The 71,073-nt window shown below is 47.6% G+C and overlaps 1 protein-coding gene and 1 long non-coding RNA gene across 2 annotated transcripts; one reads left to right on the top strand and one right to left on the bottom strand.

Moving 5' to 3' along the window:
* Positions 1-38,085: 38,085 nt before the first annotated feature.
* Positions 38,086-59,803, bottom strand: LBHD2 (LBH domain containing 2). Its single transcript, XM_066998389.1, has 5 exons — positions 59,646-59,803; positions 50,383-50,480; positions 45,867-45,957; positions 42,463-42,661; positions 38,086-41,351 (listed from the first exon to the last, which is right to left on the bottom strand). The coding sequence occupies exons 3-5, from the start codon at positions 45,954-45,956 to the stop codon at positions 41,275-41,277; spliced, it is 366 nt and encodes a 121-aa protein (XP_066854490.1). The 5' UTR covers position 45,957; positions 50,383-50,480; positions 59,646-59,803; the 3' UTR covers positions 38,086-41,274.
* A 4,423-nt stretch (positions 59,804-64,226) lies between these two features.
* Positions 64,227-70,633, top strand: LOC125183471 (uncharacterized). Its single transcript, XR_007165514.2, has 3 exons — positions 64,227-64,495; positions 65,743-65,901; positions 66,903-70,633. It is a non-coding gene; the product is annotated as an uncharacterized lncRNA (long non-coding RNA).
* The last annotated feature ends 440 nt before the right edge of the window (positions 70,634-71,073 follow it).

Here is a 71,073-nt window from a genome sequence, read left to right as displayed (position 1 = left end):
AAGCCAGAAAAATAAAGCAGTGTCTAAGCGTTTTGTTCAAACTGTGGGGATCGTGATATTTGAGATCTTTTTGGTCCTGATGCTCCTGGTAAGTTTCAATCTACCCTTTTGTCATCCTTACATGTCTCACCTGCCACGGGCAGCAGGCAGAGCTTGTTCCTTCCAGCCAGCTTTGTAATGACCCAATTCTTTTAATTTTAATGAAGTGTTCCCTTATAAAACCACTGCTATTGTTGCTGTAAGGATCACACTGGGCTGATTTTCATTGGGGTTTGCCTATAATGGGGTTGGTTTAGAGGTCCTGTTGTCCAGCTTTTGCAGGGTGTACCCATGACAGTTCTCCCTGGTGCTGTTTGCACAGCAGTGGAGTACTTACACACTCTAAAATCTCAGCAGCTTTTGTTATTTTATTCTGAACATCTGCTGCAGGCATTCTCAATAAAAGCTATTTAACAGCTGTTGGCTAGACTCACCTCTCTTCTAAGGCTCTGACCTATGCCTATTGCACTATTGCTAAAGAGCTGTAGCTGTGCCCTGGGGGTGCTGGACTCTGCTGATCTAGCAAAAAAAAAAAAAGTGCCCTCTATACTGAGAATGAAGCCACCAGATTTAGGAAAGTTGCTGCCCAGGTAAGTAAATGCATCAGAAATCCTCAAGGAATCCTGTTTTTAGGAGATCTGAGGACATACTGGCTTTTTTTTTTTCCTGATTTCAAGATCTGTTTGCTCCTAAGTGGCTTAACCTAGGTTGCCTGCATGCTGTTACATCCTGTTTATCATTCAGGAGATAGAAGCTATTAGATAAGCCCAGATTACTGCCCATGTAGTTCACAGTATCACAGATTTCTAGGTTGGAAGAGACCTCAAGATCATCGAGTCCAACCTCCGACCTAACACTAAGTACTCCACTAAACCATATCGCTAAGCTCTACATCTAAACGTCTTTTAAAGACCTCCAGGGATGGTGACTCCACCACCTCCCTGGGCAGCCCGTTCCAATGCTTAATAACCCTTTTGGTAAAGAAGTACTTCCTAACATCCAACCTAAAACTCCCCTGTCGCAACTTTCGCCCATTCCCCCTCGTCCTGTCACCAGGCACGTAGGAGAACAGACCAACCCCCACCTCTCTACAGCCTCCTTTCAGGTACCTGTAGAGAGCGATGAGGTCGCCCCTGAGCCTCCTCTTCTCCAGGCTGAACAAGCCCAGCTCCCTCAGCCGCTCCTCGTAAGACTTGTTCTCCAGACCCTGTTCAGACCTAGTTCAAACCTGGAACTAGCGGACATGAAAAAGACCACTTCTTTCAGAGAAGTGTTGATTCCAGCTCAGAGAAAGAGAAACATTTGATTTTTATATCCAGTGGTAGCACTGAGCACTCCTTCATTCATGAATGGAGACCACATTTGGTGGCTGGATGATTTCTCTAGATGTATGTAGAGGTCTATGAAATCATGCGAGGCAGTGGAAGAGTCAATTGCAGGATGATCATACCCTTCTCTTAGTACAGGAACTAAAGATCATCAGGTGTAATTATCAGGAGGCTGGAATTTTTCCCCTGCCACACAGTTCTGCTGTGGATTGCATTGCTAGAGGATGTTATAGGTGATGGAAGTTAACGACAGTTCACAGAGTGAGTAGATAGCCACGGAAAATTAAATTCCATTGATGCCAGTTAATTACAAAGATGGTGTTCTGGCTCAAGAAGATGTTGATCCACAGATGTTTGGAGCAGGGAATGAGGAAAGTATATCTGGTGGGGAAAAGAAATCACTGTATGCATGCTCTGTTCCTGTGCTCTTCCCCTGAGCATCTGCTGTTGGAGCCAGGACGTAGGACTAGATGGACCTTCAGTGTGACCCAGTTTGCTCTAAAGCTGGAGAATATCTACCATGGAAAGTCTCCATCTGCCCTGTCAAAGACTTCCTAAAAGCTAATGTAATAACGACACATGATAGTTGCTGTTCTTCCATTTGTTTAAATGATGTGGAAAACACAGTCAATGCAAGAATAGAACAAAACCCAAGTTGCACTGAAAGCCTGTTCTTGACAGTGCTGTGGGCTCTGCTGTTTTGCAAGAAAAATTGCCTTGAAACAGGCAACTGCATGTTTCCATCACAGTTGTTATAGTAGCTTAAATCTCTGTACAGAGAAAAATTTGAACATATTTTTCCCATATTTAGGGTTAGATTCCTTTCCCAGGCTCAGCTGTGGAGATGTATTAATGTTCTGAAACTTTCTTTACAGAGCTGCTGGAAGAAAGTAGAAGGAATTTTATCCTGGTATGTTTCTCTGTGCTGGAAATTGCTTTGAAACCCTCTAAGGTTGTGAATAATACCGAATTCCATCTTTGTGCTGAGAAAAGTGAGTTTTGTTTCAAGTGACATCTATTCAACATAATAAGTAAAAGGTCTAAGTAATATTTGCTTTGTCCCTCACAGCTAGAGAGTTATTTCTGTGTCAGTTTTGATTGAGTCACTGCAGTTGCAGCCGGTTCACTTGTAGGTCTCTGAGGTCTGGAAGAGCTCTCACGTAGCTTTTTGTGCTTGCCACCTCACGCTCCTGGGCAAACCTGTCAATAATGCTCAGCCCTTCTCAAGTTGATCTCTTACAGGTTCAGTTGGATGCACATTTTCATCAGTGTTTTTTCTCCTATCTATTAATAGTGAGGACATTCGGAGCAGCCTGCTTATTTTCACGAGGGCTTCTCCTATGTTATTTTGACATAATTTTTGCCTTTTACCTCCTGTCTTCAGGAAATCATAAGACTCTGCAGTATTCACATGTGTGTGCCTGGCATACGTTACCAAGAACTGGTTCCTACGTGGATAAGTGGTTTGGGGGCTGAAGTTCAAGTTTTTTTGCATGTGCTAGAAGGGTTTTGCTTGCTTGTCTTTTTAATAAAATTACTTGGGAAGGGAGGAGGGGGGAATATTTGCATTCCTGGCAATATTATCTTGAGAGGCCTTGTATGCTCACAAGCTCTTTATAATTATGAGAAACTTCATCTGGTAATATGTTTCACTTCTAACATTTCTTGGGGAAAAGGGTAAGAATCATCTTTTTTAACACAAAATGATTTGTTGGCAAAGTTCCTGTCTTTATTTTTAATTCACAAAGCAATTCCATGTGGCCCAGTGATGTTCCTTATTTCATGCTTATCTGTACTTGCACACTCACCTTCCTTGTGAGAGGTGTTGTATTTTATTACGACCTGGCTGTAACGATGTCTCTGAGGACATAGTAGCACCTGTCTCTATCTTCTTCATTGCACCCTTTTTGTTTAGGGATAATGCTGGATGATTTTCAACAGCATAATCCACGTCAAGAGTCTTGCATCTATTTCTGGTCTTTTCTTGCATGGTGTCCCTCAAACACAGGGACCTCTTCCTCCAGCCAGGTTGCCTCGAAGGTTCATTACTTTCTTGTTCTTCCATCTAAGAGGCTCCAATCCTCCTCTCCATTTCTAGAGCTGAGAAACCAGTTCTGATAGGACTGTATGCTTGAATCTCCCAGATGCCTGTCAATGTCAGGGCCAGAAATCCCCATGGTCCTGTGTGCTGCCCGTATGTGGATGGTGAGGCTGCCCTGTAAGGGTAAGTCACATGTGTTCCTTTCTCCTATGGCAAGAGGAAGAAATAGCAAAGAATGTAGAAAGCTAAGGAGAAATGGGCACTCAGTCAACTTCTTTGTTGTGTGAGAATGGTAAAAAAAAAAATCTTTTTTTTTCTTTTTTACATTAGCAATTCATGTCTTGTCTACCCTGTTTGTTTTTTCTTCACCGGAGAACTAATAGTATTATGACAGTGCAAGTAAAAGCTGACGAATTTCGAGTAGAATTGCTTTTCCTACAAAATGTTTTAAGCAGTCTGTATTTAGCTAACATTTATCTAACTCCATTCCTAACCAACAGTTGGAAGAGAAAAATCTTTGCAGTTCAACACCTCCTCCTTTCCCCCTTTCACTAGAAGCTGCAAAACCTCCCACTCTGCTTCTCTAGATCTTCCGCGTAGACCTCTGCCAAAACACAACTTGATGTTTGGTATTTTTTGTATAAGAAAAAGCAGAAAACAAAACACATCCAGCCTCTCATACACAAAGAATCAGAACAGGGCAGGAGTCCAACTTGCCTCCCTTCCCATATTTCCTGATCATCTCCTCTCGCAGGGGCAACCAAGGCCCTCTGCCGCGTGCTCTGCCCACCGACCCCGCTATGTCTCTGTGGCAGGAGTAATATCAAGGCCATCTCCAATATGATCCTGTTCCACAAGGCAGGCACCAAAACAGGGACTTTCCCAAGCCCCTGAGCATTTGGCAGCAAATGCGATCTTGTCTTTGACAGCTCGGAACAAACTGTCTGGTGATGCCATCAGCTCACAGTAAGGACATTGTGTCTCCCTTGCAGTTATCATTTCTTCGGTCATTAACTGCTTCTCATGCAATTTGTAGGTGTGGAAGCTTTTCTCCAAAGCAGAGCATGGCCAGGCTTCCCAAGGCTTTGCCCAGGAGGTGGCAGGCAGAGGGCGTCTGCTCCGTGGTCACCTGCCAGCACTGGGGAGAGGCTGTGTTGGAGCAAAACAGGCTGTGCCCAGGCCTTGGAAAATGGGCTTCTCACCCCTCTGTGGGCCAAGTCAGCACAAAGAAAACAGAGCAGGCTCCATGCCTGGGCTTTTGGCCAACCTGTGGGCGAGGTCCAGTCTGGGACAATTGAAGGAGCCCTGTGCAATTAGCTCCTGGCTGGCGTGGGGCGATGGCTGCGCCAGGGTCACCGGGCACTCTTAGAGGAGCAGGTTGTACACACACCATGTTAGAGCTGGTGGAAGGGAAGTGGGAATACTAGAGCCTACTTTGCTTATTTTTTATTGTTTAGAAACTATTTTCCCTTAAGCCTGCTGACCATCTGGGAAACTTCACTACAATCTCCGAACCACTGATAGCAGCCAGACTTTCTTCTTTCTTACCATGAGGGAAAAGTTAAATCCTGCCCACACTGACATGCAGGTAATATCAATACCGGCACAGAGGACCTCCAAGAGCTCATTTTTCAACAGGATGCTTTACCTCCAAGATGACCTCTTTCCAGCCTTTGGCAGCCACAGAAGAACAGCAGCTCTGGCATCTCAGGCTGCATAACTGGCACTGCTCAGCCAAATCTGGGTGGATGGTCCCAGACAACTCAAAGATGTTTTGTGTGGTAGGTAGGCTCACCTCTTCCTTGGTTTCCATCTCTATACATTCTGAAGGATGTCATAAGAGGCTTTTTTTTTTTTTGTGTGAGAAACCTGTGATGCACACCAATGGATTGGCCTTCTAATCTCCTTATTGTGACTGTCCCCTTAGAGGGCCACTGCCACTGTAGTTGGGCTGATGGTTGAGAAATACAAGTTCTTCCAGGTAACTCTTAAAGAAATGAGTCCATCAAACCACCATGAGAGTTTCTCTTCCTATGCTGCAAAGCAAAATGAAAGCTTCAGCATGTGGTGAGCAAGGGAATGCAGTCCTGGCGTGTCCATGAACTGAGCATGTGCCCACATCACAGTGCTCCTACTGCTAGAAAATGAAATATCAGTATTTTCTGCTCTTCCCCTTTCTTACTTTATTTTTTCCCCAAAATACCATTTGCGAGCCCATGGTCCCACCATGTGAAACCTGTTTCAAGCCTGACTTCTCCTGCAACTTTCCCATGACCAGTGGTGCAACCTGCTGAACATGCCATGTTTCCCAAGACTGTCTCAGGATATCCTGTATCCCAATCCAAGGCTTTCAGGCTGAACAAGCAGATCTCTCCAGAAATTTTGCTACTTCAGAAAGCACAGGCAAAAATTCTCCCAATTATTAACAGCTTACACCAGGGTAGGACTCTTGTGCCTCGTGGTGAAGGTGGATGAAATAGCCTCTCTCCACAGATGTTCTCCAAAGCTCCGGTTTGCAGGTCGGAGGTTACAGAGTAGGTGGTGGCTGCTGCCTTTCTGAGCTCAATGTTCTCTGGAAATCATTCTGGTAACTACGTTATAAAGTCCTCCAGAACTGGAACATTGCCCCCATCCTTTTTAATATTTTCTGTGGCTTGCAAAGAAAGCCTTGACAGCTTGCAGATGTAGATGCTGGGAGATGGGTAGCTCACAAAAGGAGCCCAGTGCTGGAGCCCCTTGGTACATTAGGTTGAAGAAAGTAGGTTGGTTGTGTCAGTGCAGCCAAACAGAACGATCCTCATCCAGAAGTGAAGAGTGGGGGCAAGGCTCATTGTGTGGGAGGGGGTTTCATGAAAGCCAGAGCTTCTGAAAGCTGCTGGAGAGAGAGGGGGGGAGGCCGTGGTGGACGGTAAGATGAGGGGGTGTGGGGGCACGCTGTGCTGATGGCTGAGAGCTTACACAGTTCTCTGGTGCGTAAAGCAGGGAGTGGGTGGGAGCAGGGAGATTGCATTACCTGCGTTTGGCACTGCAGCTGCTGTTTGGATGCTTTATCCAGCCCCCATGTGCTAAGGTTTCCTCCTTTGTCCTACCTACCTGGGGGGGGGAGAAGGGGGTAGTGAGGAAAGATGGGAAACTGAGCCTTGTGTATGGCTGGGATCACCCCACCTAATATTAGGCACCAAAACAGGGTCTCAAGGCTTTCTTTGTACAGCTGGTTAAGAGAGAGGTCCCTCCAGGGGCAGCTCAGCCCCTCGGGGTGCTGAGGGGGTGCAGGGCAGGTAGGGCTCTGGCTGGGGCACCCTGCTGAGTGCCTCCCAGGGTGGTTAAGGGAAGATGGCATCACACACCCACAGACCTTCGCCAGGGAGGGGTGCTTGGTGGGGGAGCTGACAGACGAGCGCGTGCCTACATGAGTCCATTTGCCATTGCGCTGCCCGTGCTGTACTGTGAATTGCGTTGCCATTAACCTTTGCACTGTTAACTGCCTCTCATCCATCCTAATTACCAGTGGAAGCGATGATGGTGCCTTACAGAGGGAAGCAATTGGTCAGGAGCATGCAGCTGATGTGCACGAGATCCAGCCTGAAATCAGAAAGAAAATGTAATTCCCTTCTAAACCAAAATCCTGCCTTTAAAGGCAGATAGAACTAGAAGAGCTTCTGAGAGAAGCTGGACCCAGGCAGTTGGACACCTGGTTATGGTGGGGATTTTCCACGTGGGGGTACAAACGCCTGCTCTGCCAGCAGTGGGATGCGGGTTTGTCACAGAGCTGCTGGTTTTAGGGGAAATCCTGCCCTGGACTGCAGGAAAAACTCCCTGACAAATTCAGGAGCCACAGCTGGTGGTGGAGCACTTGCACCCAAGTGCCTGGTCAGGTTTTGATCGTATGTTTTCTAAATGGGTAGCTCAGATTCTCCCCTTCCCTCTAGCAGGGCAATGAACTGCGAAGCCTGCATGGTATGGTATGGAGACAGAAGGAGGGAGGGAAACTTCTGGCTGGCCATGTGCTCCTTCCCCTGGTGACTTTCTTTTTTGAACACACACACAAAAGAAACAAGCAATTTCAAACTGAAAATGCCATTTAGATGCTTTTTGTCAGAAATGCTGATGTAAAGATTTTTTAAGTACTTTTTTCTTTTTTTTTCTTTTTTTCATCTGGACCTGTTAGCTGACCTCAGCGTGATTTTGTTTGGAGCAGCACAACATGCCAAGCCTCCAATTCACTAAGCACTGCTTTCCTGACCCACCCTGACTAACCTGCCCCGTACAAGAGGCCGATGAGGACGGTGAGCAGAGCTGCCCCAGGACGATGGGGACGGGTGTGCAGCAAGCCAGGGCAGGCGGCCAGCACGGGCGGCTGCCGTTCGGGATGACAGAAGAGGGAGAGCGAGTGCCGCAGTGGCTCGCATTCATCATCGATCGGTGACCTCCAAGGGAGGGCGAGGACGGAGCCAGCTGAGCTCTGCGCTTATGTTAGCGAGGCTCCAAGTGAGACTCAAGTGAAATTCAGTGTTGACAGAGGCTAACTAATGGGTCTTCAGAAGATTAACTCGAAATGCTTATACTTTATTGAGCTTCCCAATTAGCTGTGACGGCCCAAGGAGCAAACAACCTGGCAGGCTGCTGCAGAGAGCTGGCTCCCCGAGCAGGAGTGACAAGGACGTGGCGAGCAGGGTGCTGGACTGCCGAGATGTGGAAAATGAGGCTGAAAAAATGCCATGCTGCAGGATTTGTAGTAGAGTGGGTCTGTGATCCTTAGTCACCAGCTGGGGAGGGTGACAAATGCACTGAGCACCGTTGTCCCCCCTGGAAGGTGGGCGCAGGTGGGTGCTGTCGGCAGGTGGCCAAGAGGAGCATCAGGCACAGCAGGGATCGAGCCCAGGCTGGTGAGAACCTGGTGCAGGGCAGCGGTGAGTGGCAGGGTTTTTCTTTAGGACTGCAAGCACCAGGTGAGAGGGATTAATTGGTCCTAGCCTGGTGTGGCTGAGAAAGGCAGAAAGCAGGTGAGGTGCTTCTGCTGCCCATCAGGGCTACCGGTGCTTGGAAGCAGCCAGACCTGCTGATGGGGTGCAGCACCAGGCAGCTGAAGCTGATATTTCTGTGGTATCCTGGTGTCCTTTCCACCTCCTCCATGGACATCCTGGCAGCCCAATCAGATCCTACACCTCCCACAGAAGGGGGCAGGAGCATCCAGCTGGGGACTGAGGATGGGGGGAGGCAGGGTGGCAGCACCCCCCCCCCCTTCAGGCAACTGTAAATTGCCTTGGTAAACAGCACCTCTGGCAAACAGGAGGAAAGAAATCTGCTCTTTTGTTGTTGCTGTTGCCTGTTTTGTTCTTCCATGCTTGACAAAGCTGGGCTTTGTACTCATTCACTGTAAATAAACAGAATTGCACCTGGGACACATCTGAATTAGATTCTCAATTTTTCCAGTGAAGAAACAACCTTTTGAATTCCTGACTATTAGCTAATGGCTCCTTCCAAGAGAGTAAGAGTATAATAGAGCTATTAAATAATGCGCTTTCAATGTTTGCCTTCAGTTGTGAGCGCAGCTCCATGACCACGCTTCCTGCAGGAGCGCCTCAGCCAGGCACCTGGAGGTAAAGGGGGCGATCCCAGGCTTTGCTTCGCCCCAGGTTTCCCTCTACATTTGGGTGCCTGTGGGCTTCAGCGGAGGCAGGTGATGTCTCTAGAGGTGCTGAGGGTCTGTGCTGGGAGACTGCCCCATTTCCCTGCCTTGGAAGAGAAGGGTGAAAATGTGCCAGGACTGCAAAGCATCAGGGCAGGCAATAGATGCGAATGCCAGTCAATATAGAGGCAGCAAATTAGAAAAAAATTAACCTTATGTAATTAGGCTCAAAGGCAGTACACTTCTCTAGCTCTCTCCTGATACCCGGCTGGGGACCTCAGCTGCTGGGTTTCTAATGCTCGTGACCCAGAGCCCTTCTGTGCATGGGAGCAGGTTGCCCATATGGTGGCTTGTGCCTTATGACCACAGGTTGGTGAAACAATTTCTTCCAAAAATTAGGCTGTGAAGATGTTTCTACTCTGCACATTTAGCTATCCACCTAAATCATTAGTGCACAAATAACTTCAGGTGCAAAGTCCGACAAATTCAGTCTGAGTAGAAGATTAATCCATAGTGTTTGGGTTTATTTTATTTTATCTTTTTCTTTTTTTCTTTTTTTCCTTTTTTTTTCTTTTTTGTTCTTTTTATTACTTTGCTTTTCTTTGGTCTCCTGACATTGTGTGCACACTTTCACAGGAATGTGATGGGCCTTTTAAAATATGCATGGCAGAAGTAGAACAAAGCCGTATGACTTGTGCACAAGCAAAGCTGGTTCAAATAATTCCTGAGGTAAATCAAGCTTGTGAAATTCAAGGTTTCATAAAAAAAAAAAAATTGGCTGAGTTTGCAAACAGTGTAGTTAGCTTGAAAAAGACTTGAGGGTTTTTGGTCTTCAAAATAGCACAACCAGATGGCAATAGACTATTTTTGAACTTCAGTTACATAATTTTGCTAAATGTTTTTCTTCCCTCTGTAATTTGAAATTATCCGTAATTCAGGCTGAGCTGCTGCTGCACGTGGGGGACTCCTGATATAAAGACGTTCGCAACATGCTGCCCGTGTCAGGAAGGGGAGCGGCACCAGGAGCTGTGGTGGCTCCAGCCCTTCGGGGCTCAGCAAACAATGGACCAGGTCCATGCAGGGTGTGGTGGGGGTCCCGGGAGAGGCAAGTCACACTCAGGAAGGCATTTCGGTGCCCAGGGAGAAGGTGCATGGACACTAAAAGCTGTCCCGAGCAACGCCTGGGAGAAGAGGAGATGATGTGCCTGTAATTAAGAAAGGTCCTAAGTGGTCTTATGCAAAGGGACCAGAAATGCTTTAGGGGAAAGGAGTGAGGTGTTTGTCCTCCCCACACCATGCTGCCACACCAGAACCTGGTGGTGTTTGGAAGAAAAAGCCTTAAGTGACCACTGATGTCACTTGAATGGTGAGAGGGGAAGATACCGGTCCTTCTCAGCTCCTAAGTGACACAGCTGTGAAACTCCACCTGAAGCAAGACTTGCATAAGGGCCTGCTGATGAGACAGAAATTATGCTGCTCTGGAAACAGTGAAAATAGATTTAATAGGGCTTTTTTCCTCCTTGAGAGACCTTAAAGAGCTTTGTGAAAGAGGTCAATGTTTATTTTTCTAGTTTCAGCCTTCAGCATAACTAGAACTGAAAGCCAGTCAGGTAAGGAGAGTTTTCCTTTTTCTAGTGTGTGGTGTTTGGTTTTGTTTGTTTGTTTGTTTTCCTTCTTCCCTGCTTCCTTGGGGCATTTGAGTACCAGCGTGGCTTCTCCCATCCTGAGGACACTTGTGGATCTGCAGAGGAAGTGAAAACTCATTTACAATTTGCAGGAGTTTGAAACAGATTCTAAAGCACGCCAGTTAAAGGATGCTTTCTGAAATACCAATTTTGGTTTTAATTCAAAAAAATCAGATTGTTAGCTTCCTATTACACCATGAAAATAACTACAACTCCGGATAATGCAAATAAAATTTGTATCTGCTTTTTCCTCTTCTAAGTAATATTCTTCTGTTGACTAGGCCATATGCATGCATTTGTCATGTGTCCCCACTTGTGCTGTACATTCATCATGTAGAACAGCAAATAGCTCACGTCACTATGCCAAGCTGAAAAAAATGATAATAGACAATTTTCCACCAGAAAATTTGAATTTTTGTCAGGAATATTTTTGAAAAGATATTATTTTATTAGTCTAACTGATATCACTAGAATGGAATTGCTGAGGATGCACGGTGGTTCAGAAAACCTTGCACTCAATTTTTATTTTTTTTAATACCAAAATGAATGTCCTAAAAATCTTTCTTAAAAATTTTACTCAAAATTTTGACTGAAATCTGATCCATTCTTGAGATTTTAAAATAGGGCATTTGCTACAAAGCAGATGTTTGGTTAACTGCCCACTACTGACAAACTCTCTTCCCTAGGTGGCCCAGTGCTGACCTCCTCACACCACAGACTCCCATACGATCACCCTGCAGCAACTCCTGGGTCAAGTCCATACAAATCCCATCAGTCTTTGGATTAGTGAGATTAGGGCCTCCTTCCAGGTGTGGGCCCAGTCTTGATTTCTCCATTTCTGTGGTCTCCCTCCAAGATTTCCATTACCTCCCATGTACTTGTGAGTTTAGCCCTGGCTTTAGTGATCCTGACTCTGATCTGCATGGTGGAAAAACCTTGATGTGGCCAAGAGGCCAGGACACTGGCCACGTGCCATGAAGAGCTCAAGGAGGGGATGCTCCCACAGTTATTTGCAGCAGATGAGAAGACAGCCTTTCTTTTTTTTTTTCCAGTGTCCCAAAATGAATGTGTCCATAAGTGAGTATTTCTCAGTGTAGTGTCACTCAAGTGAAGAAGAATGGGTGGCTCAAACCAGTCTATGTTGCTCAAAAGAATAACAAAAATGATTTTTGCAGATTGCTCTGATTCTGATTTTTTTAAATATTTTGATTTGGGATCAAAGCTGAAAAAAAAAAAAAATCAGGTATTTGTACAGCCCTAATTTGAGCTCTGTGGAGTGCAGTGTTGGCTCAGTCTACTGGAAATAGAGACGATTCACCAAGCCGCAAATGTCTCATTGTTCAAATCTCCCCCCAGCATGTCTCTGCTGTTGCCCACAGTGTAACGTTACCCCACACCACACATCCTGTGTAGATTTGCTGGGTCTCTCTAGGGTTTGTGCCTTCTCAGCATCTGCGAGACTACTGAGTCTGAACAAGTTGGTCTGCTTTTACATTTGAATCTTGAGCAGTTTGTGAGAGCGGGGTGCGTGGTATAGGAAAGGTACAGCTGTGACTTCTAGACTTGTCTTCTGTCCTTCCCTAGGTCTTCCCTCCCACCTCTTCCTGTCTTCTTCTGCAGAGCCGGGCATGGAGTCGCTTCATGGCCCAGCTCTGACTGCGCTGCCAGCAGCTGCACAAACTGCCTGTACTTCTCTCCTGGAAGCAAAAATGAGGCTCTTCAGGAGCTGGAGTGGCTCATGCTGGAAAAGACTTGTCGAGAAATGGGGTGGCTGCACATGTAGGTGGGCAGGAGAGACCTGGCCACAGCTTGCTGCCAGCTCTTACACACATCGCCTGTGCAGTAAAAGCTCACTGTAGGAGAGAGCCAGCGCTGGGAGGAGGGTTGGGTGTTTCGTCCTTGGTGCGACGGCGTACTGCACTTTACTAGGATCCTGGGTGTTTATTCAAGCTTTAAAATGTTTGGGAGACAGACGGGATATAGGCTGCAATCTAGCTGTTATAGCTCACGGAGCAGGATTAAATGAACCTGGGCTTGAAAGGTGAATCCAGGACACAAGGAAGGAGTAAGAACCCTGGAGGAGTTTTTTGCTTCCAGGTATTTGAACAATATCCTCTAGAAAGGAGATGGTTACACCTTAATCCACTGCTGACATGTCCTCTGTTGCAGGACCAGATGAAGCAGTGTGCTTTGCTGCTTTTCCCTGCTTGTTTGACTCACTTTGAAGCTGACAGGCAGACATGCTCACGTCTCTTCCTGGCACTTACTAAGAGTGTTTCATCCCCCCCCGCCCTTAACCCCCCCCCATCACCATCAGCCTGGGCGTTCCTCCTGCTTCGTTTTATACCACAAGTAGCCCACAGCCTTAAGCCAAAATTACAGGGCTTGTGATTACAGCAGAAAATTTAGAATAAGAAAAAGAAAAAAAAATCTAAACCCTACATCTGCTCCAGAAACTGTTTGTGGCTGGAGGAAATCATGCCCGCCCTATAGATCTGCCTCCATCTCTGGCCTTGAGGATGTGGTGAAACCTGGTTTATTTGTGCTCACTCCTGATGCTTGCACTCTGAGAATCCAGCTTATGTCAGCTCATGCCTTCTAGTTTTTTAGCCATAGTTGGCCCACAAAGCCAACAAGTCTCTAAACCAGCGCTGCCTTGTGCACAGTGCCTACCCTGCTGGGTCCCAGCCTCGAAAAGGTGAAGAGGTGAGTTTTCTGTGCATGTATCCTTGTGGGACTCATTAGTGCTGTGTGAAAAAGAAGTAATGAGGACACAGGGATCTACAACAACATGGAAGGACGTCAACAGCATCATACTCAGGCCATTGGGCTTGACAAACCTGGGAGATGATGTGGATGAGATAGCAGCCAAAGCAGCGGAGCACCAGTGAACAAAAGCTTGGCCCACCATCCATGACCATCTCAGGGAGCAGAAGTAGCTGCACGGGTTACATGGGATAAGCACATGCCACACATGAGAATCAGTCGTGGCATGTGAAATAAGTGAGTAGGAGCATATTTAGGTAAAGCAGGATTTAGGTAAGGCAGGGTGGTTGCTCGGGGCCATGGCCTGTGCTGCAGGGGAGCCGGAAAGCGCCAGCGCCAGGCCCTGGGGCAACGCGTGGGGCACATTCAACAGCACTGCACAGACTCTCAGGTACAGCAGTAAGCACACTTACAGCTTCGTTAACATGCTGGGTTTGTGTTTTTCTGTGCTTGGTGGTGACGAAGCAGCCTGCTATGAACACGCCGTAGCATGTGTCTGCAGAAGATGCCCCAAGGTTATTCTCCAGAAGGGCCGGGGTGTTTGCAAAAGTGGATAACCTGTTTGCCAGAGCCTAACGAAGGTGGGAGCTGCTAATTATCTTTAGGAGAGCAGCTTCAGAAGTGTGCTGGCTGCTTGCTAACAGGGTGCAGAGTCTTTCTCCTCCAGGCCAGAAAGTTGTTTCTGTCTAGCGAAAATGGGCTGGATCTGCTTTCAGGCCAACACCTCACAAAAGTGCTATTTTCTGAGCTCACTGGCATGCTCAGGGCTTGCCTGTTTGGAGGAACTTAGGGCGGTTTTTTCCATGGTAGGTATCTGTTTTTATGCGCAATGGATTTTATTCTGAATGCCCTTTTCTGTTCTAGTGTAACACGCACTTTGGAGGAGTTGAGGTATTTAATAATGGGGATTGCAGGTAAAATCAGCCCCCCACTTAAAAGTGATTTGTCTGTCAACTGCAGGCGTGGCCCAAGCAGACAGGCTGGGGGCTACAGAGCCTCTGGAGACAGTTACCCCAGTTGGGTTGGTGGTGCAGACATAACTGGAGGGCTTCACTCATGGGGAAGGTGAAGGAGAAGCCTTTCACCAGCTGAAGGGCTATACCACATTTTTTAGAAGCCAATGTTTAGGTGCGGTCGGGCCTGCTAATGAGCAAGGGACCTAATTGCAGTGCTTTACTGTTATGGGTAGAGCACGGCTGTTTGCTTCTTCTTCCCTCTCCCTGGTCTCAAAGCCCACCACCTGGTCCATCACCCAGGTGCTCTGGGACAGCAACAAGCCTGTAGCAGACCTGGCCTCCAGTGAGACAGCCATGGCAGCTGTCTCTCAGACGTGAGACAGCCTGACAGTGTAGGCCCCGCGGCTGTGAACTGGGACTGGGCCTCCTCCAGCAGACACACACACAGCCTTCGGCTCCTCTGTGTTGATGGCTTTTCTATTTTTACCAGGGAGAGGTTCATATTTTTTCTTCCTGGTGGTGTTTAAACCTCTAAGTGACAAAACCGCTTGTTTTCCAGCTGTGAGAGGAGGCTGCCTCCGGTCTGGAGCAGAGGTGTGTGTGGCAGCAGCAGTCGACATCTGTCTCTGTAAGGTCAGCAGAAAAACAGCAAGAAACCAAGCTGCATCATTGAGGTGATGGCTGAGTAGGGGCTTAAACTTATCCTGGTACGTTTGCTTCCCCCTCCAAACCACAGGTGTCTGTACTGCAGTCAGTCAGTCCTTCATGGAGAACAATGGCCAGAAAGCATCAAAGATCTGCAGCCCCGTGTCAACAGGAACAAACATAAAGCCCTGCTCATTTTCTTTCCTGGCTTCAGTTGCTATCTTTAGTTTCCTGTACTCTCAGCTTGACTCTCTGAGCAGCTCCTTGGAGAGCCTACCGACACAGGGGACACCTATGATCAATATTAATGGCCCAGGAGGTTGCTGGGTCCTCGTTAGAGGAAGCGGTGAGTGCTGATAATATCCTCACGGCTACGCTAATGTCTGATCTTTCATCGCTCCGTCAGCAACACCTCCCACCCCGTCTGAGTTTGGTGTCCTGGAGAATAGCATGCTTAAAGGTGAGGTCAAGTTAATCTCGAGAGGTGCTAAAAGAAAAAGCTAGGGCAGGCTGGCAGCCAGGAGAGGGAAAATTGGCCCCATTGTTAAGGGAAGAAAAGAACATCAGAGGGCTTTTTAAAATGTCAAGAGTGGAGTATTGCTGTGTGCTCTTTGCTTTCTGAGTGGAGTTTGAGGGAGGTTTGCCTTAAATATACCTTCCATACAAATATACAGAAACATGTTTTTTAGTGAACTTTAAACATTAGCTATAATAGTCTTTGGATAAAAAGGCAGTCATTATTTCTTCGAGCACACTCTCTACTGCCGAGCAAATGTTCCGTGTGGCAGGATGGTGGCTTTAAAAATAGCTGTTCACTCCAGAGCCTCCCAGTGTGGCTGGGAGGGAAATGAAACGTTCGATGTGAGCAGTCATTGATGTGGTCCAAGAGCCGCAGCCGGCAAACCCTCGTTTCACTGAAGCCAGTGGAAATACGAGGCAGTGGGAAAGGCGTTCAGAAAGAGAGAAGGTCTGGGTGTCTTCAGGAAGCTCAGAGCCTTTCGGGAGCTATTTTTAAAAGTCGTAATTTCCTGAGCTGTTGGAGAAAACTGACACCCACCATCAAAATCACAGAAAGCTGGGCTGGAAGGGGCAGTGACAGCTTGTTATTTTGGGTGACATACCTGTGCTGTTTCTCAAGGTACTTGAACTACCTCTTCTTAAATGTCCAGAGGCAGAGACCCATGTGCCTCAGCTCAGGGCTCCAGTTCTTTCCTGCTTCTACCAACAAAAATCTCTGCTTGGTTTTGTCAGAATCTCCCTCACTGTAAATTAAGCACATTATTTTTTGCCTACCCACAATAGAAATAGAGAAAAATATATTCCTTCTTTTTTTTCTTGATAATGTTCTTGAATTTATCCTCCCTTCTCTAGGCAGAACAGAGCCTGTTCTTCTAAATGCCTCTCCCTTCCTACACGTGGGACTTTGAATTTGTCTGTATTGAATTTCATCCTACCTTTTTTCAGGACATGTCTCTGATTTTTTGAGAGTATTTTGTATTCAGTTACGGTCCAGCATGGAGCAGGCTGCCCCATGCTAGAGTTATTTGTGAATATAATAAGTGTATTTTCTATACCAGTAATAAAATTGCTGATGAAGATGCTGAAGGGTGCAGGACCCTGCAAGGTCATCTTTTGGAAACTAAATACTTCCAGTCTTGCCATGAGAAACCACCATGAGAATGGATGTCTGTGCACGTCCAGGAGGCAAGAGGAGGAATATCCCACAGCTGCCCCTCTCCTCCCATGCTGTCATTTCTCATAAGGGCACAGCAGCAGGACAGCCGTTCCCTGGGCACAGTGTTCGAGCATCATTTTGTTCTTCACGCTGCACTTGACACATGTATTCTCCAATGGGAATATACTTTTCTGTGACAAGAGAGAGGGAAGTCATGGGAAAGTTTCATTTTTTGGCAAAGCAGCGATTTCGTAAGAAATTTTAGGAAACATAAAAATATTGATTTTGTCTCTGGTTGTCAATTTTCAAAATTAATATTTTTTTCACTTAGGTTTTTCCTTTCCACTCCCTTCTCTTATAACCTTCCCTCAACTTTTCCCTCATCTGCTTGCCAGGGAAAGTATAATATTTAGATATTCTTTCCAAATCTTCATTTTTTTCCATTGTCTAACCTTTGAAAACTTCAATTTGGAGAAGCTAGAGAATGGAAAAGAAAGAAAAAAAAACTGTGAAAATAAAAATGCTGATTTTCTGGGACGTATGTGGAGCCATGCTTGTGCAGAGACAAATGTAGGATAGTCCTGATTAAAAAAAAAAAATAACAATAATGTCACCCAATGGCCAAGAGGAAGCAACAAGGAAGAAGGGAAAACAATGTAAAAACTTCTGTGGTTTTGCAGAAAACACACATCAAAAGGTGGGGAAGGGGAGGTGTTCTGCTCTGACCTTGCAGTACATAAACACACTCACAGTTTGGAAGGGGCTGATATTCCCCCCTCTCCCCCGTTTATTGCTCTGACCAGGCTCTTCTGATGGGCTGTATCTCCTCAGTCTGGTTCTGCATCCCACAGGGTGCCCGTGATACAGGGACAGGTCTCAGGCATACTTTATCTCCCATCTCTGTAGGACCATACCAGAGTATAAAAGCCACTTCCTTCTTTTTTTTTTTTTGTTTCTTTCTTTTTTACTGTTACATGCAAAAAGCCAAGAAAGAACTGACTACAAAAGCAAAAAGGGATAAACTCTTCTATAAATTTAAAAAACAGGACTATTACTTCTGGAGAGGGCACAAAACATGACTCAGAAATGGGCTGCTGGCAGGAGCTTGGCTGCCTGACATGTTGTCCCAAGAGCAGCAGGGATGCTAATCTCACCCCCCAGATAGCCCAGCTCCCTGACGAAGGTGGTGATTAAGGGCTCCGTTTTAAGCAGCCCTACACAAATAGGCTCACGGCCACTTGTTTGAGAGCAGAAAACGGACAACTGATGGCACCTGTAGGTAGCACCACGTCACAAGGGCTGGTTTCCCATGCAGATGTGGGTGCACCTAACAGCTTGGTAGTGATCTCAGGGTTTTGGGGATGCCCTTGTTGCTTCAAAAGAGAAGTGAGACTTTGCAAAGTCCCAGTTTGCACCAAGGCAGGATGCTGGGATGGGCTGCACAGCACTGTGTCTTCTTCTAGGGAAGTTTGTGAGCTTGGTGTCTCCAAGGAGTATTTTTCCATATCCCCATGACCTTTACCCTTCCACAGGCTCCAGCAGAGGCTATTTATGGGTTATTTTTCTTACTTTTCCTTCCTTTTATGCTCTTCAGAGAATGTCCTAACTAGAAACATTTTCTGGATAAAAGTGTAAGACAAATGTGAACTGAGAAGCTCCAACACAAGCTTCCCTGAAATCTGTGCTGATTTGCATTGAGGCTTGTCTCAAAATAGATAAATAAATAAATAAATAAATAAATAAATAAATAATCAAACAAGGGCAGCTCTATCTTCCCAATGGATGGAAATGCCTTCCCTGTTCTCCAAAATGGGAAGTGAGGAAAGTGAGGAGGCACATCCTCACGTGCGAGGGCAAGGATGGGAGAGGGACGGGAAAAGAATATCACGTGGATTTTATGCTGTGACTCACTTTCAGTATCTTTGAAGGCACCGTTTGCTCAGACAGGATTGCACAAACACAGTGGCTTTTCTCTTCAAGCTCAGCACGTGCTGAGGCACAGAGCTGCTTGTCTGGATGTGTGAATGCTGATTCAGGCCATGGTCACAGATGTTGGTCCTAGGTGAGCTCTGCTGGTAAAATGTTAAGTAAAATGATTTTATTCCATTTCTATCCCATTCTATCCACGTATATAACTGTTTCTTCCTTCAGAATCTGTTCTAGAGCCAGTTCATACTTCTATTTATGTCATTTTTTCAAACCATCCCACCATGTATGTGGTACGTTTGCTCTTACTTCATCCATCATGACTGACCTGGCTTCCTTGAGGATCCTTGCTACTAGAAACATGATTTCATATGCTCCAATGGAGATCATTTGTTCTTCTTCTTCGTCCTCTCATCCCACTGCATTTGCTGGCTCTAAAACACCAACGTTTTGGACTTTTACTTTAGGTATGATTTCTATTGCATTGTCTTTATTCATTACCCAGCTTGCCTTCTCCATCATCTGCAGTGCCAATTTCTCACTCAGGCAAAGCGTTTGCTTGGGTTTTGGGAAACACATCAGTTACCTTTAATCTCTACCATGCTCTCACCACATAACAGAACTGCTCTGTCCTTATTCTCCTTTCATTTATGTAACCGACCAACCTCTGTATTATTATTTCCTGTGCAAGGTTTAACTCAGCCCGATTCTTGGCAGTCCTGATTGGTTTCTGAGCCATGATATTCAGGAATATCATCAGCAGCTGCACTTATTTTCCAGGCTGTTCCTGGGGCAGTAAAGCCGCCCATAGTGATATGACTCTTCTAGCACGTCTCTGCCCGGTATCATTGCAGCAATATTTGTCCATGACCAGATCAGAGGGCAGTAGGGTCCCAGTGCTGTTCCAGTAGACAATTGTTCCCCCAAAATAATATGACTCAACCAGTTTTCACTCAATTTTCATATTCTTCTGACTTATTTCTGTCACAGCATGCACAGAAGATGTGCCTTCATCTCCCGCAGCTTCTCTGTGGCTTCTCTGGGATACTGCCTTCCTTCAGTGCCCCTGTTGCAGTCAGAGCCACCATTTCTCCACACTCCTCAAGCAGGGAATCTTAACTCTGTGTTAAATGTTTCTGTCAAGAGATGTCTTGCACACAAAGCACCTGATTCGTTTCTGCTGCAGAGCGCAAGAGGGCCGTGCTGTGATTCTGTGATTAACTGGCCCTAGCCCTCTGGCGCAAGTGCGACCACTGTGGTGGGCCTGCAGGGGCACGGAGAGCCTGCAGCTCCTCACACACCTCCCTGAGCTTTCCTGGTGGAAGTTTCCAAACTGAAGCCACAGCAACAGGTAGAAACCAAAGCCTGGATCACCCGTTTCCCTTCACCACGGCTGCAGTGTTCACAAAACCCTCATCAAAATGTGCCACCATCTCCCAGGCACAACCATTGCTGGCGCAGCAATCGCAATGCCCCGTACCCCAAATTTCCTCAATGTTCCCCCAGTGAGGCTTGCTTTAGTGAGCCCAGTCCTCAAAAACAGCTGGGAGAGGTGTAAATAGGGTTGTGCCAGGACAAGAGTGGTATCTGAGCCTACGCTGCAGCTTGTCAGACATGCAAGATCACAGGCTGATTTTCTGACACTAAAAAACTCCATTTTCCACTATCTTTTTTCAGAGAGATTGATGGTTTTTATGGTAACTGTCAATAAACTTCAATAAACTTCTTTATGGGTCATTGGAAATGCCCCATGATTTCTTCATGTCACTGTTAGAAGTGTTTTATTTTCCATTTCTGGGTAAGTGAGGAAAAAATGTGACTCACCCAACTCAGTTTTCAGGTTTGGTATAACACAGTTAATTACTGACACTCTTTGTGATACTCGGTAATTTCAGCCTAGCATGCTGGAAACATTGCTTTCCAGCAGCTCTAAAAAGATGGATATAATAGAAAGACTGATCTGTTCTCAGCTAGATCGAGGTGAAAGCTTGGTGACAAAACAAAACTTTAAATGTGCTGCTTCGTGTAACTATCCTAGCAGCCATCTGTTTACCACGTGGAAAAACGTTTGTAAGATTTCTTAAAGGTTTGTCCATTGTTTTGGGAGCATTTCTGTGTATTTTCATGCTGAATGAAGATCTCCCTTTCTCAGCTCTCGGCCTCATGTAGCTGGAGACTTGGCATAGGTGCTTCTGTAGTAGTTGCACAAAACAAAGTTGTCTGAGTAGCCTAAGGCACGGCGAGGTAGGTGACTGCAGATGCCTCTATCGCCTGCTATTAATTGGCACACCTGTTGCACAGACCTGTTGGTACCACGGGATGTAACAGTAAAAGATGAAATCACGGTAATTGCAATCCTCCTTCAAGCTATCATTTAATTTACATTTTAATTAATTTTATAAGTCTTGTACTTACAAAATATTGAGGCAATTAAAGGCATGAAGGAAGGAACATCGTGTCAGTTAAGGACAGGGAGTCGAAGAGGAGAATTTGGTTTGAGATAAAGTTCATGCAAACAAAAATGCTTTGCAATTTCTAGTTCAGCCTATGTGACATTTTCTAACCTCTTTGGAAACTTGAATAAAGTAAGACATAGTCTTAGTGTCTAAGACATTTTGAGAGAGAACTACTTTCCTTAGTTTTCAGGTAGGAAAACCAAAGTAGAGTTTGGAAACATCAGTTTCCCAAGCTCCTGTAGAAAGTCTGCAGGGGAGCTGGGAATCAAGCCCTGACCTATTGAGCCATCCAGGTAAGTATCTTTCTTACAAGAGCATCCTTCCTACCAACCCGCAAAAAGTAGTTACAGAAGACTTGTGTGCTTCTGTGAGTGGGGTGGTGCCTTCCTTACACAGAGCTCATCATCTGGCCTTTGGCTACCCAGCTACTTGGGGCGCTCAGAAAATGGCTGTTACTAAAGAGAATGTTGCTAAGTTTTGTGATTTTCATATTTAGTTTTGTTGTTGTTGTTTGTTTTGTTTTAAAATAACCCACTCCTAGATGCAGAAGCTTCACTTCTGTTTAAATAAAAGTTTCCAGTTGTCACAGCTGTATAAAACATCAAGCACCACTCCTAGCAGCACGGAAACCAGAACATTACATTTCAAAGAACCTAAATGTATTTTTGTGTCACATCGATTGTATCGCACCTCTGCTTTTTTAAGCCACTTCCACAATTCTGTAGGACAGATTTAAGCCTTTTGGTGATGTTGTACATCACATGGGAGTGAGCCTGAAGGTGCGGAGCCGCTCTGAGCAGTGGAGGCCGTGCCAGAGCGCTTTGTCTGCAAGGAGTAGCTGTGGCCAAGGCGGGGGGAACAGCAATGTCAGCTTCTCCTCTTTGGATGGTGTATCAGTGCATAGTGCCAAGCTGAGGGAGGAAGGGAGCTGGGTTTGCTGCCCTGGGAAATGCAAGTCTCTGAGATTTGCCCCCGGGTAAGTCACACAGCAGCAGCTAGCACAAGTAACTGCTGCAGGCTCATGACAGGTCTCTGCCACCAGCAGGCATCGGGTTCAATCCGTGCTGAGGTGCAGCAAAGATGTGACGTGATTTATGGGCTTTCCACAGGCAGTTGTCTGCTCCTATGCTAAATTCCCATAAAGCATGTAAGGAATGACACGGGGCAGAAAGCTTTCTTGGTCTGGCCTGGGTCTGGGCAGCTGTACCCCAAGAGAGCAGGGATGGCACACAGCCTGGCTTGGAGGTGATGGAGGTGATGGAGGTGATGAAGACAGGTACTCCTCGCATAGATCTGATCTCAGGGTGACAAAAAGTGGCTCTTGAGTTTTACGTGGTTTAGATAGGAAGAAGGGCTAGGAGGGCCCCTTGAAGGTTCATCTGCCTTCAGGCTGGGCAGTCACAGGAGAGGCACTAGGGGGGACTGGGCTGGTTGGGGTGGCCAGGAGCCACATGAGCATCCACCTGTAGAGCCTGCACGGGCACTTCTGTTACCAGCACATGCACTTGGGGCATGCTTGGCTGCCCCGTGCTGCACTGCTGCAGGCTTGCTGGGCACAGCACCAGGCCCATGGCGGAGGCTGGGTGCTCATGCTGTCACCAGGGAGGTTGCGGAGCTATTGCTGTAGGAGCTAGCCCACTTTTTCTGTTTTTCCTGACTGCAGTGTAACAGCGGGGAGTGTGTCTCCGTGCTTCCCTGCTGCTCCTTGTCCTGGGCAGGGCTGAGGCCACACTTGGGTGGCTTCACTGGTGCTTGCTCTCGGCCTCCTCCCATTGCCTGCACCATTGCCAGGTGCATTGCCTGGACCATGCTGCCCTTGCTGCTGTGACCCTCCCATTAGTCAGCATCTTCACACTATTATAACCAGAGGGATGTGGGGTCCCGGGTTGGGAAGGGGCCATCCTTCACCTCTGCCCTGAAACATTTCCTTCACACCACTGCAATGCAGAAAGCCGCTCACAACATGCGTCTGCGAGCGATGGGAACAGGCGCGAGCTTCCTGCGGGGTGTCAGGTTGTGTCCCACAGCTGGCTGAGTGCTGGAAAACCGGGGCTGTGGAGGCCGTGGCAGCTCCCAGGGACATGTGCGTGGCACCGGCGGCAGGGGTACAGCGGGGAGCAGCCAGAGAGACGTCTGTCTTTGTTCTGGAGGGAGGAGGCCGGGTGGAAAAAAGCGAGAGGTGGGATGAAAACCGAGCAGGAGAGCAAGTTCCGTGGGCCAAGTGTGCCGCAGCTGCCAATGTCATCAACTCCAGGCCGGCGATGCGGCGGGAGCCACCCTTTCCAAACACGGCGGAGGACGTTGGATGCTCTCCCAGAAACAGCGCTGCAAACCCACCCAGAAAGCTCCCAGCACAGGCAAAGAGAAATATTATTCTCCCATTAAAAAATAAAGAAAAGCCTGATAAGATATCCAGAAAGTATCTCCTCTTGGTGCCCGCTTTGAGGAAGGAAACTGGGGGTGGACCGAATGCATGCCCTGAGCTCCAGACACTATTATACTGAGACATAGACACTATTTGAGCAAGCACTGATGCTTGCTCAGATCTGACACTGCACATCATCAAAATGGGAGAGCAGTGTAGTGAGGAGAAGAGAAAATTAATAAATATTCTTTTCATGTTGAAACTATACTTCTGCTCTCCATAGGTTGAGTGATGAAAGAGAGCAGCTGTGTCAATAGCCCATTATGGGTGGGGGGAAAAATGTTGTTTGCAGACATGTAAACTCATAGAGAGGGTTTAAAGGCTTTGTTTGAAGTTGTGTGTGGCTCCAGCATCAAAGCAGCAGGAGGGGCTGCAGGTGTGCTCAGAGCATCCCCTGACCACGGTGGGGCACCCATAAAACTCCAAGCAGCAGAAGAACCCCGAGAGGCTAGAACTAAGTGCAGCAAAGGATCAGGGCTCAGGTGCCAACAAAGATTTCCCATCTAGGACTTGCATTGGAATATGAAATTTGCTGATTTATCCTGCTGGTAAAGTGCTGAAGAGGTGCAAAACAGGGCAGATGTCACTGAAGGGGGAAAGGCAAATGTATTGGGAAAGTTCAGGCAGGAGGATTTTGCTTGTGCTGGCCAGAAGGTGCTGGGCCATGCATACCCTGCAGAGAATAGCAGTAGCTGCTTGATCCTACATGGACTGCAACCTGCAGAAGGGACCTCAGGCTGCTGACATCCGTCCTGTGCTGGGGAGATGTCTGGTGGAGGAGCAGCCTTCAGCAGGGGCTCCTCCAGGGAGCTGGGCTGTGTCTCTGGGTGGCCAAGCTCACACTGGAGCCCTGCTGCTGATCCATTCACCCATTTTTCACCTTGAACAGCTTTGCTGTAGCACTTGCTTGCTTGTTTACTCCTCCTGCAATCCCATGTGAATAAGAATTGCTTACCTTAGAGTTCATGTTATTTACCCACTGCTTGTCTTGGCAGACAAAGCCTTAGACACACTTGCGTAGGTAAAACTCTGAAGCTGCATATCTTAGGTACATTGCCAACTGATGCAGAAAGTTTTATTCAGAGAGAGGGATGTCAAACTGAAAATGGCATCCCTCTGTCATCTAAATGAATGTTTTTTTTCCATGTAATGCCCAAGGTGATTATTTTCAGTTCTCTTGGAAACCTCTCGAGACCCCTGAAGTCACAGGTTTTGCACGTAGTTTTCTTTGTATCTTGTGTGGTGAGCCCGTTTCCCTTTATTTTAAACATCTACCTGAAAACAAGATGGACCATTCTCTAGAAGGGTATTTTTCTGTCAACTGCAATGGGAACCACTCGGTGCATGCAAACTGTTGAAGTTCATGTAGCCAAAAAAGCTCAGCAGCTTGGGTCCTTCTACATGCTGCACCACAGGGGCACCTGCCTGCCTGGCTGCTTGCCCTCTCTGGGCTCCTCTTTACGGGCTTTCCAAGGGCTTTCTTGACATCTGAACCACTGGTCTTACCAAATTCACTGAAGGGAAGTTGACTGCTTCACTCCGTGTGTGTATTTAGGGGTTGTTTCTCTTGGGAAATCATTGGGTTTGGAGATAAGAGGGCTCAATGCCTCCACCAGCCTATTTCTGTCGCTCCCTAGGCAGCTGCTGAAGGCACAGTTCTCCCCAGCTCATTATTTCCAGCTTTCCATGCACATCCCATCAGTTACTTCTGATTTTTTTTTTTATTTTTTTTTGTCCTGCCACCAGCACGATTTCAGGCAGCTCCTCGGAGGTGCTGAGCTATTTTTCTGGTAGCTAAGTTGCTCCGGCAGTTAAGTCGGGCTGGGAGAAAGGCAGGATCCCTTCAGAGCAGAATGGCAGAAACGAAGATTGTCTAAGATGGCACTTGATTAGCGGCATCCTTCATGTCCTACCCTCTGCATTTGGTGTGGGCAATCAGGAGAGGGTGTTGCCAAGGCTACAAGATCTTGTCAGTCTGCCTTCCAGGTCCTCTGTGGCTTCCCTCTTCCTTCTTCCCTCCCTAATTGTGCCCAGACTTTCTGTTTAAATACCATCTGCTTCAGCTGCAATTTGCACAAGTGTCCCGAAGGGCTTTGCTCTTGATTCTCTGTAATCTGCCCTTTGTATGCTAACCCTCTACGAGACGGTCTTGTCACACAGAAAATACACTTGTCTTTGAAGAATGATAAAACAGGGATGTGAAGGAACACAGGACAAGCAGGTCAAATCCGAGCTTGGTGCTGTCTGAGCCAGATTCTGCCGTAGATAATTTCCGAAGTCAACCTGCGATCACAGCAGTAAAACAAGGCTTTGTCATAACCAGGGGAAGGGTTAATGGAAGATCCTGTCTGTAACGAACTCTCTGCTGCATATTCCTGCTCATATTTTGCAAGCAAAATACTTCTTGGTGTCAGCTGGGGGTTCAGGTGGGGAGCTATGACTTTGCCATGGTGATCCACATCACTGATGCGAATTAAACCAGGTTTAAAACTGGCTGAGTTTTGACGGTTAGACCTCAACCAAGCAGGCTGATTCCAACTCCATTGCAAACCAGCTAAAAAGCAGGATTAGTCCCTTCCCAACAGATTCACGGCAAGGCATTTTTCACAGTGTCTGACCAACAAATGTGCACTTCTTGGAGCATTACAAGAGGAATAAATATAATTAGAATTGTTAGAATTTATTAATATAACTGGCTTCCTCATTTTCACTGTTTCACATTCTTCCTACACCATTTTTCACAAAGTTTTGCTGCCAGCATCACCTTGGAAATGGCCATTGGCATTGTGCTGCAGGCTGTGCTGCTAGCGCTGCCTCCTAGGGAGGCTGCTGCCTGATGCTTCCCGTTACGAGACCCCTCTCCCACTTTTGTTTGTGGTCTTTCAATGTTTGGGCTGAAATATTAAGAACATTCTGACTGAGCCAGGTAATTCGGTATTTACTGTATGTGTGAAAATGTTAACCTAAAGCAGTGGTTTCTGAGAATAAAGCATAAAAAAAGCATTTTGTTCCGCCCATTTTAAGAAATGCTTTAAGGAATGACTTGAAATTTGATGGACGTGTTGTACCAAGGATGCCTTTCCCTGTGAAAATTCCCCTAAATGGAGTGAAATGTGTGAACCTTCAAAAAAAATCACAGTTTGCACAGGAAGGAGTTGCAGGATTTCACAGCTGAGTTCCCCCAGAGGCTCTCCCTTCCACGAGCTCTGTGCACTGCAGGGAAGACAACCCCGGAGCTGTCAAAGCATTGCGTTCACATCTCCCCACTGCCTGCACATCACCAGGGCTCAGGGACGAGCCCGTGTTGGCTGGAGCTTCTCTTAACACCCAACACTAGCAGATATTTTATCCAAGCCTGTCCAGCAAGGAGCTTTCCTTCTGATTTCCTGTCTTGCATCGTTTTGTCTCCTGCACCCCAAGCGGTATGCTTTGAGGCAAGGCGAGGCAGGGTGGTGAGGGAAATTTTGGAGCTGCATTTCCCAGGTTTTCTCTTCTGAGACCTCATCCCCCAACATGATCCAGCCCTGCAGGGCCTCACCTGCCTCCTGGACCTGCCCAGCAGTGGTCCCAGGGGTCAGGGCAGGAGGAGAGCCCGAAGAAGGAGCACATCTCCCCTTGTCTCTGGCTGTCACCTCCACTTGCTCCTGATGTCTCCATGTGTTCAGCCAGCTCCCTAATTTATGAGGTGCCTTCACTCCTGTGTGCTCTGGGATTTTTCTCTCAGCTAAGCAGGAGATGGGAGGAGAGTGAGAAGGAGAAAAGACAGACGGGAGACACTGCGAGGAGGAGCAGTAATGGGCAGGAGACACCTCTGTCACAGCCACCTGCAGGGCTGAGGAAGAGGGCATTGGACTCGTGCAGGACTTCAAGTCCTCATCCTTTGAGTTGGGACTGTAGGTTTTGCTGTTTCAGCAGGCCTGGAAGCTGCACACCCTGCCCGAGCACAACTGGGAATGTTTGAAATCTCCTTTCTCCCACCTGGCATCCAGGCCTGTGTCTGCCTCCGTGTGTGGAGGAGGAAACCTTTCAAAAGACATGTACAGCTGTGCCTGGCTCTGGGACAGCTAAAAGGGTCACAGACATGGGGCAGGTGCTGGCACACACCCCTTTCCCTGGGGGAACAGCAAGTCTTCCCAGGGGGCTGACACCGCAGCCCCCTCTGCATGAGGCCCGATGGGACTGAAAGCAAACAGCGCTGAACCCAAGCTTAACGCGGAAAAGATGAGAGGAAGGAGGTTTGCTCTGCACACCCAGAGCAAAGGGATTTCTGCCCTGGCCGTTTCTGCTGGGTGTGCTGAAAGGTCAGCAATATTTGAGGCCAGCCAGCCAATAGCTATTTTTGGCTCCTATTTTGCAAACACCACATCAGAAACAAAGAGTTATTTTTGTCCATCAGGATTTCTCTGATAACTTCGCTCGGTACAATGTTAAATAATCAAACCCTGCAGGAATAACAGCCCTGTATTATAATCCCCTATTATCAGATACATAGAGGCACACAAGGGTGTGTGTGTGGAGGAGAGAGCTCAAATCTCCCAGCAAATACAAAGGAATATTTATATTATTCATAACATCTGAGTCCACATATTGCAGTGATTTGGAGTATTGCGTGGGTGTGCATAGAGGTGTGGATTTTTTAAACAAGGGGTACTTGTCCCAACAGGAGAAAATAGTAATAGCTATCGTCCTCACTGCTTTTTAGCAATACCGGTGTAGAACGGGGCTGGTGTGACAAGGAGCAACCGAGGCGCCTGCAGAGCCCGACTCCTACACATACACTGTCACACGGCTTCCTCCACATCTGTGCTGCGGAAACACCTCCTTTGCCCATGAAAAGCCTGGTGGAAGCGGAGCGTATTGATTTGTGAGTCACTGGTAGCACTGCTACAGCAACCACAACGGAGAGAAAGCCCCAGCTTCTGGCTTTCCATGGTTCATGTCACGCAGGGCACACATGGGACCGGAGCTGTCTTTTGCCAAACACTGTATAGACTCAGGAAAGACAACCCTTGCCCAAAAAAACCTGAAAATGTCCCTAGAGAAGACAGCTATAAGTAAGAGAAAGGGAGTTTTATGATATGTAATTCATGGCTGGAGGGGTTAAGCACGGAGACCTCACGGACCATCTGCTCTGCACCTACCACAAACAGCATTTTATTTTTTTTAATTCTATTTAGATGTCAAAGAAACACCTGTATTTTCAACATGGTCTTCATGGCAGGTGATCACCACATGGAGAAACCTGGCACAGGGATCTTCACCTATGCCAGGGGCATTTGACCAAGCTTCCTGCCTCAGAGGCAATTGCTTTGTAAAGCTCTAGGGAGCAGTTAGGCTGCAACACCAAGCAGTCACTGGTCTGAGAAAGGAAGAGAGATGCAGCTTGAACCATCTCCTTCCTCTGGACGTCCTGCTGTGTAACCTGGGCTTCCCCACACATATCAGGCTGGATGAAATGAGCAATGCTGCCCAGGCACTAAGTCCTCCCAAGTGCTTTCTAGGGACCTGAGTGCCTCCTTTGGTGTGTCTTCTGGTCTGCAAGACACACAGGAATCTGGCCTGGGGCCCATGTCCTTGTGTTTAACCCAGCGACTGGCCCACCGTCAGGAAGTAGGTTTGATATGGTGGGGGAACGGGGACTTCCAAGGCAGTGTCACTTACTTACGGTTTATTACTCACTCGATCATGTTCTCACATTTCCAGTACCTGGAGTTGTGAGACTACCAGCAAATTTCAATTTGGGGATTTTCTAAAGGATGTTCACAGCCAATTGTGCTGCAAAGAAATGATTGAAAATGCAGTACCTCTCCTCTTCCCCGCTGCAAAGAGCAATCAGGGAGCCCAGATCTACTTCTTTTGAACCTTTCAATTTAAAGCCAGGATTAAACTACAGGATTTCTGAACACCTGGAGCTGACAGTCCTGCAGCCCAGAGGTCCCCGTGCCTGGACCACCCAGCTTTGCAGATATCTGCATAGATACACGTGTCTTCAATTTCTAATGCATTTTGCAAAAGCTGTTTCAATTTCTTTAAACAGGCCCTTGATACCTTGAACGTTCACATTCCTAAGCATCGGGCTCTCCTGGAGTATTCATGTGCTTTTTGTGTGTTTGATGGAGAGGCTGCTGTCACTCGGTCAGAAGGCAGGTAACATATGCAATTGCATATTTGGGTCACTCATCTTACGGAGTGCTGAACAGACTTCCTAAATGATGCCTCAGTCCTTTGTTCAAATTTCAAAATGAATATCACAGACAGGTCTGCATTCTCTGGCTCAGAAAGACTTTCAAGCACAATGAATCAAAAAGGGGATGATTTTTGGAGCACTTGTGTGGGAAATTTATGGGTTTGCTTCTTTCCAAGATGAAAAACCTGATGTAGGCTATAAATTTACTTAGAGGCTTGCCTTTAAAACTGAGCTTGTGACTTCTCGTGGGAAACAGAGGACGGGTAGGTATAAATCAACCTGCACTGAATGGAATGGCTAAGACTTCAGAAAGAAAAACCAGGTCCAGAGGACATGCACTTTGTTGTGGAGTTCAGCAGAGCTCAAACCAAGTGTTAAACCAAGCTCAAACTCTGCCATGAGTTTTGTGGCACTTTTTGCCAGGTGAGCTGGCACGAGTAAAGAGCAGAGCCAGCTCGCAACAAGGATGCAGGCTAAAAAATCCTGCTTGGGCCTTCCTCTAGTTTACCACCTGTACCAAGAAAGAGGGAGATGTTCTCCTAGTACAGGCAAGAGGAAAGAGCAAGGTAAGTTGGTTTGGGGCAGCACAAGGAGCTGCAGGATGTGTCCTTCAAAGCCCTGGGGTACGGTGCATTGGTGATGCCCAGCATGGCCCCTTGGAGCAGCTCTGCTTGGCCATCCCACGGACTCACCCCCAGCCATGGCTGACCCCAAGTGCAGCCTGGTGGTCATCCAGCATAGCTGATGTGGCAGCAAATCCCAAACTGCTCTGCTGGGACAGAGAGCAAAAAAGTTAAGCTGCAACGGCAAACCAAACCCATGTTTAATCTTGATTAGTTTACATTGAACCATGGCTGCTGACAGGTTATTTCAGTTAAAAAAAAAGCAAGAGCTCATTATGTCCCTCGTTCTGCTGCCTACTCCCTATGGGTGGAGTTTCACTGAAATCAGCTGGAACCCTTCCACATACAGCAAACGGCAGGATTAGCAGTGATGTTTTGCAAATATCCCTCTTACTCAAATAACCTATTAACTAAAATGCTCCATTGAGCTGCAATCACAAGTAGGGTTGTTTCAGTTTGTAGTTTCTATGGTGAGTTGTGTGTTTCTGGAAGCAGGGCTAGGTATTTTTTTTCCTCCGCTTGGAAACATTGTGTTGAAGAAAGAGGAGGTTAAAGGATTTGAAACACGTTCTTCTGCAAAATGTGTCCCTTTTGAATGTTTGGTAATACAACTTCATTTGCATGATGCTACAAGCTGTGGGCTAAATCGCTTGGCTGGATGATTGTTTAGCAAGATGCAGAGATGCCACAAAATTAGATGCACGTTCAGTAAACAACCAAGCAATGCCCAAGTTCGCAGCTCCAGTGAAGCATCACAGATGGAGATGCTTGTGGCGTCACGCAGCGTGCCGGGCAGTGCTGGGGCAAATCCCACCATCACAGCACAGGATGCAGAGCTGGTTAGCCATGCCAAAAAGTGTTTTTGTCTGTCCCTCCGCTCCGTAATCTGGGGAGGGCTCAGAGCAGCCCACGGCTCCTCAGCCCAGCTCCCTCTGGGCTGTTCGCATCCAGCAGAGGCAGCTGCATCCTGGAGAGGGGAGCTGGGTGTGTAGCAGCAATCGGGCAACTGCTGATAGGAATGTGGAATATTTGAACTATTCGTCTTGTCATGTAGAAAGCTCCGCATCAACACCAGAAATGCAACACAAAAGAAAATGTCAGAAAAGAGAAGAGGCAAGGACATAACAGCAACAGCTTTTGGTAACCACATTCACATTTCCACCCATTAATCTGAAGCTGTAATTCTTAATTCTTGCCAGTATGTTCTATGCAGACTGTTGCTGTCTCCAGGAGTTGCAAGTAAAAGCACGGGTGTTATACCCATGCTCTTATCTCGCCTATAATGACTCTTGTCCAATTTGCTAAGCAGCAGTGATCATTGTCACATTGTGTAGGCATTAGAAGCATTATTTGGTAGTCTTTTTAATTTTAAGTATTTCTGAAATGCTAGGCATATACATTGCTGCTTTAAGTTTGGGGTGGAAAGAGGGAAAATTGAGAAGAGTGTCACTGCTGTTAATCAGTACATCACCTCGATGCAGTGCCTCAGCAGCACCCCACCGGAGCTGCCCAGTTCTTTCAGAGCTGGCACAGCAGCTCGTGGCGTAGCACACATGCATTTCTTGCAGGTGAGTTTACATCTTGTGTGCAAGGCAGCCACATGCCTTCATTGCCAGCCATGGCCCATGGGGAATTCAGAAGCTGTCTACTCAACAAAGCCCCACTGACGAGAAAGTTCATGAATCCCACAGGATTCATATGTGGCTGTGGGTGTTGGATGTAAAAATGCAGAGCGGTTAACTGAGGGAAGGTAGTTGGTCTCAGAAGAGCAAAGATGGAGGGGGTGAAAATTTGGGACTGAACATAAAAACCTCCGTGAGTGACTTCAGCTCGGATGGATATATTGGTTACATTGAAGTTTGTGGTGAAACCGGAACCAGAAAAGCAGTCTCGGGACACCTACAACCCAGCAAGCAACGAGCTTCCCCCCGGTTAATCTGTCTTCGTCTGAATCATTTATGGATGTTTGGGGACTGCTGATGAAGTTCAGAGGCATTAGGCTGGAGAAGAAAGCACGGAGAGGCGTTGTGTGTGCTGTCAGCCCCCGGCGGTGTGTCCATCTGCTCTCATGCGCTAACGAAGACCTGCTGCGCCGGGCCTTTCAGGGAGCCCCCATCTTTAAGGCCTTTTGCATTAATCTTTAATACGCTCTTTGTGTGCTTGTCATGTAAGAATGCAAAGACTGAAAATAATCTTCTCGGCCAATATGGTGAATATTAGCTGGCTTCTACTTCAGGCTGTGGGACAAATCCACCAGAAGAGACCAGGTTGGGCTGGTGTGCCATTTTGCGATTTTTTTCCAAACAGGAGAGGGAAACCTGTCAGCACCATGAGGGATCTCATCCCGTGTTTTTTAATCCTTCCTTTGTTTGATCTCTCAAGTAAGACACAGTTCATGAGGAAAGTTCACAGTGGAGGCCCAGCAAAGTTGCTGAGAAATGTGTGCCAGGTGAACAAGGCCACGATCACTCCATGGTTTCAAAAGTAGGCCCCGATAATGGTCCGAATGCCCCCATTCAGTGGGGGGCAATACCCATCTTGAAGCAGGTCCACAGTCAAGGGAATTACCTCTATGCGTACCTGATCCCAGAGGAAAATGGAGCTGGAAGTTTGTGAGCATGGATGCACCAGGCCTGACCTAGCAGCACAGACACAGCTGGGGTTATTTTATGCCTTTGTGTTGAAAGATGAGTACCTGAATTAGCTGCTTTTATATAGTTTCATTAGCTGTTTTCATATAGTTTCATTAGCTGCCTTCATACATCAGAGATTCCTGCTCTTTCATGTATATTGTATACAGAGCATCTTGCTCTGAGTTGGTAGTAATACATTACTCAGAGGGGAATGGTATCACCCTAGGAAAATAATAATAATAAGCCCACAAAGAGAAGATCTACCTTGATTACAGGATAATTCAGCACAGAGAGTAATATTTTTTCCTGGTAGACCGTGGGAAGACTGGCACACACACATTTTCTGAGTTAGTGCTGACGTACGCAGTCCTGATAAAACTCAGCTTGTGAATTCTAGTCATGGTCTTAAACTTTATTAAAATGCACTGAAAAGAAAGGTGACATGGTAAAGCAAAATAAATAGTGGTGCCTTGTAAAACCTGAAATATCAACATGAGTATTTGAGTGCAGTGCTATTCCAAGTAAATTTGGAGCAGAAATCAGCTCTTACAGTTTCTTCTGAAATCTTTCTCTGGAGGAGAGCCGATGGTCACTCTAGGAATGTTTAATACTTGATGTTTGGCATCATATGCTCTGTGTCTTTACGTCTCATTCTTTTTCTGTGTGTTTAACTTGTGTAAACTACTCAGCAGTGCTACAGTACTCACAAACCTCCCCACTGCCGTGCATTGCCTGTAGCAGATGTTACAGAAACTCTGGTGTCTATGAACACCCCAGGTGGGATCGCATTATAGTGACAGCCATATTCTGCTCTGGTGTAAAACACGAGTCTTATCCTGCTTCCTGCATCATGCTTCTACTGAAAACTTGCTAGGAACTTACATCCTGTTGTGTTCAATGCATAAAGAAGCACAGTGTGTGGAAATTATCTTGTAAGTAGGAGTAACTCCATGGGCAGAGAGGTTTTGCCAAAATGCATCAGCATCTGGTTCTCATTCTGGGAATCAGTCATTTATCCAGCTTTACGAGGCTGAGACACAAGAGGTCATATAACTTCACTTCAGGCACCAAGTTGGTGGACCAGGTTGAGTTACACCTCAAGATGCTCTTCTCTTACTTGGACACTGGACTTTACAAAGTGATATGAAACACGGTTCCCAGAATTAATTAGGTATTGCTTGTTTCTTCTCCCATAACCTGTACACACCCGTATGTTAAGACTCTGTAAGATCACATCATGGTGTTTTCCCAAACCTTGTATGTTTTCTGATTAGATATGTGTGTTGGATTTAGCCAAATCCCCACTTAACTGGTGCACTCTGTGTATCTAGGTCATTTGCACACAACAGTTTTTATGTGGAATAACAAGCACAGCTCTTGGCAGAGTTCTGCATGGCAGAAACATTTTATATCTTCATAGAAATGCATGTGAACTTTTCTGGGGAAAAAAAAAAAAAAGAAAAAGGACAAATAACGTAACTAAGGTTTTCTTAGCAATGCAAGAATGTCTTTGATAGACAACTGCAGAGACTCTGGGCTGTTGCTTTTGCCTTGCTTTTGGGCAGCTCTTGGACCATTTCACCTGGACCCTCCGGCCTCAGCCTGGTTTCGGTTTGCAGTGGGGAAGGGAGCAAGAAAACAGCTGGGTTTGTCTCTTGCCAGGGCCAGCTCACTGTGCCGGCAGCCCTGGAGCTTCTGCAGCTGGTGCTGTGTGGGTATTTTGGGTACAGGGCAACCAGAAGGCAGGCACTGCCCCAAGGGATATGTATGGAGTCGCTTGGAGGGAAAGACTTGGGTCAGTTACATCAGCAGTCATCACGACTGGAGATGATGCTAGGAGCTGGCCCTGCCTGGGACAGGGGCTGAGCATGGTAACAGCCATCACTTGCCGTGCTTGTTTCAATATGTTATGGAGCACATCTATAGAGCAGGGTTTTAAAACACTCTCATTTTGTTCTTTCTTCCCCTTGGTGTTCAAAGGCATCTCTCAGCTGCAGTAGACCCAAAGCCATGCCACCAAATTTATGGGATTTCTTATCAGTGGATCTGCAGACATGGTTTGAGACCATGCATCAATACCTTGTAGCATTTTAATGACTGCTTTTTTCTCATAATGTATATGAAAATTGTACAGATGATTTCAGCTGGACAGCAGCTTGTGCCAAGCCAGCAAATAATTCTCTAGTCTTGGAACAAGACTGAGCTCTGCCTGTACAAACTAGGCCAAAAAAAAAAAAAAAAAGGAATGGGGGAAAAGACACTAGGCCCTTTGTCCTCCCTGGAATTTGTTCAAAACCTCAGGGATGAATAAGCCACTTTATTTAACCCAGCCCAGCTATAAATAGGCAGCAGCACCTTAGCCTCTGTGTGAACTGGGAACTCAGATGTGTCACCTCAGTTACAATCAGGCTTGAGAGGTACAGCCTGAATTTGAGATGTGCTCCTATGCTAAAGGGTCGCTGAATGTAACCAGGGCACCAGATGTGGTCCAAAGAGAGACCCTGAGCTAAAATGGGGGTGCTGGGGCTGGCAGGGGCCAGAGGGCCGGTTTGCTTTTGCTCTTCTTTTCTTCCTTGTGTTTGCCAGTTGTGTTTTAAGCATCAAGTTTTCATCCCATGACCAGTTTATTTTGTTCTGCCCCCATGTTTTTGTCACAAGACCTGATCAGACTGAAGGGCTAACCCTGGAGGGCACACGGGGGCTGCCAGCTAGGCTGGGGGAAGGCTGGGTTGATGGGACACGTCCCTCTGTTATTCCTTCCTCCTCGAATCGTCACCGGTGAACAGTTAGCAGGGGCAATAATTTATTCTCAGGCTTCCAGCAGTGTGGTACCTGGAGCTTTCCGCAGCTCCCGGGTCTGGCTGTCTGTCCAGGCAACATCCCAGTCCCTGGGGTTTTCGTGGCTGCGTCACCCACTGAATAGCGATGCGGGGGAGTGCAGCTGTCAGGGGTACGGAGGACACCTGAGTATGTGACAATATCCAACCCACGTTTCATAAATTAAATGACTAATTCATAAAGAGAGTCTGTCACACTCCGGGATTCTTGCTGAAGCGGAACGCTGGCGTGATTGCAAACATCCATTTAACGGCTGGACTCACCGCAATCACGGGAGCTTTAAACAGATTTCCTATGGAGGGTGTGTGCACGAACCGTCAGGCAGGACGAAAAGATCCTTGTCCTCTGTAGTGTAAAGTCTGGAGGCTGAGAGCGTGACCAGGATCGGAAGGTCTGTGTACCCACCTCCCCGGAGGCCCCCGCTCCCACCTGGGCTACGCAGAGCGGAGGTCTGCTGAGGCTCGGCACAAAGATTTTGGGTGCTTCATGGCAGAAATGTTGGGGAAAATGGAGGAAAGTGCTTTATCAGCATTCTTAAGGGAAAATTGCAGCTTTTTCATGTTTCAAGTTTATTTTTTTCAATGAAAACTTTGAAAAGAAAAAAAAAGAAACGTTGTTAAAATCCTCATTTTAGAGAACTGCGTGAAATTAAACATTTAAACATTGGTTCACTGAAATAAAAGCCACAGTTTATTTTCAAAGATAAAATGAGGAAAGGTCTCCTGCTGTAATTTGCGTGGAAGCAGTGCATGTGGGTAACAGCGTTTGTAACGTGAACGTAAGGGATGTGCTGCCTGTTGTGGCAGACGCGGCTCCCTGTCACTGTCAGGGATCACCTCTCTCCAGAGAGGAATTCACACAAATACTAGATTAAAAACAAAAGCTGTCAAAAACACAGCTTAGGATGTGGTTTGATTTGGAAGTGAAACTTTTTAGTTTAACACCATAGAAGTCAGTTTCCAGCTCAGATGGTTTAAATACAGGCTAATTCCTCTGAAAAAGTTATTTGCTCCTTTAGACAGGAGCGTTAAGCAGGATACAGCTAAAAGAAAGAATTATTAAGCAGGCATCTGAATAAACTAAATTATCTGATAATATGTTAATGGGAAAACATTAAATGAACCTGAGAATGTAGTTGATTGAAGTTTGAAATGTTAGGAGCAAGAGGACGGTGTTCCCATGAGCAGCCAGGGCTCGGCATGGATCTCTCAGCAACGTAACATCAGCCCCGCTTGCAACTGTGTTCAGCCGCCAGGCAGCACCTGCTGCATGCTGCTGGGGCTGAACACCACGCAGGACGGCCCCAGAAGGAAGGGACGGCTCCTGCATGCCCCAGGTGTGGGCTCAGACACCCAGGAAGGTGCGAAGGAGGCAGGGTCAGTCTCCCTACCCCCCACCCCTGGGGAAATCTATGCCCGGATCGGAGATTTTCCATGCGTGGCACAAGTGTAACTCCAGTACGGAGTGACGCCAGGCATCAGGTTCGCAAGTGCCGCAGTACCAAAGCTGGGCCCATTGCCTGCCCCTTGAGGATCAGAGAATTTCCCTCCCCAGGCCAGTGCTGCCTGCAGGGCACCGCGGCTGGCAGGTCCCCAGCCTGGCTGCAGAGGGGCTGGCTGTGTCCCCAGGCAGCACCCTGTGCCGTGCTGGTGTACCCGTCCCAGCGAGCAGAGCTGCTTTTGCACTGAGCCTCTCGATAGTGGGAAGGGGCAGAGTCTCACCCCCACTTACCCGATCCCCAGCTTTTTGTTAAGTTGGCATTTCTGGGGAAAAAAAAAATAAAAAATTGTTCAGCGCAGGCTATCTCTGCCTCTCATCTTCGCTGCCACATGACCCCGCTCCCCTTGCGCGGGTATAGGTTTCTAGTAATGTGAGTTCCTGCTGGGCTCCACAAAAGCCTTTCCAGAAAATGCTAAAAATGCGCATCGCATTAGGGGGGCGAGGGAAGGCGGCCAGCTGGCTCGCGGCACACGGGGACCGGCTGCCACCCGGGGCGAGGGGCAGCCAGAAACACCCGAAAAGGAGAGGTGAGGTTCAAGCTGAGGGTCGAGGCAGGGCTCGACGGAAAGAAGTGGAAATGGCAAGTGGCGAGGGAGTGGATCTGAATTCAGCTGCGTGCCAGGGGCAAAGGCAGGCATGGGGCAGGCTGCCTTCCCTGCGCCAGCGGTGGGCCAGCAGCTGCCCCAGTGGATCTCTGTGCTTTTAAAGCAAGACGCTGCAGCTACACCACATCTTCCAATCGGTCCATTATAGGCATTTAATAGGCTAAACGGTGTAATACATCTACAGGACATACATTAGTCGAGTATTATGTACAGGTGGCATTTTACAAAATTAGAAAGAACTGAAATAGAGCAAAATCCAACAATGTCTTACTCCATAAAACTTCCTTTCTGCACTACATGAAATATTCTACAAGCTAGACTAGAAAAATATGACTGAATGTCTTTTTTTTTTCATTTTTAGTTTCTACAAAGCTTTTCATCCAGAAAAAAATACAAAACAACTATTGAGTTTATCAGAGAGACAACACTTGCACACAGACAAAGTAAGTGGACATTCATAGACCTGCAAGTTGAATAAATAGGGCTTGTTTGTATAAAACAAGTTTCTCTCTATCTTGCTCTCCTACTTTGGGGCCTCTGGTCCATGTTCAGAAAAATAAAAATGGGAGGAGGAGTTTGGCTTTGCGTGGTGGTTAAACTGGGGCCACACAGCTTTAGTGGAAAGCTGAAGTTTGAAGCATCCATTTGCTTCAGCTGAAATACTGAGGGGGAGCTGCGTGAAAGAGGAAACAGGAAAGAGGGGAGTAATGAGGCTGGAAGGAGGAAATCTGGCATTTCTGCATGGGCTGCAGCGCTGTGTATTCCAACCCAAAAAAGTAGCATCCTGAGGCGTATTTTCAGGGTGGATGTAGAATTTTGTTGTTTCTTTGGAAACTTATTTAGGGAAGTGCCATTGACCTCAGGTGGAAATGGGATAAGGGCCATCCAGAGCAGGAAGGGAGGGAGCGTCTGAAAGCAGATAGAGAGCGCATAAAATTGGGGGAAGTGTTCCAAACAACTGGTTTTCCTTTTATAAAGTGAAAAGCAAATCAAGCAACACGTCTAACGTCATTCCTCGCGGAGCTGGGCAGACGCAGGTTAAAGGAAATCACGCAGCCAAAAATACATCGTCATCCTTGCTGCTTCTCCCCAGAGCTTCGGAAAACTTCTCAGCAGCCGGTGCAGGGGCCGCGTTTAAAGAGCACCTCGCACCCGAGCTGCAGCCCCGTGTCACTTCTCAGTGCCTTACCCAGCTTGTTCTCGCTTCCTCGGCTTTGCAGGAAGGCTGCCACCAGCCGAGGGGGTGGCAGGGACAGCAGCTGGGTTTAGGAGGTCTGCTTGACACCCTCCACTGCTCTGTCAAGATCTGGTGCTCTTACCATTCATCCAACAGAATAGTTCTCTGACAGCGTGGGTAAGAATGTCTACACCAAAAAGGCAAAACAGGTTGTTATATAGATTGAGAGAGCAAAGTTTAACCTAAGTTTCACGTTATACTACACTACACTGCTTATAAAAAGGGTCCTAGATCCCAAACACCCCAAATAATGAGCTATAATTTTGTACATAAGTTAATGTTGCTTTGAAGTAAAATAGTCTCTTTCCTTCGTATTAAACATTCATTGCACAGAATTCTTTGTAAGTAAATATATTAAATTTGGTTGCTAAGAAGGTATAAACTTATCTTATCAATACATCTGGCCAGTAAATTTTATCCATCATCACACAATTAAAAGTTTCCTTTAGAGAAAATTATTACTGGATAGAAGAATGCACTTGAAAGTCAACTCGGGAGTTAACGCTGGAAGAAATCCTGTTATTTCTTTCCACCCACAGCGAGCGGCTTCTTCCGGATGCAACATTAATTGGAAGTACAGACCCCATCCAGCCCTGCCGAGATGGAGAAATCCGACTTCGTAGCTTACAGGGCACTTGTCACCAAAACAGTCGAACCCTTTTCAGAACATGCATTATCTCCACCGACACTGTCCAAGGGGAAATGTTTTGGGCCGAGATCTTTGCTTCTCCTGGGACGGTGCCTGGCTGGAGGGAGTCTCTGGAAGGTCCCCGTGGAGGAGCAGGCTCACCCCTGTGAAAATGGCCCCCGGATCCATCTCCAGGCAGGGAGAGAAGGAGAATCCAGCGGAGACCTGATGCATGCAGAGACAGCTTGTCCCACCACGAGCTGTGGCCTACCAGAGGTGGCTGTGCAACCGCAGCCAAGGGGGCTGTGCCACAGGTGAGGACCCCCAAGCCATACGCGCTCCCGTGGGCAGCACTGCCAGGGCAGGACAGAGGCCGGTGTGCATCCCACCACCTTAGCCCTTTTCCACCCCTTCCCACCACAGATGGCTCGGAGGGGACCTGGCATCATGTGGAAAGGCTCCGAGAATGTAGAGGAGGTTTGGGCTGTGCCACGGAGCTCCCCTCACCTGCCCCAACCGCTGCCTAGCTTGGGCTGAGGGAGGAAGAGCTGAGCCTCTGCACCTATTTTATACACAAAACATACCAAAAGAATAGTCACAACAACTTCTATTAACAAGGTGGGACAAATCCAGCCTTGGCAGAAGCAGGAGCCATTTCACTGGCTTCAGTAGCGAGCTGGACCTGGTCCCTGAAGTGCGCACAAACAGCACGAGCCACCCAACCAAATCTACAACGAACGGTCTCACTCCACGAACACCAGCGACTAGCTATTCCAGCTCGTCAATGTACAGCAAGAAAGCGTTTCTGAAGCTTCAGAGCCTTATCGAAAAGACGGTTAGTACAAGGCTGGTTCATCTCAATTTGCACAGGTTAGCCAAAGGGAGAGAACTGCTCTGATCCGCACCCGGGCGGCAGCCTGGAGATCCTGCGTAGCGATGGAGGCTAATCTTACACTTGCGTCTCTATACAAAAGTTACAAAATCAAATGGTGACATTATATTACATCTATTGTCCATAATATCACAGTGCTAGTTTTAAATGGCTAAAAACAAGAAAGGTTTTAGATTTAAGACATCCCTTCTGGAGAAATGTAACCCCTTGGTCCTGCTGTTGATACCTGAAAGCAGCCTTGCTTAAAAAAGGTAAATCCAATGAAATGTGCTAATTGAAATTAGGAGCATTTTTCCTTTGTAATCTCATGTCTGTGATGCATTTCCTAACATGTCCCTTTTTTTTTTTCCCTAAGGAAAAATTAAACAAATAATATGAATCCCAGCCTGAAAAGCAATATGTTAAAAAGAACAGTTCTAAAGCCCATACACTTCTTACCAGGTACTAACTAAATAAAACCCTTGCAGATTTAAATACAGATTAGTTTGACATGTCTTCAGAGTGTGTTAGCTTGTCAACAACATTCACAATGAAGTTTCACTTCTGAGGCCACGGAGTTCCTACTCATCCTTTTCAGTTCTGCTTTCGAGAGTATCTGTACTGTCTTCCACTTCTTGAGCTGGATGCGCTAAAGTATCTGCAAAGAAATTGTTTGTCAGTATTTTTTCCCCCACGCTGTACATCACCCTTCATTTGACTCCCTGCTGCACGAGGCAGATGATCTGTCAGGGTGCTCAGCCTTGAAACTGGTAATTTACTGTACTTGCAGGCCAGCAGCTGAACCTGGAGTAGGGTACTCTGAGTGCATCACAGCCTGACTTCACAGGGACTTCAGACCTCAGGATGGGTATTAATGAGATGAGGTGATGACCCCTCTCATTAAAAGCAGGACAGCCGCCAGCGTGGGAGGGCTACCTACTGTCTTAGTGAATCTGCTCAAATGTTCAGCTCTGAAGACATAACAAGTCCCAGTGTCACTGCACAAACACAACACAGAGGCCGTAACGCACAGCCTGGAGCTCAGGCCGTACGTTTGGCTCATACGTCTTCTTGAGTGATACAACCCTGTGGTTGCCACCACCTAGAAATGGCTGCTGGAACAGCAGAGGATTTGACACTTCAAGATGAGACCTTGTGTCATTGTCCCCTGGAAGGCAAGGGAAGGTGCACCTTGCACCCCATCCTCACTGCTGTTCCTGGGCTTTTGCATGGCAAATGTTGGTGCACTGAAATGGAAACCGTGTCACTCTCTAAGGAAGAGCACTGAGATGAAAAAAAAACAGAAATAGAGAACAAGCTACACTGACAAGCTCTTATCTCTAGCCATATTTACCCCACAGTGACACCATTAGTCATATCTACGTACTTGTGAGCTCCTGTTACATTAATGCACTCCTGGGACACCACGATGCTTTGAAAATGCAGAGCTATTAAATACTCTGCTTCTAGGCTAAGAGATGGGGAGGTAGATAGACACCATTGAACAGGGTTATCGTTTCCTAGAGTGAACTGCTGCTGTGCAGTGCGCTGCCTGATGGCCATGCGAGTGGCCAGCGCTGAACCTGATGCGATTGTAAACTCTGTGTCCTCGAAAGCCACAAGGACATTTTCAGCCCACAGGACTCCCTTTCCATTGCAGGTGTTTCTGTACCCACTGCTACTTGGTACTCTGTTGACCTCAGTGCGTGGCATAGCCTGAAACAGCTATTTTCCTAGGGGGAACAAGGATGAAAACTACTCATTCAGACCTTCCAGATCCATCTGCTGCTGCTGCTGCACGCAGACTCTTTGGTCACCATGAAGACCCTTGTCTTCTGCTGATTTCAGGTCATCGGGAGGCCAGCGCAGCTCCCCGCTCTCCACCTCCCCGGACTCAGTTGGCTCCACCACGATCGATGGCAGTCTTTTGGACAGCTTGGGGTATTTCTCACGCGCGTCTGGGAAGGCCTGGGGAGAGATTTGGGGACACGCCTGTCAAAGCCTTGCCCAGGGATCCATGTTCAGAGCAAGCGGGGTACATGCTCCATCTTAGCATCCTTTCTACACCTGACATGCACAAAAATGTCCATCAAAAACCCCCTTCGATCTGGTGCAGACTGACCTGTGTGATCCACTGTGCACAGAGAAAATAGAGACTTTGGCAACAAAATTCACTGTGTTGCCAGACCACCGTGTTTCACTTCTGGTGGGTTTGTAGGACACGAAGGTCGTTGCTGTAATGGTAAGCTAAGAGGCTGCTCCAGCCCTTCTGGCTGTCATCCTTTTGCTCTGATATGATTTATTCATATTTTCATGCAGTAACAGTTTATTAAGAAACTGCCATGCTGCAGAGCTCTTTTATGTTATGTGAAACTATATTTTATGGTGCATTCAAGCAAGTAGCCCCAGAGATCATCTTTACACAGAGGATAGCGCCAGCTATTATTACATTTGTCACACTGAATCTGCAGGTCAAATATTATGTAGGGATTAGAGTTTGAAGCTGAACTAGGTACTTGTAGTGAATGATATTATAACACATAAAAGTGCTTTCTTGTTTTCAATATAGCTGGTTCATTACAGTCCCTCAGGGTACTTTGTTTTGTTTTGCTTTGTGGTTGGTTTTTGTTTGTTTTGTTTGTTTGTTTTTGTTTGATTTTGTTTTTGTTTTTCCTGGACGAAAACTCATTCCAGGTCCTCCAGGAAGGGGCAGACGAGGGGACTGAACATCAGGGGCTGAGAAAAGAACCATCCCAATTAAACTCCAGGTGCTTCCATGTGTTGGCTGTGTGCTGGTGGGAACCTGCCCACATACTTGCAATGTGTTCACCACTGTATCAGGTCTTCTGGTTAGACCGAGCACTGCTGTTATTTGAGCCAGTCTCAACACAGCTCCTGCTACAAGCACAGGCAGAAACATGCAGATATTCCCCAACCACCATAAAACTGGGCATGTCCCCCAGGACATTGCCAGGCACCTGGGGACTGTAGCGTCATAACGCACTGGAGGTGTTTGCTCTGTGACTTTTGCAATCTCCCTTCATCCCGTGAGCTGCTCCTTTCTAAGAGTTCAAGACTCAGCTGTCCCCCTTGGCACCAGTGCTGGCATGGGGACGCACGCCTGTGGGAAGGGACAGTTCCCTTCCTATGTGTCTGGAAAGCAGCAAGCACATTTCTATCTATCCAGGATAGTATTGTGGGGATTGATTCATCCCTGCAAATGTACAGGAAGATGAAAAATGTTTTATACTATTGTTAGTCTTGCAAATTGAGACACAGTTAAGGAGTCTTCTATAGGAGAACGTTCTTCAGTGCAGCTAGACCAAGGGAATCACTGAGGTTAAACCTTTTTAATGCTTCCCCGAGCTGCACTCACATGGGTGTAACTTGTCCTGATCAAGCAATGCTGCTCACGCTGCCTATCAGAAAAGTTCCCCCCAACTCCTCATTATACAGCCTCCTCCAGACCTGTTTATAATTTGAAAATAAATTGCCATGGCAGCTGTCTTGACTGGGAGGAATTCTTAAGAAGCTGCTAATATTTCCCAGCTATTTCCAAACATGCGCCACGGTGACAATACCCTGGCCGGGGCAGGTCCAGAGACACCTCAGAGCAGCTGTGCACTCTTCTTCAGACCCATGGAGGAGCCTCCGCCTGTGATCCTCATGGCTCAGGTGACAGAAAATAGCCAGAAAATTGTGGTTAAATTGCCCTGTTGTCTCTCAGGGCTGCCCATACTGGGTACAGTGACCTGCTCAGTCTGCTTGGGTGGCAGAGGACTGTGAGAGTGCCACCTTGTCCCCAAGCTTGCCCATAATCCCTGGCAGGGGCGACCCAGTGCAAGAAAATTCCTCTTTTTTCCACCTTTCTGAAGACCTAAGAAATGAAACAAACCGGTCTAAAAATGTGCTGAAAGGTGATTGTTAAGGCTGTAACAAAATTTAGGAAAGGCACCTGTGCAGCTTCAGTTTGTCTGTTCTCATTTGTGCTGTTCTCCTGCGGCCTTTCCTCACACGAACCGCGTCATGTTTTTCCCCCGGTGCCCAGCATTTACCACGTCCCCCCAGGAATGAGTCAGGACCGGCAGGAAGCAGCGCGGTGTTTTTCTGCGGAAGCTGGAGTGTGCGACGAGTGGGCAGGAGACTGCAGGAAGAGAAGGACTGGTCTCCTGGCCAAAGGGCTTGGAAGTTGCTGGAAGAAAGCTAGCTTTCCTGCTGAGTCACTGGCTTTGCGTTACCTCTCGTTTCTTTTTGCTTTCTTGCGTCTGCTGGCCACCGCTAAAGTGGGGATTGGATCATCCTGCCCAGAGGTGGGGATAAGCCAGATGGAAAAAAACTCTGGAGTAGGTGAGCAGAGACACCTAGGAAAAAGACTTCATGGAGTTGTGGCTGGCACAGAGTCTGGACAGGGTACAGTGACACACTGATGAAAACCATGGACTGGGCACTCAGTGAAAAAAGAAAATACTGAAAACGTGCTCTGAGAGTGCGCAGTGTCTATCCTGTGAGGTTGGTGAAGCCAGGGAAGGTCTATGGCGAGCTCTAGCTGCACACGGCCTTTCATTATATGCCCCAGCGGTCTGAAAGGAATTTGCAAATTTTCAGTTCTGACTTCCCCGACTTCCAAATGTTTGACGCTAACCTATAGCAGTTTTCTCCTACAGCAGTTACTCAGGTGCAGCACCGACTCCGCTTGCAATAATACATCTCGTGTTGAGAAGCAACCTGAATCCACCAGGACACGTTGAGGAGGTCGGTCCCCCAGCAGCCACACGCCAAGCCACGAGCACAACCACAGGAACCGAGCTGGGCCGAGGGGGCTGCCACAGGGGTGCCTCGGGACACTGGGGTCCCTCCTGTGGGAAACAGCACCACAAGTGGGCAGCTGTGTGGGTGTGGGACTGCCTGGGGACAGAAAATGTCCTGCGCCCGGCCAGTGCAACTGAAGCCATAGCTATCTGGGTGAATTCTGCAGTCATTTCAGATCATCTCTTTGCTAAAAGAGGGATCTCCCTTCGAGCCTGGAGCTCATTGCACAGGTGGCTGTGTAAAAGCTGTGGGACAGTATTTGCGGGGTGTCTGCATCATATCTTCATATATACGTGCACAAAAGTTATTATTGCGTTACACTGCTTTTGAAAAGCAAATCAGGACATAGTTTTTCTAGCAGTACCTGGCTGGAAGGGCCTCCTTCTTCCTCAGGAGACTGGCTGAGCGTGAATTCCTCCATCACCGGTTCCCGTGTGTTCATCACCTCTGTCATGCTGCAAATATCAAAACAGAAATGGAAAACTCAGCTCTGTGCTTTGGCCCCACGGGTAGTTTAAAAACAGGCATTTTGTTCTAATAACTATGATGCAGACTGTCCTTTCTAAACAGCCCCCAAAATATTCCCTCGTCTCTTGGGCATGTGTTTGCTGCTGCACTGCTGTGGTCATCAGTGGAGTGACAGCTCCATTGTCCCGCTACCCCTTGTCTTAATCTGCTGCATCTTTTTCCCTAAAAAAGTGTAAATCACAGGTTCAAGCCAATGGCATCTAACGTGCTGCCATGCCGTGCAGGGAGCGTTGCTTGCATTTGGGGGCAAATCCAAGAGCAGCAGCAGCAGTGACGTCCCCCCTGAAATTGAATCTGTGGACAAAAAAAAAAGTTACTGTGCAAATATCAGCCTTGAATTAAATTCTCATTCTGGTTCTTCATAACGTCTTCAATATTTGCTCTTCCCAGATGTCTCTTCCATTTAGTCACGAGCCAGCACTTCTTTTTAAACTGTTAATTCCAGACACACCAGCTGTATCGGTGTCTAAGGGCCAGATTTTCAGTAGTCTTTATTTCCCTGAACGTTCAGAGAGGTGTTGAGTGGGATTTTCAAATGCATCAGGGAAGGTTTGGCACCTAAATTTCATTTAAATCAGGGACTTAAGAGCCTAAGCTGCTTATGTGCCCATTAACCATCCCCCTGTGCTGTTCGGCACCCGAGGCACTACAGCTCCGGCCCTTGCGCTCTCCTTGTCCCGCTGTCAGCATTTGGGCAGCCTGGAGCAGGGGGAGCTCTGGCATGGGCTGCTGGCACAGCCCAGCCCATGGTCGGGTAGCTGCATCTCTGTGGAGCAAGGATTTTCCCCACATTTGAGATTTAGAGATACAGCAATTACCCTTTCTATTGAAAAACTCAAGTAGGATGCCCACAAACTTCATTAGGCGTAGCAGAGCAGCTGAAGCACTCGGCGTGACCTACAGACCGAAGGGGCCACGCTCCTTTCGGGTGGGAATACCTCGGCCCTGGGTGGGTTTGGCCCCACAAGTGCCACCGTCAGGGACAGCAGGGGCTCGCTGCCAGGCTGCTGCAGCAGGCAGAACGTAGGCACCGGCAGCGAGCCCGCCCCGCAGCAAGCTCCCCTTTGGGCACGACTAAAGGCTGCCATTAATTCTGGTCCCGCTTCACACACAAAAGCCTCCTTTGTCAAGGCTGCTCCTACTGAGAAATGCAAACTAAAACATCTTAAGGATAGCTTGTTTCAGGCTTACATTACCAATTACCCCACAAAACTGAATTTTACAATATCTGCAATTACTACAAAACCCTTCACAATGACTTTAATTAGCCGTAGCACGGAGCAGCGTGATATCGCAGAGACTTTCACTCCCACTGCATCATATTTAAAAAGGAGCATGGCAGACCCAGGAGACACTTGAGCTCGGCTCTGAGCTAGGACCCGACCCCATAGGCATCCGCCAGCTTAGGGAAAAGCCCTGAAAAGCCAGCCTCAGGCCCAGCCAGTGCCGATTTAAGCAGCGTGCTTCCTGGGACACACACAACAGGAGAGAAGAACTGGGCTACAAAACTCAGCAAGAGGCTGGACTGGTCCCTGATCTGGGCATCCGCCAACCTAAACCCTCCCAGATCCACTGCACAGTAGCAGAGGGACAAATTCTGCCTGCTGGGAGGAAGTTTTGTGCTCACTGTCACCTGCAGCCCCTGCAACAGGGAGCACCAGGACACCACAAACCACCCAAACCAGTAAAATGCAGACTTTTTTATGGACACCTGCTTTTATTCCTGCAGCTCCAGCATGCTGTACCATTGGGCACCTGTGGATTACAGAGCCACAGGATGGGGATCTGGAAGTAGAAGACCCTTTCCCAAAGCCGTGCCCTTGGACCCTTCCCTGCCCCTTCCCTGCGCTGTCTCCTCCCTCTGATCACCCCCAGTGCTCCTGAGGCTCTTGCCTTCTTTTCCCATTCTGATCTCTGCCCTGGTACCAGAGGGACCCTTCTGTGTCCTTCCTGCTGCCCCTCCTGAGGCTATAGCTGAACTCTGCTCTCCCACCCCGACCCTCTGGTCATCACCCACGGAGCTGGTCTGGGGGGGCTGACACACAGCCTGTTAGCCAGAGCCAGCCGTCAGCCTGGGGGAGCACTGGGACCACGGCTCTGACAGTGCCCAAGATGCAAGCCTCTCGTTTTGGCTCCTTTTCAGGGTTTGGTGCCCTATCCCCTCTCATCCTGGACAGAAGGGAAAGGGACTTGGATGAGAGAGCGTGTGTGTCTGTCTGGAAATAATCTCAGAGGCTTTGTGAGGGGCCGGGATTTATGAAGTCTTGGGCTTGGCTATCATGGAGAAGACACGTCCCACTGCTTGTGTCCTGGGGGTCAGTCCCTGCTAGCCAGGAGAAGATTGCTGCGGCTGCCCACAGCTTGCTGGTTTATTTTAGCAGGCTTTCAGTACATACTGAGTGCGTAAATCACTTCTCCGCCCTTGTTCCACGGGACATCAGGGAGATACAGCCACACATGCACTTTCAAACGTGTCATACGAGCTCAAAGATGTTGTTAAGACCTCATGAAATTCTATTATTGAGCAATAACGGGCTCCGTGCTTCCCAAAGACCACATTACACCCCGCAGATTATTTCTAAATGACAAAGACAAATGGTTCTGGCTAGGAAAATGGTGACAGTCCTGCCAGTGTTCCAGCAGATGCCTCCGTGAATCAGCTCCCAAGCTGTTGAAGCCCAGGCCATTTGAAAAATCTGTGCAACTTAAGGGTTTGATTGAATAGGATGGCAGAAGCGATTGTACTTGATGCATTTCAGAAAAGAACAGGGGGGCATGCAATTGGCAGAAGAATTAGGCTTTAACGGGAACAGATTAATTGTTCTCGGTCTCCACTTAGAAACAGTAAAGGAAAGCAGAAGAAATCTATATGGGCTGGGAAAGCAGCGATGCCTCTAACAATCTTAACTAGGTGTTTAACACTAAAAATAACCAGAAATAAAACAGTTGTGAATGCCACTGCAAATCAGTTCATCTAAAACTTTGAAATCACTTGCAGGACATCATTGATTTTTTTTATAAAGCCACAGAATCTGAAAGGGGAGTTTAGTTGCTGCTTAGGGCTTTTTTTAACTGTGGTATGATTTATGTGCAGGAGAGATTTTACTTCTCAGCCAATTTTGATGGAAAAATATTGAGCCATTTTTACTGCAGCTTTTATGTGACAAGTTCTTACATACAACAGAAAAGTGGCTGATGCAAGCAAATTATTATAAGAACTGTATCTCTTTTAAACTGGGTTTTGCATTTATGTTATGTACGGTAGGTGCTGATATCACCAATGACATACAGTAGCCATAGTGATGCAAAACAAGGCAATAAATAGCATTTACAAACAAAGAATAAATTCTGTTCTGGTGGATGAGTCACCTACTCTGAACCTTAAAACTCTTCTAGCAGTGAATTAAGACATGCATTTACTTCCCCTAGGTTTAATTAAGCTTAAATATACCAATTAGGAAAAAAAGAGCAAAATCTATTCTTGCTTTTCTGTGAGAAAACTACATTCAGAGATGATTATTCTAAATGCAACCGCTACTGTCACAGGGCCATGCTATTCTGATCTTTCTCCGGGAGCATGAAGCAAACGAACAGCCCACTTTCTGCTGTTTGTGATTGCACTAAGAAGGTCAGTTCCATACAGAGCAATATATAGGTTGACAAGTGCTAAACCACCAACTGTGAGAAACAATGCATGCACTTTTATTTCGGTTTCTGAACAGAGGGCAAAACTGACCTGTGAAATTCCTGGTTGCAAAATGGTACTTGAATGAAGACCAGTTTCAAGACTCAAAACCATGTAGCACTTACTTGGAGAAGGAAAACAGGTGGGTTGCATGATGCAAGCAAAGATTTCCTTACGAGAAACTAAACCACCTCTTCTCCAAAGCGAGGATCAGAGAGTGGACAAGTGAGCTCCTCTCTGCTAAGATACCCTGAGCAGCCTATTCAAATAGTCCTTTGAATGGAGCATTTGCAGCCTAAATAGTACCATCTCAGGACCTCTGACAATTTGCATGCTGCTCAGACTTTTCAGGGATAGAAACGTGCTATATGCTTGTGCTAACAATAGGCAAGTGCCTTCTGGCAGCAGGACCACATGCTGCGTGTCACGGCACACCAGCAAGAAGCCTATGGCCAACGGGTTCCACCTTTGGCTGGCTGGTGGGCTCCGTGGCCGTGTGTTATGTGCCCCAGCCTGGAGGATGCTCATATGCACACCGAACTGAGCCCTGATCCTGTGCTCACCTCCCAGAGCAGGAAAGGCAACAAAGGGGACGTCTGGCCGGAGCACGAGACTCAGGGTGGGACAAATGACAAGTATGGGGCAATGACAGGAGAAAGCTCATTACCTTCAATCACATAAATGGGTGTCGTTTCCGGAAACTGCTGCAGATGTTCACTCCTGCTGATGAAATGTTCTGCAGACTCTGTCAAATCCTAAAAGTGTCTGAAAGAGACAATACGACAGAGTCAGAGCGTGCAACCACAATGGCAAAGCCAGCAGTGAGCACGGGGAAGGAGTACTGCGGTGAGCTCGCTGCTTCAGAAAGAGGCAGCAGAAACTCCTGCTTCAGAGGTCTGTGTAATTTTCTGTAACTAATGGGAACTGATCTTGCTAAGGATGTAGCTTGTAGCATACCCAGTGAATAGCCCAGGCAATTAATGTTCCAAAACCACACAAAGCTGCAATACCTTGCAATCTGACTCTTTTTTTGTGATGATAAACCTTATTCCTTAGTGTAAGCTACATAAAAACTGCTGAAACTGGGACACTCTGCTATTCTCCCATGCAGGAATTTTAATGATATTTTTGAAAGTCGGAAAATAAAGATGTATCCCCTTGTTTGGCAGGATAAGTGTGCTTAGCGAGACGTGGTTCAAGACATAAAAGAATGAGATTCTTGCTCTTGAAGTGGCTGGTCAACACACAAAGAAGACAAAATACACTGGAAGAAGGCTAACAGGATTACATTACTGCATGTTTCTCACTGATGTCACAGGAGAAATGATTTTTGCAAAGCTCTTCTCCAAACTGAAGGTACTACTTTGAGTGGTATCAGGACGGGGGAGCCTGGTGAGCAGAGGTGAGGATCCCAGCAGTTCAAAATGTGATTCATTAATTTCTTATGGCTTCCCTGGCGGAAAGTCTTAGCTGAAGAGCTTGAGAAGGTACAGTGCTGAAATATAGTCAGTATCTGGGCCAAAGATGATTTTCTGAGAAATTTGTTTAGCCCTACAGCTTGCCAAATATATATTCATGCCAACCACAGCTATTTCCTTGGATGGGAAAAAGGTGTTTTCAGTGAAATGAATGGCACTAGTGTATATATTTTATATCCTCCAGTGGTTTGGATACCAGCCCAAGTGATTAAACAAATCTACCTGCTCTGGAGGCCTTCCTACCAAGATTTATAACTCTGGATTAGCTGCACACTGATTTTTTTCAAAAACAGAGGAAGATTGTCCATTGCATTCTGGAGTTTCTCCTCATGCCACAGGCTGCACTTATTGCAAATTAGGGAAGCAGGAAATCGCATCTCCATCCCCAGAATCCAATTCAGGAGGGTTTAATTCTTGTCTGGCAATTTTCCTCCCCAGTGATCAAACCAGCTTCAGGGAGGCTAATGTTTGTCCCTTAAAAATTCATGACTACAGTCGGACTTGGTCTCTTGTATGGAAACCAGAGAGCATCCGATACCATGTTATCCAATACTCTGGGAAGAAGATTTTTATCCCACTACCCATTACAAAACAGCTGCTATTAAACCCATGAAAATTCAGCAAGTACTCATCTACCTTAAATCTCTCCTTTAGAAAAGATTAGATGTCATACGAACAGTTATTGCACTGAGTCATCTCTCAGCGAAAGACAAAATGGCATACGAGAGAACGAGCTGGGCACATCAAAGCCACCGGCTGGAAGCCACGCCAGGCCGGCTGCTATTTAGAGGTATCTGCGGATGCCTGGCTTTTGGTATTTGAGGATCCATGTGGGATTGAATGACCGAAAACAATGCCCATTGCTTTTCCACTCTCCGTAAAGAATTTCAGGGTTGAACTGACCCAGGACCAACTTCCCTTCCATGCGCTATGGGGCTTGCAATGTTTGAGAGGGGACGTCGGCCCCTGGGGCTCAGCTACTTGGAAGCTTTAATGGAAAGAAAGTCACTTGAGGACTCCCTTCTTCCACCCACACAGCCGTACTTCAAAACAGAGAAACTTCTGCCTAATCAATATTCTTGGAGAGTTCAGTGCTACCAGTGTATAAAGCCACCAGAATGCATTTATTCTCTGAAGAGTAAATACTCACTTTATCTACCTAATAGGTGTGATTATCGTCTTTGGCTGACACTAGAGGAAACATTATCTAATACCCTTCCTTCTACGATACTGCTTAATCTTTTAAAAACCAGGAACAGCTATTGAGGCCATGTGGCGAGCTGTTGGAAAACAACTCTGGAAAAGCCTTGCTCTGCTCCTCTTCTTGTCCCTTCCTACCTTCATACCCACACTTGCTGCTTTGCTGATCAGTTCAGCCCTGGCTACTTGGTGTACTCTGTCCCAACCACCCCTCTCGTGCCCCTCAAATTCACTTTAAAATCCTCGTCTCTCCTTGGCCCCATCTTGCAAACCAGCTTCTTCTCTGATCCCAGCTGTGCAGCCTTGGAGGGGACGAGGAGGGGACTTCTCTGAGGAAAGCCCCACGCTGGGGCTGGGCTGGGAACGAGGAGTGTTTGTGCATGAGCCCAGCAGAAGTAATAACCTTTTTCACAAGGCCCTTGAGGGGTTGCTGAGCAGAGCTGTAGGACTGCCCGGCCATGCTATGCTGGGGACTGAAGAGCCCTGCTGCACTTCCCAGTAATGAACAACTGAGTTAGGGACTGCTCCAACGAGCTTGTCACGTCCTGCCTCCTTAGTAGCCACAGCACCAAGGGAAGTGTGAGGAGACACAGCCTAGGGAATGACAGGAGAGCTGGTTCCACCTGTGTGACCAAGAAACACCTCCACAGCAGCCCCTTTACCCAGATGAAGGCCCCTCCTGCTTCCACCCCACAGAACGGGATGGATTTCCACAAAATAACAAGCACTGAAAGGTGCTCTCCAGGCTTCTCTCTCACTTTGGAAAGCACCTAGGGCCCATTGCCTGTTTGGAGCTTCCACGCCACGAGGACACGGTCTGTCCCACAGTCTCATTACCCACAGGATGACAGCCAGGAGCAGAAGCAGGATTTTTCTCAGCTCTTCAGGGCAGCTGGGGTGTGTGGAAGGCCCAGCCCTGCTGTCGCTCCTGGGCCATGGGTGGTCTTGCAGTGGGGAGAGAGGAGACCACCCTGCACAGAAGTAGATGCCTTTCTGTGGGATAAATTCACTGTGAATCGCAAAGGAGACGTTTTTAAGGTGAACGTGCCTCGTCAGCGAAACAGAAGGAAGAACCAGACACCAGCTGCAATCCTAGTGGTGCGCAGCTAGGCCGCTTGATAACGGAGCCCTGCCTCTCCAAATGCTTCCTCGGGTGGGAGCAGCACCTCCAACATGGGGTCACTCGTGTTTGGAGGCGCACTTCACTCATCCCCCAGCTGCCCCATAGCTGGGGACAGCCGGGTGGCACAGGGACACACCAGGGCAGGGCTGGTGCGAGATTAGCGGCCGCGGCGGGATGGCCTCCTCCCTCCTGCCCTCCCTGCTTCCCGAGTTAATCATTCCCCACGGAGCGTGAATGGAAATATTATGATAACAGCCTAACAATGTCGCATTGAAGGTTCACCTTGCAACAAATAAACGTAGATAGGCGGCAGAAATCGGCCCTGAACCACTGCTCTGTATGCAAGCATATCACTTCTCCCCTTCTTATTTCAATGGGGACATCCCAGGGGCTTTGCCAGCCCCCTATTTAAATTGTGCTGGAGATACAGACCCCCACCCTGCCCCTCGGTGATGGAGGGCATGGCTCCTGGTACTTGGGGGGGCTGTGAGCACCAGGGCCTGGGAGCTTGCCCACGCCTCAAACAAATGGGGATCTCAGCCCTAGGCCTCCCCCCACACAGGCACACCTCGCCCCCTTACAGGCTCTGGGTAAATGCAAACTTTTCTCCATTCAAGGAGTCTAATCTTTGTGCTACAAAAAGAAAAGAAAAGAAAAAAAAATCCCCCCTATTGATTACAAGGAGAATTGCCACATGAGAATTATGTCAAACAAGAGAAGCTATGGCCTACTGCTTGATTCTTGCACACTGGAAAATTTTGACAAGTTACAATGAACCCTGCTCAGCAATTCTCAATAAACATGAGCATTTTCCACCCAGCAGAAGAAAGGGTGCTTTATTTGGGCCACTCTGCTGCAGCAGATCAGGCTGGAAGCTCAGCCAAAGTGGGTGTGTGGGTGATCTAGGACAGAGCTGCATTTGTGGACGATGGAGACACGAAGGGGCTGCTCTCACTGTGCCAGAAGGTGCACGCCCCTGCAAGGAAATGTCAGCATTTTCCAGGGCCAGGTGCTTCTGCAGATCCAACTCTTCTACGCCTTGGTCTTGTATCAGTATCCTACGAGGATGGAGTTATGGCTTAGTCCCTGCAATGCTTCAGGCCACATGGGTGGCCTGGACTATGCAGAGACAGGACCACGCGCAGTACATCTGCAGCGGGTGGGATGCTAGCTTCAGCATCTTGGCACAACCCAAACTATGCGCTTACCTCAGTGACACTCCACAGCCTCCAGTTTCCGCATGAGTGCCTACTGAGCTCAGCTCTTGGACCCCACGGGTAGGAACTTGGACAGCATCTTTGTTTCCCCTGGTTGCACATTTGTAATGGATGTATTTTATGAAGTGTTGTGGGTTCCATGGGACTCGAGAAATGTAAATCACAGCATGGACCACTGAAGATAAATGTGCGTGTGTATGAACTCCTATTTAAACCTCCCACTTCTTTTTGGATGCAAATCTCTTTCCTAAGCAACTGAGAAAAGTGCGATATGTGTCAGAGTCTGGAGATTAGAGATCTGTTCTGTTCCCTCATTTCAGAAGCTCTTGTCTTCGGCCACCCACGCAGTACTTGAGTTCTGCTCTCCGCAGGCCAAAGCTGCCTTCCTCTCCTCGGCGGCGTGTGCTCTACAGAAGATGTCGATCTCTCTCAGGAAGCAGTGAGATGAAATGACTCTCGATGTGGAGGAGCAGGCATTTCAGCATGAGACACAGCACGTAGTTTGGGAGAGCGAAAAGGGGTAGGAGGCTGCTATTTCCAGACCGCGCTGCCTCCCTCCGCTAACTTCGCAGCAAGCAGCAGTTTTTGCTGTTCCTGCTCCAGAGAAGCTACTGGGGTAAATATCACCCTGGGGAATTTCTCAAACACTCGGCTGTGGACTACCAAATCTAGAAAACATGGGCTTGCAAAGGGCACCGTACTGGCAGATCACTCCAACTCAGCTTCCTCTTGTTGCGCAGTGAGGCTGAGGCTGCCTGTTGCTCTCCGTACACCCCCAGCTCCCGGCGCGCTGTGACTGCACACAAATCCCAACCTTCATGTTGTTGGAGCTGCTGAAGTTCCTACTGGCCCCGTTTACAAAGACGAGCTAGAAACTTGACTCATAAATGGCCAAAAAAAATAAAAAATAAAAAAAGAAGAAGGAAAAAGAACTAAAAGGTGCCCATTTTTAACTACCATATTTTTTCAAGTAATTGCATGATTCGAGGGTGAATTTACGGAAAGTTTTCAGCAAATGATGTTTGCAATGCTGCTAGCTACGGGTGCTTCCCTGGTGGGTTTTTCTTTTCCTTTTTCCTAGCTGCTCATTTGCTTCAGCTCTTTGATCTCAGCACTAAACTACCTGAGCTTCCCGGCGGAGGATGCCACCAGGGACAGGCAGAGCACAGGAGGGGAGTGGGGCTGCCAGCCAGGCTGCACGGGGCTGGGGACAAGGAGCAGCCAGCCAGGAAGCATGTGCGGAGCAGCGGAGGGAAGAAGAGGCAGAGCAGATGGGAAGAATGACTAAGCGAGCTCCTCTGAATGCTAGTAGACCTTGGTATCATGGAAATCTCCACAGAGTCCTCATGGAAGTGTATGCCAAGAGAAAGTTTGGATTTTTTTATATATATTTTTTTAACGTTGGATTCAGCAGCTGATTGATATGAGAGGACCTCATTAAGAAAACATCACCATCAAAATTAGAGCTAAGCCTCAACAAGCTACTAAGTGGTTTTAGAGGTATCTCTTCTGGTACTTGTGCAAATACTATCTCATCTGAGAACGTGCTTTTGGGATCCGAAAGTCTGTGCCAAACAGAGTGTTTCTGAGCTCTGCACAAGCAATGAACCTTGAATTGGCTTTAGCTCACGGAATTGGCTTCAGTCTCTCAAAACAACTTTATGAACCCTGCAGCTTAGGAATAAATATATCATTCCTTCTGATTCAGAGCAACCATTGCTAAAGGGTCTCAGAAAGAAGTATCATCACTTGTGTTTCTGGGATCTTCCCAGGAAGATGGTGATTCTTTGTCCCTGATACTTCATACCACAATTGTCCCTCACCTTACAGCACCTGTGAGAATTAGTGATTGCTGAAATCTGCCTGTGCTATTCCTAAGTATTTCTGGATGGTCCTGAATTCAGGCCACGGTCCCACTAGCAGAAGATGAGTGGGGAAAAAGGTATCTGAGGACATCGACACAGAGCAGGTGATTGTTGGATGGAAACATCCTGGGAAATGGGGTGCGAAATGTCTGATGTCTTTCTGGCACTGTGGAAGAGTGCTCCGGCTAGTCTGTCATACTCTGGTTAGTCTATCACTTCTAGGTAACAGAATAGGATAAGAGGTTAGGTATATAAATGGTATTTACTTAAAAGATAAACTAGTTTTTTCCTTGTAACTTTAGGGAAATCAGAATATGGTGCCATATATTATAATATTGAGCCATTCAGTACAGAACTGAATACAGCCAAAACACCAAAAGAGTTAGAGGTTAATTTAAAAAATAAATAAATAAACAAAACAAAATAAATTTAAAAACCCACCAGCACAACGAGAAAAAAGCGGACACTCCTAAGAGAACAAAGACAATGAAGAGACTTTTAATGTTCCTTATTGGTAATTAACAGCAAAACTGCAGGTGTCACAACACCACAGGCTAACACCAGAGGTGTTTTTCTCTAGGAATTAAAGCTCTCTAACCTTAATTGAATTTCCAAAGTATGGAAAGTTGCCCCAGCCTGAGATGGAAGATAGGAGAACAGTGTGTGTTATCGCAGTAGGGTTGGGCATGACAGAGGGCAAGGACAACGCATAGATAAAAATAAATATATTATTTTAAAAATGCAGTATGGCTTTTTTTTTGTTGTTTTTTTTTTTGGAATGAGTCATTAACACTGAAAGCGTATGTGCATGGATAAGGCTACGTGTCTTTCTGCCAACCAATTAACATCCACCTGAAGCTAGAGGTCTCCTAAATATTTGCATACGGGTAGTTTATATGGGTGCATCTCAGAGAAGCAACTCAGCTGAAAAATCAGGTTGCGTGTTATAGAAGTTGCAAAGGAACTGGACTTGCACTATTCCATCATAGCCCTGTGAGGACATGGGCTCTACTGGGCAAAACGCTGTGGGATCGGCCAGCCCACCCTGACGGCAGCAGGGGCTTGTCCTGCCAGAGCCCAGTTTCCTCCAGCACTGGTGTCCGCTCTGCAGATGCCATTACTGATGGTGCTCTCTCCGAACAGCGAAGGACAGGTGATCGCAGCCCCTACGCACTTGCAATCAAAGAGGGACAAAGGCTGGAGCAAGGGGCTGAGAGAAGGTTTTAAGGACCTGTTTGTATTAACTGGTCTTTTTCATTCCACCTGAGTTGTTATTGGCTGGTAGTTTTCCTAGGGCTTGCAATAAAGTCTTCCTTTGAAGAAGGAACATGCAGGAAACTGATTCACTTACAGCTTTTTCCAGAGAACGCACACACACACGTCTCGGAGCAAAGGGAAGGGGCACCGCAGAGAGGCAGATGCTGGGCTCCTTCAGGTCCCAGCAGGGCTCCTCCTGCCTGCCATGAGGCAGGATCTGCCCTGGACCAAGGCTGCTCCGTCTGACCCCTCCAAAATAGACAGATGTGTTTACAAAGGCTCAAATGCAGGGGCATAATTTCAGAAATGAGAGCGAAGTAGCAATTTCAGCCTGTGACACTGTGGGTTTGATACCTGATCTATGCAAAAGCCTGTTGCTTAACACAAAGAGATCATTGTGAGAAGGGAGGGAAAATAGCGACTATATTTGCACATTCATTTCTTCTGCTAAAGTAATGTACCAGAGAGGTTAGAGGAAATTCCACATGATTGACAAATTGTCAGGCCAGATCGGGAACGCAGGGAAATCAGGTCAAGTCGCTCCCTGTTTGCTTGTTTTCTCTCTGCAATCATAATGTTGACTCTGAAAACATGTTCTTTAAATGGAATATTAATTATCAAAATCCTGAGCTGTGAGCTGGATTCTTTTCTGGGCACAAAATTTGTTGCTCATTAAATCTAAGAGATGGAAAACACTGGCTTGGGACTGGTGGTGTGTAGGCAGATTTCCCCGCTTCACCTTCATTTCCAGGCTTCCCGTAAGGAGGCATTGTGCACGGAGCCAGGCTGCAGGAGCACAAACTTCGGGGTCCTTCAGTACGACACGAACCTACAGCCAGGAGGGCTTCCTTCACTGCACAGCTGACCATAGGACTGCGGTAAAGATCTCGGTCAGGAAAAGGCTAATGGAAACTAATTTCTCTGTTTATTGCTTCTCGTGGCTTGAGGGGTTAATGCTGTATCCAGCCTAGCCTCGCTCCCCTCCGTGACTGCAGCCGTGTTCAGACACCGACAAACACACCTCTGTCCCGGATGAAAAGGGAATTTTTGTGGTACGTTCATTTGGCAGTGGGAAAATATTCACACCCCTTGCTCGGAGTGAAACATAGTCCTCATTTACAGCGGAAAGTAGGCTCTTTCTTTCGCTACAAGTAACCGCATGTGTGGCGCTCGCTACCTGTTGGGAAAGGCAGGGGTTTTGGGGTTCTTTCACCCTGCTCGGCAAGGCGGCAAGCAAAAGCATCATTGTCTTAAACTCACATTTTGTTACCCTCTTCCTCGCCTCAGAAAAAAAAAAAAAAAGACAGACACACACCGAAATAAATGAACAGCTGAGGCGATCGCAGCCCAACAACTCCCTCAGTGCCACTCTCATTCATCAGGATTCCTTCACACAGCCTGCGCCTGCCAAGCAAGTTTTGCTTTAAAGGACAACCCATTCTTCGGCGAGTTCTCTCTAACATCCTTTACAAAACAAGCAAACATCTGGAGGGCTTGGAAATAAAGCCGAGCGGCAAGCAGAGGAGCAGCTCCTGCTCCTCCTGCCCCCGTCGCTCGCTCCGCACTCGCCCCCCCTGCACCGCACAAGCACCGGGCTGAGGCTGGGATCGGCTCCCCGGGGTGCCCCCGCCTGCTGAGGCTGGGATCGGCTCCCAGGGGGCTGCCCCAGCCCCTCTCAGCCCCGGGGCTTCTCGGGGTCCCCTCCCGCAGCCCTGCCCCGAGCATCCCGCTGCGGGCAGGGCACCGCCACCCGCCGCCCCCCTCCCCCTCCGCGGCCCGTCCCGGCTCACCGGCGAGGCGAGGCGAGGCGAGGGGAGGCCGGCAGCCTCCCGCCGGCCGTGCACGGAGCCGGCAGCTCCGTCAGGGTGTCCGCATCCTCCCGGGCCGGCCGCGGCACCTCCCCGCCCGCAGACCGGCCCCGCCGCTGCCGGCGAAGGGGAAACCACTCCCCCGGCAGCGCCGCGGGGCGGTGCGAGGCCCCGGCCCCCCCCCTCCTCGGCACCGGCACCGCGACGCCCCCCCACGGGGGTTCGCCCCCAGCACCTTCCGCGGAGCCGGCCCCACGCGTGGGGGGGGGACGCCTCCCCGAGTGGGGACCCCAACCCCCGTGTGGGGACACACACCCCATGTGGGAACACGCACCCAGGTGTGGACACACACCCCCAAGTGTGGACACCCCCCGCCACGCACACACACTACTGAGGGGTGTGGGGCTGGCACAGGGCCCCCATCTCCCCAAGGAAAGGTTGACTTGGTGAGGTGCAAAGTTTCTTTTCCGGGGTTTCCTTTTGCCGGGGGGGGGGATGTGTGCCCCCCCAGGACATGCTCTGCTCTCATCCAGAGGTGTGACAAGGGGCAGCTCCCCGCTGGGGGTGTCAGCCCAGACCCTCTGGAGAGAATCATCGAATCACTGAGGTTGGAGAAGACCTCCACGATCCTCTGGTCCCACCGACCCCCTACCACCAGTATCACCCACTAAACCGTGTCCCTAAGCACCAGCCCAAGAAAGAGGCTGTCAGGGGAGCGTGCACGGCCCTGCCTGTGTCTGTGGTGCCGTGGGGACAGGCCCAAAGCGTGGCAGCGAGGTGACAGTTATGGCAGGAGGCTGGGGAGTAGCAGCGGGGGTGAGGACCCAGGAGATCTGTGAAACCACCGGGGCATGGTCCTCCCGCAGCTCAAGGACAGGTGCTGAGGGCGGCCAGGACCCGCCTCAGTCCCTCTGCACACCCAGCAAATGGAGCTGTGGAGACCTCGGGGTCCGCTCTTTGCTCGGCCCTGGGGGGGTCAGCAGCTCTGTTTCCAGCACGAGGAGAGGAGATCATGACGGAGCACTGAGCAGGGGATGGGTTCTGACCACGGGAGGCCATCCCGGCGCTTGGCTCGTGCGAGGCCCTGCCAGCAGTGGACATTGAATTGTCAGGAAGCAAGGAGCTCGGCCTCCACTTCAGGGTGATCCATGCCTGGCCGATGGGGAGCAAAACGTCGGCTGCTGCTGGTTCAAGGAGGACACCCGCCTGCTGCTGTGGGCCGAGCTGAAAGGTAACTGAGTTAGGCCGGTAGGGCAGCGCTGGCACAGCTGCGCTCAGCTCTTCATGCACCAAGGATGGCGGATGGAAGGGACCTGTGGCCATGCCCTCAAATCCATTTGGGAATATCCCAATGGATATAGACATACGTACGATTTCTATACAGCGTATCAGTCAGGGTATCGCCCAGATCCAGGGCTATGGGCATTGGCCCCGGCACAAAAGGCACCCAAGAAGTGCTGGAGCCTGCTCTCCTCTGGAGCTGCTCCGGAACTGTGAGCTTTTACACCCCGCCTGCTTTTTACACACTCCTTTTACAGGCATGTGTAAAATAAAGATATCGGTTTAAACCTAAACGTGCAATATTTGGTTTCGGTGTATAGAGACACTGTGTGCTGAGAATGAACTCGGCAGTGGCACAGGGCTGGCTGTTTGCTTGCAGCAGTTTTGTTCCCAGGCTCATAATAATGAGTTATTCTTGTCTGAGGACGGAACAGCTCTAAGGTTACATTTATAGGGTGGATGTTAAAACTGACCTCCCAGGAACATTGGGAATCGCAGAAAATCTTCAGGAAGGAGGTGTCGCTGTGACTACAACCCCAGAGAGATACTAGGCAACCTGTGTACCCCATCTGTGCACCCCAGGTACACTAGTGCAGTGCGGGTAGTGCCTGGGCCGTGGCAGGATCCAGCCGTGGGGCTGTGCAAGCTCCTCCGCTGGATGAACCTGCTGCTGCTGCCCTCCATCCCTTATGGCACCAAATGGAAATCCTCGAGCGGGCTCCTGGAAGCCCATGCTGGTGGCTCCTGAAGCCCAGTGCATTTTCTGAAGTAGGCTGAAGGGGGAAGGCTCTCTAGCTGACAAACAGGGGAAGTGCCTGTCAGCCAGTGGTATTCCTGTGGAATTGAGCTGAACACCGCGTGGACTGAATTTAATTGCATGATTATGTCAGGAGACCCCCAGTCTTGGATAGGTGCCTTTATTAAATAAATATGGAAATAATTCTTGGCTTCAAGAGAAGGGTTTTGCATTCACAGAGCCAGAGCGAGCCTGGTGAGGGAAGGGCACTCATCCCACACACTATGTTGAGATGGAAAACCATGGTCCAGAGGCTCGGCAAGCCGTGTTGGTGCTGAGGTCCTGGGACATGTGCCACCTCCATCCTCCTGGAAGGAGACCACGTGTGGTCCCATGGTGCCAGCCCTGCTGCTTCAGAGACCCTCTGCCTTGGGTCTCTGCCAAAATCCGAAGTGTTATAATGGCCAAAGGCACACAGGTTAGACGGGCAATTTCCATGTTGTGGGTGTCCACAGCAGCACCCGCACATGCATGTGTTCATCCTTACTGCCCACAGAACTGTGGGACAAAGCAAGGTTTTTCCAGGGGTATCTGCCTCTTTTTGGTCTGACTTTATGGTGCTCCACTGCATGAGCCCCAAAGTAGGTCGTACAGATGTTATAAATGCTGCCCCAAGTCTTGGTAGACGTGGCCTCTCCTGCCATCTCTTTGTGTTTCTCATCTTGACCTGGAAGCAGCAGAGCTCAAGCTCATGTTGGACTTGGAGGCCAGAGTGTACAGTGGGGAAGCGGAGCCCAACCCAACTGTTTAAAAATGACTATATGCCTGTCTGCCTCCAGGTACAGCGGTGCTTCTCTAACCAGAATGGAGGAGCATCGTGGGGAGATGTGATGGGAAACTTGAGTCACAGTCTTGGAATAGAAATTACAGCTTTTAGCATCTGGGATCTGACTATAGGATTATTTTCTGTCTTTAATTGTTTACCTCCTATATCATCACAAGCTGCTTTTTCAGGCCAATTACTTTAATTGCCATGACAAAACAAGTCAAATCCAGGTTTGCGACAAAATTGGTCTTTCTTTCCCCAAATAAACCCTTGAATGATATTAATCTGCTGTTGGTCACCAAGCCCTACTACTTTAAGCTGCCTCCTCCCTTATTGCCAATACTAACAAATTAACACTAATAGTTACAAACATTAATTAGTAACAGCATTCAGATGCACACGAAGCCCAGACAAAACTCCCACTGTGGGCCATGTGCTGTGATGAACATGGCCTCGGATCCCCTGCATCTGCAGAGGGCTGAGCCGGGGCTGCATCAGGTGCTGGTCCAACACAGGACCACGGAGCTGCAGAGATGCTGAGCCGGTCTCCTTGCAGCCCATGAGGATGCCCCAGTGCAGATCTCCCATGCCTGGCATCCTGATGGTGTGAGAGCTCCTGTGGCTCAAGGAGTTTTCTGCACTGAAGTATCCGCCACAAAGTATTATGCAGCTATCATCTTGCTTCCACATGGTGTGCATGCCGCTTTTTTCTCATGCCTGAACTGGTCAGTGCACCAGCTGAGCTGTGGCATCTGCATCTGTCCACATGCACAATGATGTGTCTTATAAACCTCCTTGCTATGGATGAAAAAAAGATAAATTTCTTTTGCTTCTGTTGCACAGTAGTCAGAAATGGGGACAGCCATGCTGGCAGGTGAAGTGAAGGAATTGGATAAATACGCACAATGCACGGCCCTATTAACCTTGTGAATTTTCTGTTGTAAATTCGATCTTTCTTCTCCCATCCCACTCTTCTCTGTGGATTGCTGCTGTTCCTCCTGATGCACCTCTTGTTCTGAATCGTGAGATGTCATACCTTGTTGTTAGATGTGCAGGTCACCTTGTAAGCGCTCCGAGACAATTAATCATCCCAGCCCCAAGATTGACGGAAAGTTCTCAGTCCTTCAATTTTCCAGTTACATTTGGCTGAGTAATGTTTTGCAGAGACAGGGGAGAGAAGAATTTCTAATTCATTTGCAGATATTTGGTTATTTTAAAAGGCATTGTTGTGAAGGATCTTGCAATACATGAAGTCACATTGGCTAAATATCCTGAAGGAAAGCCCAGGCAGCACAGCTGCTCGGTCCAAGCAGCCATGGGCTGAGCTGGCTCAGCTCTCACGTAAACCAGGCACCAGCAAAAGGGATCAGTTCCTGCCTGGTACTGAAGCTGTTGGGTTGGAAAATCTGGTCATGCCATGGTGCTACTTGGAGCAGGGCATGTAAGGTGTATACCCCATACATGGCTGTGTGCTGCTGCAGGGGTCATTCGTGGCATCCCTTATACCTGCAGGCGCTACCACAATGGGGTCCGCCGTAAAACACAACAGGTTCACTTAAATTATTATTGCTTAATGTTGCCGTGATAACAGGATACTGTGCATTACAATACTGGCTTCATTTCCTTCTCCAAATTTGGTCCCTTCTGGTGTCTGAGCAAGGTTGTACCCGTCTGAATCACTGCATTGCCAGGTGTGGTGTACAGGCACAGGACTCCCCTCGAACACCCCGTCTCTCCTGGAGCCCGTGGCTGTCAGTATGGTTGCCATGGTGGTAGCGAGACAATTAAAATGGCTTTATAACCAGCTGAAGGTGCTGACTGTTTCCTGGATACCATACATCCCAATCAATCTCAGCCCTGACAGACCTTGGAGCAAAGCCAGGTCCAATGACAGCAATTGGTGGCGTTTAATACTTTTTTTCTTTTTATTTCCCTTCTTCAGCCCTCTAAAGTTAGCTTTCCTGCATGGGTTTGAAGTTGCAGTTCAAGGTAAAAAACCCTCATCCTTTCCGGATTTGGTATTTTTCAGTACTCACCCTTCAATTCGGGCAACGCAGCACAAAAATTTATGAAGTTTTCCACTCGCTCCTGATCTTTTGACCATTCAGCAAGAAACTGAATGGCTTCATTGCATTGAGTGATGTGGGTGCTGCCCTTTAGCTCAGCACAGGGAGCGAGGGATTTCTTTGTTGGAGACTCCTCCTACCCGGCTGTGCTGCTCCCCCTGCCAGGCCATTCCCCGTGGGTGGTGGGGGCTGGAAGCAATATGTTGGAAGTCACACTGTATCCCAACAGCTTGGGATTCGGAGCTGTCAAGCAGTGGCTCATTGTTAGCACAACTTCTTCCAGAACGCCAGGAAAAGAAAAGACGTCTTAAGGCTTTTTATGACCTGCTGACACATGAGTCTGGTAGGAATCCGACTGTCTGTGAATCCGGGGGAATGGCTGAGGGCTTCAGAGGTCTGCTGCTGCTGCTGCTAGTTGCAGGGTTGTTGGTCCCTGTAGGGGCGATGTGAGCAGGAGGGCTTCTTCAGCTTGCAGCTGGTTCCTCCAGATGACTAACACGGGTCTACTTTGTATTTTAGGCGCTCTCCTGGGCTGGGTCATCACTTCAGTGTGCAAACAGATGTCTTGCATTTTCCGAGGGCTTCTTGTATCTTTGCCATGATTCGAGAACTGTTGAATTCCCTTTTTGGAGAGTTTCTGACTTATATGTGAGCCTTGAGGTGACTGTAGTCCCAGGTCAGCAGCTGGGCCAGCCGTGTCCTTTAAGTCCAGCTGAGTTTGCAGTGAGGTTACAGCATCGCACAAAATGGAGCTCATGGTTGCTGTTATGCTTCCCCACATTTCTAGAGAACTTGGCTGAATGCAGGGCTCCTCTGTGGGGCACTGGACACTTCCCCAGTGCAGGTGGCACAGTGGGTTTCAGTTTTAGAGCTCTTCTGCCTTTCGTGGTCATGCTGTACGTCACAACGGTCTCAACTTTTCTATTTCTTGAATCCTCACTTACAGACAGAATGCTTAAAACAACCCCAGATATCAGCATTACAATGAAATTAACCTGAACCTATTTGAAGCTTATGGCCCTGCTTGAGCCTCCTAGGGTCATGAAACTATTTTGGAAGCTGCTGGCCTATGTCTTTGCAAGTAGCGTACGCTCAATCACTGCACTTCACTTTAGATTATCAAACCTTACACAAGTCTCCCGATTTTCTGGCTTGCCCGTATATTTGCAGGCTCTTCACTCTCTCTTTGGGTTTAGCTGATCCATCTGCAGCCAGCCTCCACCTCGCTGGAGGGACAAAGCACGAAGGCAGATGCTCCTGCCAGCAGCTGCAACAGCAGATTTGGAGTGGGCTAAGCCTCCAGGTCACACAGTCATCAAAAGTCACAAGGTAAATCAAAAACCTTGTCTGCGGGCTTCTTCTCAATTAGAAACCAGCTACCTTCAAGAATTCCTCAGTGACCAAAGAAAAAGCAGCCTAAAAAAGCACCAATTTTCTAAAAATAAGCAATTTAGCAGTGTAGATGGAAAGTTATGGGTTTGCTTAAAGGCTCTACCTGAAGATACTTTTTCCACGACTCCCCCTTGACACCAGTAGGTCTTCCTGGCTGCTCATTTGGGATGATTTTGTTTCAAAATCTGTTTAGAAGCTTAGGTTCTGACGAAGGACAATAATTACCCAAGTAACAATGAACTCAACCAACCACCCGAGGAGTCAGAATGATTTATGGCTTTCAGAGGAGTTGATGCTAGCTTGCCTTTTGTCTTTCCACTTAATGCCCCTCTAATATTCTTCTCTGGACACAATGACTTTCTGAACTGTTTTTTTTTTTCCTCCCTTTTATATTATTTTATTTTTCTTAAATAGAATACGGAGCCCCTCCACCACTTAATTCTCTGCACACAAAGGAAGATTTAATATCCTCTAAATGACTATAAAGTACAAACCTACCAGATGGCAGACTTAGATGCTCAAGGGGGATACAGGCTGCTTTTCTTGGAGAAGCATTTGAATGTGGTTTTGAAAGAGAGAGTCAGTAGATATGTATTAATATTTTCCTTAGTGGGGTGCTGTGATACAACTCAGGAGAGGTGCAAGGAGGAAATACGGTTCATGACCCAGCAGAGGAAACAAATGGAGCTATGCGAAGAACTGTTTTACTAATTTACTGGGTATCTTTGAGAAACGTGTTAACTATGACCTCGAGCACCTCTGCAGAAATTTTGAGGTGTTGCATTTGCATCCTAAGCATAACTTTTGAGACTCAAAGAAAGTAAAGATTTAAGAAAGTTGCTAACTTCCAAAGACTCCTCTACATGTAAACCAAGGATGTTGTTTACATATATTCAGTGCTCTTCAGCAAGAAACTGTTCTGCTTCATTTTCTTTCAGTTTTTCCTATGAAGAAAGAAGCCAACTTCCTAACAAGATTAATTGATAAAAAGGAGGATTACTGTAAGAACAAATGTTTTGAATTGCAGTTATTTTCCAAGCCTTTGGTTGAATAATTCATCTGACACATAACTGAATAATTTTTCTTCGTAGATTATCTGACAAGAGATCACAATATTTACATATGGACCTATTGTTCAGGCTTATTGGCTAAATAATTTATTGGAATAATCTGTGCTCTGTGTCTCATTTGTGGCCAGTTCCTTGGGAGATGTTGATATTCTGATGATGTGATATGTTTCTGTTCCCAAGTGGCTGAATGTAACTTTCTGGGATTATTTTGTGAAGTGGTTGTTATTATGAGTTTGAAATCTGTTTTCACGCTACATTCACACTTGTGAGTATTCCTACCAGAAAATGTGTTCCCTAGGATAACTGTAGAAAGCAAACACAAAAAAGGAAGGAATATAGTCAAAGCAAATCCATAAAAAGATTCAGATGAACACAAATGTGTTTGTAGGACACACTTATCTCCGTTGTGAAGCAACGCGATAAAGGAGAAGACCTCAGATTTATAAGGTAGAAATCTCTGTATGCCAACCAGCTCCATATGCCACATGAACAACTTGGAAGACCATCAGCTGCTAGACCTGTTACCAAACAAATATGACCCATAGCTGTTTGTGTGCTTTTGGGGATATAGGACACATAGCAACATGTCAAGCAAGGCAAAATGTGAAGTTACATATCAAATGAAGAGCAGTGAGAAAAGAAGAGAAGGGGGTGTGTCCATGGAATGGCAATGATCTCAGGATGAACAAAACAGAGTATTTTCTATGCCTCTGAACTAACACAACAGCCTGTAGTAGTGGTCACTACCTGACATTTTTAAAACAAGAGAATAATTTCCATCATGGTCTAGATATCAGCTTTCACCCTGAATTTGGAGATCAGATCCTCTTATCTTTGCAAGTGCTACTGGGAAACATGCTTAGAAACAAGGAAAGAACTTAACCTAACAACAGCCTGTTCATCCTGGTGCTTCATCGGGCAAAAAGCAAGCATTTATCTGGAACATGAATTCTCTGCAGACCTTTACTTCAAGCCATGTTTGCCATAAGTCAGTATGTATATTGGAATAGCCAGCGAGAGACTGCTCCCAGAAAGCCAACTGAACTCTGTGTTTCTCCCCACTATAAAAAAGTAGATTCAAGTGGAAAACCTGCCACAATATAGTCTTATAACTCAATGGTGAAAAACACCTCTTCCAGATTTAATCCCAGCTACTGATTGGGAAGACAGGTTGCAGTTTTCTCTCTCTCTCTCTAGTATTCACATCTTTCTCTGAATTTCAAAGCATGTCTTTGGACCAACTAGATCAAACACTGAATTTTTGAGTGCTTTGGCCATATCTTTACAGGTATATTTCTCTGTGTATACTTATATATCTATATATCGTCTGCGCTATATCAAACTTCTTTGTCCTCCCCCCTTGTAACACTATCATAATACTGTAAGGTGCTCCTCCTGCCGGTCCTTGTGCACACACTGTTCAGTACTTTGGGAGTTGTCCTGAGGTCCAGTGGTTCCTTGCTCTGTTCCGTGCTCTACAGACTTACTGGCAGTACATTGTGGGGTGCCTATCAAACCACAGAAATACTGGTCTGGAGGGGTACGTGTATTAAATTGCCAAACTCCCGTGATTCACATCCTTTTCTGACATCCATTAATGTTCCTGGCACCATTTTCAAATTACTGTTGGGCAGCAGATGGAGGACATGCTGCTAAGTGCTATGATTATGAGATTCATTAATATGGATGGGATTAGGCACATGCATTTGTAGTTGGGCAAGCAGAAGAATTTGCATCTGGGGTTTCCTAAGGCATTTGATACTGAGGTAATACAGCTGCAGGAGATGATGCTACAGGATCGAATCTGGCAGAGCACATATTTAAAGAAGTTTTACTTGATAAAACTTTTTTTTCCAGACTCGGATAAGCAGCAATGACTGGTAAGACCCAGGTAATGGTGCAGAACTGGATGGCTGCTGCTAGTGGCAAAGCTTTTGGATGACAAAGCCCAACTACAGATGTGAGCAGAGCCCAGGGCTACAAGAACACAGCCACAAGTGTGCCCAACCAAGTGAGCAACCACGCTGCCATTAACTCTGGCATTTTGCTGCTGATCAAGAGCTCACCAGCTGGGGTTGGGAGAAGAGTTAGAGAAAATGTTGTCATGGGGATTTGAAATGGGGAGGTTTCTCTTCTGTCACGTCACAAGCCTGGAAATGCGTAAGAGTTGGTGCTGGCTTTAAAGGGCTGTAAATGAGATAGGCACACAGGCCTAGTCTTTGCCAACACAAAAAAGGTATTTTCCACGGGTTTGCAGAGGCCAGCTGATCACTATGAAATACTCTCTGACATTAATGTGAAATGGAAATGTCTGTGATGCTTTGCTATTGCAAAAATCGGGACTGGTTGAAGGGATGGAGAAGTACTATTTGCTTCCAAAGAGGGTATGAGCGTTATGGTTCCTCTTCTTGTTCCGGGCATCTGGATGCAGTGTTTGCTGTTTGCCTGGCCAAGGAAGCTCTTTGTTGGTGGTTTCAGCAAGAAGGAAGAATTATTTGGCTTTGTGCAGAGTAGTTGCAGATGATCGCTGGCATGTACTTCAGGAAGATGGATAGGAGGGAGGTGGCACTTCATGAGAAGGGTAGGTGTTTCTCATCGTGATGTGCCTCATGTGATAAGTGCCTGCAGTTTTTTGCACATCCGTAAGAACAACAGAGACATCCTGAAGGAAATATTGGAGTGGGAATGTGGGTGGGAGCAGGAGGCAGAAATTTAATATTTTAGGCAGATGAGGAAAGTATCTCTGAGAAATGACCAGAATAGTCATGACCACAGAATAATGGATATTTGGTGTGCTGAGGACAGAGAGTGATTTTTGGCCTATGAATGCATTGTAACCAAGGAAATATCTTCCTCTCTGATGTATTGATGGTGTGTGGGCATGAGCTGTCATTTAGGGGTTGAGCTGGATCTACGTGACCTTTTCCAGTCAAATGCGCCAAAATGAATTTGAGTGGGGAAAGTGATACATGGCTTGTTGGGTAAAAAAACAGACCTCGGTGAGGAAACACACAAACACAACAGCTATGAAAGAGATGTCTGGTTGGAGTGAGGATGTGTAGGACCACTGGAAGGTCCAGAGAAGCTGTGGGTGCCCTGTCCCTGGGGGTGTTCAAGGCCAGGTTGGACGAGGCCCTAGGCAATGTGATCTGGTGGGAGGTGTCCCTGCCCATGGCAGGGGGTTGGAACTGGGTGATCTTTAAGATCCCTTCCAGCCCGAGCTGTTCTATGTTTCTATGACTCTATGAAGGTGCCACAGCAGGGCTGGCAGTAACAAGAGCCCCAGGACAGTACATGCTCCAGGTTGCATGGGGCTCTCTGCTCAGCTCTTGTGCCAAACCCAGTGCCCCCCAGCTGCCTCCCTTTGCATTGCCCATACAATCCCCCTTTCCAGAGTCCCCATTCCTTTGCTTTAGGAGCCCCCCCGAAGTGCCATCTCCCCTGTGTCCGTGCAGCCCCTCTGTTGGGATGGATTCAACAGGCCCTGGCACAGATTCTCTCACGCATTTTTTCCCATTCAGGTATTTGTCAGTCTCCCTGCGTGTGATAACACTCCTCTTCACACAGGTTGTGTGTTACAAGTGCTAAGGGAAATGATAAAACCCCGGAGTACTTATTGTCCATTCCTAGTTTCCATGGCAACCTTGATTAAATGTTTCTTTTCCCACACTTCAGGCATGCCATTCACCTCCTCCCTTCCCACTCTCCAGCACCCTTCGGGAGGAGGCGATCTCACGGGGCACCTCCCCAGGCCGACCCCTACAGCAAATGCCCGGGCAGGAGAAGTTGGAGGGAATGAAGCAGCACTCAGTAGATGGGGGACATTACCTGGGTACGAACTCCAAATAGGTCTTGTCTGGAGAGGCTGTGGGCACACCAGAACTAGCTGGATGCTGGTACCTCTTCTCACGGCTGCAGGAGTGGGAGCAGGTATGCCTTGCAAGGACGTGCTGTGCCCTGTGGACTTCAATTTCCTTCACTCAGGGCCTGTAGATCTGCAAAAATAAGCTGCAAAGTCACTGGGTCCTCCAGCAGTCTT

The sequence above is a fragment of the Anser cygnoides genome, chromosome 5 (genome assembly GCF_040182565.1).
Source record: "Anser cygnoides isolate HZ-2024a breed goose chromosome 5, Taihu_goose_T2T_genome, whole genome shotgun sequence".
In the NCBI taxonomy this organism is placed as follows: Eukaryota; Metazoa; Chordata; class Aves; order Anseriformes; family Anatidae; genus Anser; species Anser cygnoides.
This window is presented reverse-complemented; position numbering and strand designations above follow the sequence as displayed.

Bases quoted from the DNA above. Each gene is read 5' to 3' on its own strand.
- LBHD2 (XM_066998389.1), bottom strand. From the start codon at position 45,956: ATGACAGAGGTGATGAACACACGGGAACCGGTGATGGAGGAATTCACG. The intron at 42,662-45,866 runs GTACTGCTAGAA...ATCTCTCCCCAG, and splicing joins AAGGAGGCCCTTCCAGCCAG to GCCTTCCCAGACGCGCGTGA. The intron at 41,352-42,462 runs GTCTGAATGAGT...ATTTCTTTGCAG, and splicing joins GCAGCAGATGGATCTGGAAG to ATACTTTAGCGCATCCAGCT.